The 60,948-nt window shown below is 37.4% G+C and overlaps 3 protein-coding genes across 4 annotated transcripts; 2 read left to right on the forward strand and 1 right to left on the reverse strand.

The window, feature by feature from the left end:
• Positions 1-1,526: 1,526 nt before the first annotated feature.
• LOC100889534 (transcription termination factor 2) lies at positions 1,527-25,856 on the reverse strand. The gene is made up of 21 exons (XM_030985362.1): positions 25,695-25,856; positions 23,774-23,885; positions 20,567-20,650; positions 20,002-20,062; positions 18,306-19,584; positions 17,602-17,882; positions 16,863-17,010; positions 16,205-16,372; positions 14,265-14,364; positions 13,552-13,691; positions 12,398-12,496; positions 11,533-11,798; positions 10,671-10,876; positions 10,189-10,256; positions 9,397-9,485; positions 8,187-8,278; positions 7,317-7,548; positions 6,802-6,951; positions 5,988-6,292; positions 5,017-5,175; positions 1,527-4,463 (listed from the first exon to the last, which is right to left on the reverse strand). The coding sequence occupies exons 1-21, from the start codon at positions 25,720-25,722 to the stop codon at positions 4,400-4,402; spliced, it is 4,131 nt and encodes a 1,376-aa protein (XP_030841222.1). The 5' UTR covers positions 25,723-25,856; the 3' UTR covers positions 1,527-4,399.
• Positions 25,857-25,921: 65 nt separating this feature from the next.
• LOC115923977 (charged multivesicular body protein 7-like) lies at positions 25,922-37,289 on the forward strand. Of its 2 annotated transcripts, XM_030985363.1 has the most exons (10): positions 25,922-26,293; positions 28,014-28,179; positions 29,817-30,008; positions 31,337-31,407; positions 32,019-32,130; positions 33,396-33,515; positions 35,105-35,209; positions 35,670-35,868; positions 36,454-36,534; positions 36,894-37,289. In XM_030985363.1, the coding sequence occupies exons 1-10, from the start codon at positions 26,028-26,030 to the stop codon at positions 37,001-37,003; spliced, it is 1,422 nt and encodes a 473-aa protein (XP_030841223.1). In that variant the 5' UTR covers positions 25,922-26,027; the 3' UTR covers positions 37,004-37,289. The 2 variants fall into 2 exon arrangements, with proteins under 2 accessions (XP_030841223.1, XP_030841224.1); XM_030985364.1 differs by lacking the exon at positions 36,454-36,534.
• A 2,014-nt stretch (positions 37,290-39,303) lies between these two features.
• On the forward strand, positions 39,304-60,134 carry LOC582240 (transcription termination factor 2). Its single transcript, XM_011673232.2, has 17 exons — positions 39,304-41,221; positions 43,727-43,943; positions 44,991-45,140; positions 46,418-46,527; positions 46,762-46,873; positions 47,446-47,588; positions 48,183-48,269; positions 48,509-48,768; positions 49,752-49,957; positions 51,894-51,961; positions 52,484-52,569; positions 52,970-53,061; positions 53,892-53,973; positions 54,413-54,529; positions 55,138-55,442; positions 57,586-57,744; positions 58,221-60,134. The coding sequence occupies exons 4-17, from the start codon at positions 46,509-46,511 to the stop codon at positions 58,273-58,275; spliced, it is 1,791 nt and encodes a 596-aa protein (XP_011671534.1). The 5' UTR covers positions 39,304-41,221; positions 43,727-43,943; positions 44,991-45,140; positions 46,418-46,508; the 3' UTR covers positions 58,276-60,134.
• The last annotated feature ends 814 nt before the right edge of the window (positions 60,135-60,948 follow it).

Raw genomic sequence — 60,948 nt, forward strand, 5'->3', positions numbered from 1 at the left:
TAACATTGTGAAACCTACTGTCAGAATGAGCAACTTTGAAAAAATTGGGCTCCAAGACGCTAAGGCTTTCGAGAACTTAACATATCATATCTATTGGTGCTCCCGAAAAATTCGGCCATACAATGGTAGCTGCGACCATGAAAATCTTGGAATATGCAGTTCTGATATATTATTTCCAAATGGGAATAGAAAATTGGTCGATTTTAGTCAAGAAACATTGTTTTGAAGCTAAAGTAATATCAATCTTGAGAGGGAGCTATGCAACATAAAGAGTTTATTATTCACAATTTTATCACTTTAGACTTGATTTCAACTGTGACAACGATCACTGGATATTGTAGGATTGCAAAATATAAGCTTCCAATATGTTCATTTGAACCAAATTCATGACCCATACCAAAACTTTGTACACAATGTATTACCTCTAATTTATGACCTTCGATTATTATAAGTACCAATGATAGGCATATGTTATACATGTCGTTTTGGGTAAAATGAAAGAAAAAATGAAGTGAGAACAATGTAGACTGGGTTAGAGAGGAATGATTGTGTAAGAATACAAAAAAGAGGGAGAGAGGAGGAGAGAGGGAGAGGGGGAGGAGAGAGGGAGGAGAGAGGGAGGAGAGAGGGAGGAGAGTGGGAGGGGGGGGGAGAAATGAGAAATTAAAAGAGAGAGAAAGAGACAGGATAGAATACGGGGGACAACAATGAGAGAGCTCTGTATAATCAAACCATAAACTGGCTATTCAGGGCAAGAAGGGGAAGATGGGGGAAGATGAGGGAAGATGAAGAGAGGGAGAGAGAGAAAAGGAGAGAAAGAGAGGCAGGATGGAATATGGGGAGAACAATGAAAAGAGCTCCGTATAATCAAGCCATATATACTGTCTTTTCAGGGCAAGAAGATCAATAGCTCACATCATTTAAACACATTGCAAACATCCTTCTGGTTCTCATATATATATATATTTGTAGATGAATTGGAAGAATTGGCCATGTTTCTCTTTGCCACTAGTCCTGAATCTGGTAGATTTTTATTTTAAGAGCAATCTCCTTATACTTCGATCTTCCTCCTGCGGTCATCCCGAATTCATAGTACGCTCGGCAAAAACAAATTATGGAATTTGTTGACCACGCCATCTTTGTCTGGCAGCAGGTAGGGGAGAGATCACAAAATAGGATAAAGCCAACCAGATTCTGAACTACTTCTCCACATGCATACGTCACCATAACTAAGAATTCAACAAAATTAGTAGATTAGGGATTCTTTACCACAATTCCCTTGTCAATATCCTACTTAATATTCTACATAAAAATATAAATTTAAATGATTTGATGACACCCGACAATGAACCTGAGGCATACCTCCCCTAGCAACAAAGCAAGCATTGGCAAAACTATCATCTTTAAAATTAAATAATTAAAAAAATTGCCACAAATTTATCTTCTAGACCACATTGTATTACTTCATGATGCTTAGCAAGGTAAAACTCGACAAAAACGAAAAAATGAGAAAATGAAAAACATACTTGCTTTAAAAAAAAAAGAATTCATGATTTAATGTGAAGACTAGAACTTCATAAAAAAGGCACAAATATCCATACAAACAACATTCTTACATTTAATATTCATTACATATTTGATATCAGGCGAGCCATATTTCACAACCCTTTTTCTTTCTCATTGAATTCTATGGCATTCAATGGCATAGGTCACATCTTCATTGGTCTCAATGTTTCCTATGGGTTGGTGTATGGATACTTTAGTCAGTTATAATTTACAAATATACACTGTCTTGAGAGGCTCTCGTTAAAAATATGGGCCCCCCCAAAAAAAAAAAATAAAGGCAGCATATATTTGTTTTATATACTTCATTCATATATTCATTGTTCAGCGAGTGGTTAAAAGATTTTGCTGTAAAATTCAAAAGAGTTCAAACTTACCCGCTGTAGCCATTCCTGTCGCCTTGTCATTTTGGGGGTTAAAAATTCAGCAATCATACAGGATTTCAAATGCGTCCAGCGGACAACTCCTGCGGTGTCACGGTGCTCACGCCATCGCAATCTATGCTGATCTGCAGTCCAATTGACTGTGCTGCACTACCGCAGTAGCTGTATGAGTTATTCTGCTTGATTATAAATGCCCGAAATGACCTCTTCACCTTGATGGTCTGCGCGTAGGGTCAAATCACAGGGCCGCCATTGCAGGCCTTAAATTTTGCAGCTATCACTCATAGGATGTCAATGTTGTATTTTCATATTCAAAGTCGAAGTTCAATTTACTTCAATACTTCACGCACTGTGACAGCTAGAGTACTGTGTTAAATTTTGCAAGCCTTAATTAGTACTTTTAGCTGAGGGAGCTGTAAATGGTACTTTTTTCAAAATAGTGTGTTTATTTTTGATCATGTGACACACTTTTAACCAATCAATCAACAACAATATATGAATGATGTATATAAATATAGTTAAATCTGCATATAACGACCAATCAAGGAAGACACACAATGTGGTCTTTACAAGCAGGTGATCTTTCTGTACAATGAAAACAAATTATTGCAGATTTTGATGGAACACTTATTAAGGGGAAATAAAAATGCAGCCTTTTATGGAAAGGTGGTCTGTCTATACAGGTTGCCTCAAAATCAGGTTTCACTATACTACAATGTACAAACCATGTATGTGTATATCGATCTGGATTCAAAAGTGTATAGTCTTCAGTACAATTTACCATTCCAGCTATACTATGAATTTGTCGAGGTCTACAGGAAACATCACTGGACTGTGGACCATGTGGTTTGCGGTTCGAGTCCTGCCGCGGCACTAATGTCCATTGGAAAGACAATCTACATTTGCCACACTCTACCCAAATGGGTAAATGGGTACCTGGCAGGAATTAATACCTTGAAACGCTAGAGCACTATAATGGCAGCCACGCTGAAGCTGGGGTAACAATTGTGGAGCGCCAGAAGTGTTAAGTCTGTCAGTAATTGGCGCTATACAAGAACCCACTATTATTAATAATTAATTAGTGTCGACAATAAAGCTTCAAAGACAACCTTTAATCTCAGATGGCAACAGGTCGTTCTTGAAGAAGACTGAAACAAGTCTTTCAGTTTTGAAACATCAAAGACTTCTCAAAAGAAAATATAGATTTCTAATGACATAAATAACTAATGAACTGTATTCCTTAACTTGACAGCATGATGATGTCCTACGAGGGGTAAGTAAGATTATCAAAGGGTGATCATCCAAACATCACAGAGCTCTCATCTTAAATCTGCAGTCTGAGAAATTATTCGTTTATCAAAAAGTAATGCAACAGAGCAAGGTTATATACCAGGTAGCTCTTTAATACCTTTTTGAGAATGTCAACATAAATATATGTAATTTAATTTTAACTTATTGGCAGTAAAGATATGTTTTTGATTTCATGCAATTATGTGACCAGACAATCTATATTATTGGTTGGCAGAAATTTTGAGTTTCTTAAATACCCTACTACACCAATTATATTAATTTTATTAATTTTTCTATTAAGCGCTATGTAAAAGCTAAATATTATTATTATTAATATCATTATTATCATTACATAAAGTAGATTCATACAATTCATCATTATAATGAATATATCTGCTGAAAACCTAAACGATTCATACTTTTACATAGATTTTATGTTCTTCTGACTCTCAGCAGATAATATAGACATCATTTTTATTTTTACCAGTAAATACTACAATGAAAACAGTAACAACTGCCTCACTCATATACAAATAAAATCTCAAAAAATGACTTGATTTTCACATATCCACTCTTTCTTAGGCACACAACTGACATGATAAGTTTTGCACTCGACATTTATATTATAAAATAGGAGATACATTCTAATATTGCATAGAGTACCATCTGTATATTCTCATAGAGAATTTAACAACATACATCATATATGTATGTAATGCAAAACCAGAAAATTCATGAATTTTTTAAGAGAGCCCATATTGTAATTTGCAACATTCGGTGTGATGATTTGCTTGTTTTCCAGCATAAAACTTTCATAAATTCAACCGCTCAAGAAATTTACAAAATTTTCTGTTAATTAAGTCCTAGGAATAACATACCGGTAATTATTTTAACAATTTCTATGTCATTAAAATATTTCTTTCTCCTTTCTCTTGTGTCAGACTGGCAATGGAATGTGGTCAGAATATATTTACCAATACCTTGCAGGAAATTATCATGCTAAACACATACCGGTATGCACATTATATTTCCCCTAAATTACAATTTTCATGGCCTACTAGCTCTAATCTAGATGGACAGTCATGCAGGGTCAAGGGTCATCTAAGTCAAGGGTCATCAATGTCAGAGGTCACCTGGGCCAATGGTCACTCTGCTCCATGTACCTACTGGACGCCGAACAAGAATTTCAGATCTGCCAGACTGAGTTTCTCCTTCTTACTCTTGGACCTGGAGAGATAAAATGAAATAAAGGAGCAGTCAGAATCAGAAAAAATATAAAATAAAGAAATAGTCTGTTAAGAGCCAGAAAGGAGTTAACTCAGCATTGTACAATGATTTAATGCCGTTCTGACTCTCAGCAGATAACATGATAACAACAAAGTGACTGATTAAAATCCACTCAAATCATTCAATATACATGTATGTATGTATTTCAAATAATAGCTAATTCATGCAGTTGCATAGAGCTTCACAATAAGCTCCACACATATGTATTTACATGACCCAAACAATAATAGATTGCTTGGTGTCATAATGTCAGGACTTTTTATTTTATGTGGCACATTAGACAGCTTGAAGTTTAATGACATTCGTCATATAATCTTACAGTACGGTAGCTATTATATCTCTCATATACATTTCTTTGCATTACTGTTGTACAGAGTACAAAAAAGGGATAGTTTCAATATAAATTTGAGAGCGGGAGAAAATCTACGATTTGATGTAGTATAGTAAATTCCTGAATCCACTTAATCTTACAATGTAGCTACTATACACCTACCCTGTTAGTACATCATTGGCTAGCTGTGTTTTCTTTTTCTGTAGCTGTAATATTCTCTCCTCAATCGTGTCAGAGCAGACAAACTTGTGGATGTGAACACTCCTTGTCTGCCCCATCCTGTAGATCCTATCACAGGCTTGGTCTTCTAAGGCTGGGTTCCTACACAAATAAACAACAAAACAAACAAGGTTTTAACTCATGTACCTTTTTGTACCCCAATGTATGAAGGTCGGGGAGATTTCTTGTTTGTTTTTCATTTACATTTTGAAATACCCGAAACTATTTGACACGGGAGAAGTCCAGGGATGAGCAAGCAGACCCTATCTCAGATAATGTTAGGAACTGGTGATACCATTTCATTTTGAGAGAATTTACAAAACTCATGCTATGTTTTAAAATGATTGTGTTTTAAAATCATGAATAACAATAACAAAATGACACAATCAGATCTTGCTGGAAATTGGAAACATTGAAAAATACTGGACACAAATATGGATACGTCGGGCTACACAAAACCTGTGGCAACAGAATTTGGAGAAAAAAATTCCTGGTCATTATTGGAAAAACAGGGCTTGAGCGAACAAGCTTAATTGTACATGACTGATATAAAAGCAATTGATCGAAAATCTATACATTATTGACTGCTGTGTATTCTTTAATATATTCCAACGTTTTTTATCAGCTAATTCATCAAATTTTTACACCTGCATATATGTGTCCTATAATCTGTATTCGCAAAACTCTGCCCTTTAAAACCTGTCTGCACAAGTTTGGCCAGGGGGGATTAGACCTCCCTGCAAAGTCACTCGCAGGTGGTTATCTCATCAAATCAGCTCACAATTAACATAAGAAAAAGGGGATCATGGGGGACCAATGGTCACAGATTAGGCATTGTTTTCTATAGATGTCACAAGTAGCTATAAGTAGTACAGTGGGGCTTTAAATGAAAACTCAGTCAGATATTTTCTTACCAGTGCATATCAAGAAGGAAGAGGTTGTTACCCCCTATGAGGTTCAGACCAACACCACCGGCCCTCAACGATACCAGCATGACCTGGCGACCTCTGGGGTTGTTATTAAAGTCCTCCAGTGCCTCATCTCGTTTCTTGGGTGGGATATCACCACGGATACTCCAATACTCGAAGCCTGCCTTCTTGAGGTGGCTAGCTACCACATCCAGCATTCCAGTCCATTGGGAGACGAGGACGCTCTTCATGGGGCGGTCCACAGGACCCGCGGCACGGATCTCCTTTAGTCGATCAATCACAAACTTGATCTTTACAAAGAGGGGAAAAGATATGGTTATATTATTAAAAGGCATCGTTTAACAATGTTAAATCTGAGATGCATGGCCCAAAATACAGTGTCTGTGACATGTTGTAATATTGAAGCCCTAAAAAATTAGTGCTTCATGAAGTGCCTCAATAAAGTAAAAAATCTTCAGGTGACCGGTTTTACCATACTCATTTCCACCAATAGACTAGTGTTATAAAAACCAGTGGGAAAACAGATTTTGAAATTTTGATTTCCAATCATAAATATCTTGATAATCAGACGGGCGATTGGCTTGAAAAAGTCATGGGATTCCTGACTGACCTAAAGGTTTCTAATTATGATTGCAGCATGAGCTAAATCCAGGATTTTGTTTCAGAATCTGAGGCAAAGATACCTTGACCTGACAAAACCTGACCCCTAGTCATCCTCGCCCCGATCTATTTTTGACCTTATTATGATCATAATTATGCTAAACTAACCTCGAACTGAGCATAAATATTCTCAACTGACCTTTGTACTTGAGAAGCTGGTTTCATACAAGGTCGTCTTGGGCTTGACCTGACCTGACCCCTGGTCACTCTCAACCAGACCCATCTCCTTCATCTGACTGACCAGGTCAAGCTCGATACCGTCCGTCTCACAAGACTCTTGGTCTGGAAGCTACATTTAACAAAGGAAAAGTGAGTACGAATCAGATTAAGTTGTCACTCTCCAAATATAAATCTATTCTTATACCTTGGAAGAAAAAAAAATGTTGAGTTCTGCAAAAAATGATTATCCCTTAAATTCCATTATAATGTGCCTTCTCTTATATATATATATCAACATATGCATTATTAATACACCTACGTGTTATTTTGGTGTAAAACTGAAATGTCTACATATACATTTCATGAATACAGATATGCTTCATTCAGTGTTTAATTTAATTTATTTCATCAAATTGGCAGCAATAATTATGCTACAACAGTACCTAGCTAGACTCCTAATATTAAAGCTGCAACACACATACTAAATCCACTTACCTCTTTCAGCAAACTAAGATGACCACAGCATTGTCTCAAGCGTAGCAGGATGACCAGGATATATGAGGCGGATACCTTGCCTCCTGGAGCCGCTCCGGCCGCCTGCTCCATCACCTGCCCTGCTATACCACCACCACCGGTGGAAGCCATGGAGGGATGCACTTGTACAGTGGGGGCTGCCCCGCCCTGCCCCTTCCCTTCATGCCAGTTGATGTAGGCCTTGACGGTGGATCTTGGATTGGTATGGTTGAGATAGGGAAGAGTGAAAATAACATTAAAGAGAATGAGAGAAGAAGAAGTGACAGAATGATTTATCTTGAAATATCAGCTATATATCACAACAAAGAAAGGCATTAAGCACTACCTCTGTAAATACATTTTAACAAATGCTCAAACTATATATATATATATATATATATCAGGGCCCATGTTTATAAACCTTACCATGCTAGTGGTCAACTAATTACATAGGACAAATAGTCTTAACATGTTTTATGAATATGAGCTCTTTCGCCTATCTAACATTTGTTTTATCAAGAAAAGATGACAACTCGAATTCCCGAATAATTTACGTGGGTGATAATAAAAAATAACATTAAATAGTATACCATGTTAAGAAACTAGATAAAAAACAGGACGCAGAAAAATATATGTACCGTAGTCCTTGAAACAAGTTATGTTAAGAAAAGTACAAGCTGAAGATGATATAAAGAATATTCAGTTTTACCAGTAATAAGAAGTTTTTGAAAATGGATAATAAATGCTGAGTTCAATTTGATTTCAACTTTATTTTCATTTCAATTACATGTACATTCATTTCAGTCTGTCAGTAAAATTTCACCAGAAATATGCATTTACTGTGGTTATTACCTGGATTGCTGGAAGAGCTGATCATAAATCTTTCTCTCTTCACTCAACAGAGATATTGAATGACTGTGTAGCTTCTTCTCAGGCAGAGAAACCTACACAGGACAAAAAAAGAAAGGGGGATGTATTATCTAATCAAAGGGGGATGCATACTAAGTCAAGGTGGCATGGCTCAGCATTAAAGGGATTCGTTAACTTTGTCTTAGATCCTTTAAAAAAATCCTTGATTTAGCTCATGCTGCAATGATAATTACAAACCTTTAGGTCAGTCAGGAACCCCATGACTTTTACAAGCCGATCGCCTGTCGGATTATCAAGATATTTATGATTGAAAATCAAAATCAAATTTTGTGTTTGCCAAACGTTTTTCATAACACTACAGTCTATTGGGGAAAACGAGAATGGTAAAACCGTCACTCAAAAGTTTTTACTTTTTTGAGGCACTTCTTGATCATTTGTTAGGGCTTCAATATAACACCATATCACAAACACTGATAACACGTAGGGCCGTACATCTCAAATTTAACATTGTTAAACGATCCCTTTAATACCATAGTAAGCCTCTTAGGATGAGCCATTTTGGGATTTAAAATTATAGCTGAAAGCCCCTATTAATTTACCTCATCAGATGTAATATAGCAAATATGCGTATGAGCACAGTAGGGGATTATCTTAGCACATCATTATGCTTCAGGTTTTATCTAATCATCATAAAAGTATATATGGTGACAAGAAACGTGCTGAAGATCACCATACATCTTCCTGCATCATGACATACAATGTATGGTGTGTCATGAAAAGGAAAGACATAATCACAGTCAGTAATTGCAATGTATATGTGCCATACTTTCATTAATAAGTTTTCATTTAATGGCAGGGTTCCAACATATTTTCTGGAAGTCAAACCAAGGATTTTGTCAAAACACTTAAAGGCCCACTGCACTACTAGTAGCTACTTGCGCCCTCTATATAACAAACAATGCCTACTCGGTGACCATTGGTCCCCCATGATCCTCTTTTTCTTATGTTAACTGAGAGCTGAGTTGATGAGATAACCACCTGTCCAGTGACCTTGCAGAGCGGTCTAATCCCTCCTGTAAACTACGGCAGATAAGCTTTAACTCATGCTACATCTGTTCATAAAATAATGAAAATGTGTACAATTCAAGGATAATTGATATGTTTTTAGTCTTCGACCCCTGTTACTACTCACGATTGGATTCCCACTGCTAGTCTTTTGTTCTTTGGTTCTCCGTAAAAGTAGACCCTTGACTAGTGTATGAAGTCTCTCTGATTTGGCCTCTGGAATACAAAAAAAAATTGTCATGGAACAATCTTTTACAAAAAATAGATATAAGGTCCCTTTTTTGTATATGGAAATAATTTCAGTTATTTATTTTCATTCATGCCTTTCATTTTTCCTCTTTCAATCATTTTCATTAAGTTTCTTTTTTCAATCATTTCATTTTATTTTAGTATCATTAATGTTATTTGATAAAGAGTATGATATAAAGTGCTATTATGCTATTATTGTCTGGGGCAATGCTGCTTAAATTCATCAAGAAAGAGTGTTAACATTACAAAAACGTGCAATAAGAATTAATAATCATTCTTCTTTTCTTGCCTATACCAATCCAATATTTTACTTTATTAATGAAATAAAAATTGAATGGAATTGAATCAAATTTGTCAAAACAACCAATGTGACCACTTCAGGTTTATATTGTCCTAATATACATGCAGCGAAAAAGCTTGAGATTTTTCTAATTTATTGCCAATTTATTAGTAAGCTCTTTGCCAACACGCATTGGCGTTTGAATTCACTTGAATATGAATTAAATTGATAAAAACAGTAAAGGTTTATATTTCTGTCTCCTTAATGATACCATTACATGCAAAATTCATCCAATGTAAGATGAAATAACCATGCAAGCACAAAAACAAATGAGTCTTTCCCACATGTGTCTATAATTGATCACATCTTTAAAATGAACTCAGTACTTACTTGGTCCTGCATTCTCTACCTGTCTCTTCCACACCTGATATTCATCAAATGGTGTACATCTCAAGAATCTAATCAATAGAAACAAATGTAGCTTTTACAAAGAGGTCTAATTAAATAGCTACACAAAAAGAAACGCTGTGAAACCGCATAACTTAGGACTGGATCTTGAGGGGATAAAGGAAACAATATCTAAGATAATGCTTGCAAGTTGAAACATCTTTTTTCTAAAGAGGTATTTTGTAAAATTCAAACATACTATCATAACAGAGCCAGAAGAGCCTTTACTGTGTGTTGTAATATACAAGATAATGTCCGTTTGGCCCCAAACAGATTAGAGCACATCTAGGGCATACATGTACATGGTCAGGTCAATACCTTGGATCTGCCACTGTTCAGGTCTGATTTTAAACAAAATTTGCCATAAATTAAGAATATTTCATCAGCAGCTGTGAACCAAGAAAACATTTCAAAGAGCAATATACCTGAGAAGTGAGAACATATCCAAGATGTTGTTCTGGATCGGGGTACCCGTTACTGCCCACCGTGCCCGGGCCCTCAGCCGACAGATAGCGATGGCCGTCTGGCTCTTATGGTTCTTGATGTTATGGGCCTCGTCTAAGATGATGCGATCCCAGAACACACGCAGGAGGGCTGGTTGATTCTTGCTACCAGTCGATGCTTCATCATCCTGTTAAGAATAACAGCAGAAGTCTTTATTACATCGACGAGAGAGTCTTGCAATCATATGAACATACACACGATTTGAACAAAAATGTCTTTTAAAGCCCGTCTGCACTAGTTTGGCCAGGAGGGATTAGACCACCCAGTGTGGTCACTGACAGGTGGTTATCTCATCAAAGCAGCTCTCATTTTACATAAGAAAAAGAGGATCATGGGGGACCAACGGGCACCACTTGTCCCGGGGGTAGTCGTCCAAGAGGGTTGGTGCCCTAGGAGGCAGTTGTCCTGGGAGGTAGTTGACTGGGGGTGGTTATCCAGGGGGTGGATGTCCAGGGGGTAGGTGTCCAGATACAGTATCCACATAGGGTTGATTTGGTGTAACACACTTTTTGGAAGACTGCAGGTAGCAAAGGACTTGCCACATTTGCTTTTGATTTGAGTGGATCTACTCCCTTTGTTTAATTGTTATGGTTTATTTAAAAGATCATCGCAGCCAATGGCTGAATTGCGATACATTTCACAAAGATACAATACAATTCAAATTCAAATAACACAAAATATGAGTGATGAGAAAGAGAGAAAGAAAGAGAGAGAGAGAGAATTGGGAGAAAGAGAGAGAGACAGAGAGAGATAGTGAGAGAGATCAAATCTTTAAGCTCTTACCCTCACTGGTTCTACTCCCTTGTCATCCTTCAGAAGTGATTTCAGATCGCTGCTAACCAGGTTATAGGTAGTAAAGACCATGTCATACTTGGCTAGTTCCTCTGGCCGCCTCTCCCGATTCGGTCCATGGTACAGATAGATGTGTAGCTGGCCAGGCTTGCAACGACGTTCAACCTCCTTGGCCCACTGGTGCATGAGGGATGCTGGGCATATCACCAGGGTGCAGGTGGATCGTATGAAGTCCTCATCCTTTTCACTAGGTTTCGCTAGTAAAGATAAGCAAATATTACACCCATTTTATATCCGCAATTATACCTCTTCTAACCTGTGCGATCAGTCTCTTTTTTCTCTCATTATATTTTTTTCTACTGTTCCAATAGACAGACGTATGGATAACCCCAACTGTAATGCTTCTGACACCATCTTCGGTGGGCAGAGGCATAACAAAACTCTTCCTCCTTAAAGTGACTCAGTAACATAGCCTCAGATTCTAAAACACAATTCTTGATTTAGCTCATGCTGCAATGATAATTATAAACCTTTAGGTCAGTCAGGAATCCCATGACATTTACAAGCTGATTGCCTGTCCAATGTTCAAGATATTTATGATTGGAAATCGAAATCAAATTTTGCGTTTTCCTAAAGAATTTATACACTACAGTCTTTTGGGGGAAATGAGTATGGTAAAACACGTCACTCAAAGATTTGTACTTTTTTGAGGCACTTCATGATCATTTTGAAGCGCAATTTTCTTAGGGCTTCAATATAACACCATATCACAGACACTGATAACACGTAGGGCCATGCATCTCAGATTTAACATTGTTAAAGGAAGTTATTGGAAGATGTTTCCAATGATACCTACCTGTTCCTTTCTGTGCTTTTCTTGCTGCCTTTGCCTCCTGTTTCTTCAGGAGTACCAGTGAGATCATGGTCAGGGTTTTACCAAGTCCCATGTCATCAGCTGAAAAAAGAAACAACAATAAATATTAAACCTTTAGGCATATCAAGCACATCAAACACTAATGGCATTTTTGCTTAAATTTCCTAGGGCAATACTTTGGCTTTTACTACAAATTATAGAGGTGTGTTATCATACTGCTTTTTTTAGTATTGGGTCTAATGGGCTAGGCAGAAGTACCTACTCTTGATTTTTATCTCATAACAGGTAGTCCCTGTTGACATACCAACAAGAAACAGAGCTACCCTAGATAAGTGCTATGGTAACATTCCTAAAGCATACGTTGGAAAACCGTGTCATCGTCTAGGAAAGTCCGATCACCAAAACATCCGCTTACTACCGGCTTACAAGCAAAAGTTGAAAAGAAGCCGGCCTGTCACTAAGCAACGGTACGCGTGGACTGATGACTCAACGGAGGAACTTCGAGCAGCCTTTGACTGTACGGACTGGGATCTATTGTTCAACTCAGCGAGCTCACTAGACGAAGCCACTGATGCTATCACAAGTTATGTCAAGTTTTGTGTCGACACGATTATACCCCGTAAAACGTTTAAAATGTTTCCCAACAATAAGCCATGGGTTACAAAGGAACTGCGGGACCTGCTGAAGGTAAAGAATGGTGCACTCATCAACGGTAACAAGACGCGTGTCAAAGAGGTACAAAGGGAAATTAAACGCTTAGTTGACTCTTGCAAAATGTCTTATAAAAACAAACTCGAAAATTACTTTCGAAATAACAAACCTGCTGCTGCCTGGAAATAGTCAATCTGCCATTTCTAATTTTACTGAGCTATGACAAAACCTCTACTTTGGGGCATAGTAAAAGTATATTGTAAAATTGAGATTAAAATCTTAATCTTCTTACGCCTCATAAGACAGGAAGGTTAACACCTTCATCTTGACTCTATCATTTAAAGGTCAAAGTTCATCAAAAATTATTACAAGACCAATAATGAAAGCAAAAATAGGGAAAGTCACAAGACATGGACATGAGGTTTAATGTTTGAAGAGAATAGGATACTATATTTGTGACAAACCAAAAAAAAAAGGACTCTTACCCAGAATTCCTCCACAAGGATGATGTTCCTCTCTCCATGACAGCCAAGCGAGGGCGTACTTCTGATGAGGCATGAGAGTGACTCGGAGGTGGCTGGGGTCATCTGCCTCGGTCTCAGCAGATGGGCAAGTTTCAAGAGCTCTAATGAATGCAGATGTAAAAAGATACTGAAGCTACTACAAGTGCAAGTGCAGTTAGAATCAAATGGTTTACCCATGAAAAATACAAACTAAGGATGTTGTGGTTGGCACAACAATGTTTGATTTATATCACCCCCCCCAAAAAAAAAAATAAATAAATAAAATAAATAAAAAAATTAAAAAATGTTATATCCATATAAAATACCTTGCACCCACTTTTACTTTGTTATTAAACAAGAAGATTAAAAGGAATTAGGTATCAGGCATTGGAATATATTGACAACTTAAAAATCATTGTCCCTCCCCCACCGATGTCGCTACTTCTACTCATTTATTTTCATGTCAGATGCATGACTTTTCGAGGGAAAAGTGAGATTGTCAACAGTGGGCTGAAGTGGCTGGAAATGTTGCTTGATAGATGTCTGTTGTAAGCTGCCACCTACCGGTATGTGGCTACCAATTTGAAGAATATCACATTCATTTAAAAGCCTTTAAAAATTCCTGGTCCTCAGACATTCCATGAATGGCCAATGACAGTTATGACTTTAGGTGGAGCTTGATTAATGATGCTTACTTATGAAGCTTTTCAATTGTTTCTCTGATGGTAGTATTCACTTGCTCTTGTCTTGAAAAGGTCATACGGCCACCGTACAGCTGCTGCATCTGAGGATTAGCTAGAAGCACAAAATAGAAATGAAGGGGATTTAGTTTCAAGTGATAGTTTCGAGACAAATCCTCCCTGCCGCTGGGCTCTCATTCGTGGGGAGTGTTTCACAAAGACTAAGATCGAGTTAAGTTGGACTGGTTGTTCAAACCAATGCTCTCAAGGGACGTCACAAATCTACATAATTTACACTTTTTGATAGTTCATTCAGGGCATGTGAGTTAAATGGATTCCGCATCTAAGAGGGCCCTTTGAAGCAGTCCGTTGCACCGAGAGTCTTTTTTTCCCCCTATCATAATCCCCTTAATCCCCCACCCGGACCGCACAGCTCGCAAATCTCACTCCCGAAACTGAGTGACATAGGGCTCGCGAAATGCATTGTAGGAAACACACATCGGCTGCTATCGACAAAAATGGCGGCGTACAGTAGGGAAGAGTATTTGGTAGGCGACAATTTAGACTTTCTGACTGATTTTGAGGAAGATTTGATTCTTGAACCTGGTGTATGGGAAGTTGGAGACCAATACAAATTATGCACGTGTGAAATTCCATCAACGGAAAATCTTATTCGTTGCAGCGAACCAGAATGTTTAAAGTCTCACCTCCCCGGTTAAATGGTTTCATCGTGAATGCGTAGGCCGCTCCATGTAAATAGGCAGCATTTGAATACATGAATAGTCAATACACTCGCAACATACAGTACAAATGCACATAATCATCCCGATGCGGTTGATCGGCAAGTTTGACAGTAGACTCACAACTTTAATTTTCAAATTATTCTTTCTAACATCAGAAAGTTCAACAAATTGTATTTTGATGCTCTTTAGGTGTCATCAATCGTCACTATAGTACTGCCTTTGAATAAAATCAGTTGAGTTTTGTACAGTGGTGTTTGAAATGTTGAGAATCAATAGCACAACTTTGAATACACGGCCAGGGTAGTAATGCAGCTATGTGTGTTTCCACCAACAACATCCAGCATGTACAGCCCAGCGAGCACGGCGGCTTTCGCGTCGCCGGCCCGTACTCGGAGTGAAAAGTGGTGATGAATTGACAACTTCTAACCCTCATTAAACCAAATGCGCAAATATACAACACAGTTTCATTTAGTTATTTTAAGAGATAAACTTATGGACTACCTTCCTAGCTATGTAAAAATTTCGGAAACTTTCGGAAAACGTCAATAATTAGAAGAGAACGTGATGATGATGAGAAACTTGCATTCACTCTAACTCACGATTTCCTTGGTCGATTTCGCTGGTTCAAATGGCTACGTCTTCAGAAGAGTTATCCGAGCACAGCGAAAGCATTTGATAACCAATAGAAGGTTGCCTTGTGCCATAAGTTTTCGATTTTGTATTTTTGTCTGTTATAGCTATATACATCTTCAATGAGTATGACGTCATTTTCTCGGTGACTCGCATGGCTTCAAAGCCTTTTTTTTACGACCAAGTGTTTGGAGAGCTTAGGGAAGCAGGCCGCGTTGCGTAACACTTCGTAACATTTGGATCACCAGAGGGCATCTGTGGTCTGATAAGGGCAGCTGTTAATGGATTTGATGGCTGAAGAGGGTTAAATTACTTGTTGTTAAGCCAAGTTAATCTTGAATATCTTTCCCTCGGGAAATTCTTTCGAGACGGAATCTCCATTTAAAGTCTCACCTCCCTGGTTCATTGTTGGATAAAAAAAAATTACTTACATTGTAGACTTAACTTAGACTTGGACTTATTCTATAGTGTGCGATTTATGCCCTTAAAAATTCTTGGACCAGATGTGGGCGCGCCTGACAAATCTCATATTTTATTATTACATGTATTATGAAATTCAGGAGGGTTAAAGTACACAGTGACCTGCATATTGGTAAGGAAGATACATTGCTTGTGCTTGCTGGTAGCGTTGCTGTGCCATTGCATGGCTCGCGGGCTGAAGTGGCTGGAAATGTTGCTTGATAGATGTCTGTTGTAAGCTGCCACCTACCGGTATGTGGCTACCACTGGTATGAGCAGCAGAGGCAACTCCTGTGAATAGAATGGAAATAACATCAATGTTCTTGCTAGAAACTGATATCCATGTTGGCAATTTTAAACAAAATGAGACTATAGCAACTCAGCAGATGCGTGAGAATGGGACCGAAAAAATTTATGGAGATTGAAATATCAACCATGAACTAATAACACTAGCTATTTAAACCATTAACTTAACATTTTCCTAACCTAAAAATAATATCTGTAAGCCTTGTTAAAGTGGTAACTTCACTCAAGGTGTGATATTCTGGTGGAGACATGGAGTAGTGGGGAATTCCAATAATTCTACTGTATGGAATTAGAATACTACGAAATTCATACTGAGCGATACATTTCATGGCAATAATGTTCATCGTTATTCTCTTCTATACAATTACGGGAACATGGAAATTTGAAAATGGCACAAAGCATTTAAAAATTGCTGCGCGATAAAAGCAGGGCTGGTCAAGTTGTCTATAAAATTTTATCAATAACTGACCATTACCTTGGGCTGACAGGCTAAGCTGCGGAGGCTTGTACGACTTGGCTGCTTTGTCCAATTTAAGGATGGCCGTCTCCAAATCAGCGCAGACTTGTTTTAACCTTTGACCTCCGTCAGGGAGACTAGAGAGAGGTACCCTCTGCATGAGATCCTGCAAAATTATGAAAATTACATAAATAACAAATTCCCATTGTGATGTCATACATGAACCAAAGTACGATATTGAAGAAGTCAAACAGGGTGATCAGATCCTTGCTCTGGCAATACTTGCTCCAAGCTTTCTTTCATCAAAGATGTACTTATAGGGTAAAGGCTTTGGATTACAAATGGGTTTGAGTTTAGGTTTTGGGTAAAGATTAGGATTACTTAGAGTGCCAAGTCTAGAGTTGAATTCAAGAATTTGGTTGTTATCAAAAACTATCAGGGTCAGTTGTCACCAATCAGCAAACAGACAAGTTTACAAGTATATTTCTTACACCAAAATTTGCTCTCTATCAAATGTAAAATCACATGAAGCTTACTCTCACATGGCAACAACTTATTTATGCTAGCAGATTCCATACAGATACAATGTAATTCAATACTACCGAGCATAATTCAGTCCGTTTCTATCCTTAATGTTATTGTGTTAGTGCAGAATTTTTGTGTTATTGTATGATTTCTCATAAATATTATTATAGGGAAAAACAAGGACAGGGGGATGTTAGTATGCACCCAATATCAATCATCAAACACCACTGACCTTCTGTCTCTGCAACTGTCTCTCATAGGCCTGCCTCTGTGCCAGCAAAGCCCTCGGGTATGCTGCTGCTGTCCCAGACTGGTTTGAATCACTTCTCACTGAAGATACCTGTGGTACTACATTCACTGCTGGTTGATGTGAAGATGGAAGAGGGGCACCAGTCTTTTCTTGTTGATAAGCTTGTTGGTGGTGCTTTGATACATTGGAGGACGAGATGTTTGTGGCAGTGCTTGATTTTGTTTCACTGGAAGGCGCCACTCTATCGCTATCTTGGAATTTATCTGTGGGTAGAGTGCAGTTTGAAATAAAAATACAAAAATACACTGACTTAATCACTCCTTCGCTGTAAACAAAGACATTATACCTAAAAATTTAAATGACTGCCTTTAACTCCCGATATCTTAAAAGGTTCTTATAGTAAAGGACGATTGTGCTAATTTGCATGTCACAGTGGAATGTAAAAAGTGGACTCTTTATAGAAATAAAAACAAAAAAATTAGATATATAAAAGTAACAGATTCTTAGTTGTTTTTTTCTTTTCATACAAATATCCCTTTTATTAAGATGTTTCCAAAACTTATCTGAAAAGGGAGAAAAGTTGGTTTGACATTTTCCCCACCAAGTATCCCTTTTTAGTTAAAGTTTATGAATGGTAAACAAATAGAAATTCCCATAGGCGAAAGAAAGTATGGGATGCAACTTACTGTCTGGTACATCAATTTTCATTTTGCGCATGAGTCTTTCTCTTAATCCAAGACTAGGATCCACAGGGGAATGGCGATCTTCCTCCTTGCTCCTGGCTGCAGTGGGAGCAGCACTGGACTTATTCTCAGTGTGAGTTACCACTTGGGATCTGACCTTAGGTGTGTCTTCAAGGATCCTGCAGTCATCATCATCATTGCTGTCTTTGCTCTCTTCGTCATCACTACTATCATCGTTCGGTGCACTGCTGTCCCTCCACGACATATTCATACTGTCGTTCTGTCGCACCTTGTCAAATCTTGCAGCCAATTTATCTTTTTTGCCTGTTTGTTGGCTATCGTGTGCCCTGTCCTTTAGTGCAGCTTGATGATATTGCTTTTCTGGTTGCACCTTGTCCGTAGCAATCGCTTCCAGAGTGGATTTGAGAGTGGATGAGGTAGTGGTACCAGTCTTTGATCTTACATCATTGAAGGTAGATGCTTGGGATCTAACCTTGGGTGTGTCGTCAATGATGATGCAGTCATCATCACTGTCTTTGTGCAGCTGACCGCTGCCTTTTGCCTGACCCTTTAGCGCTGCTTGCTGATGTTGACCTTTCTCCTTGGCAACCATCTCCGAAGAGGACTTCACTCCATGGGTTGGCTGATTCTCAGGATACCTCCTATGGTCTCTCTGAGAGGAGGAGGATTTCTTTACAGGATTGATTTCAGAACCATGGTGTCTCTCTTTACCATCCCCTTCACTCCGACTCCTCTGAGAAGCATTCTTTGATGAGCTCCTTTCAGAAGCATCACTGTCTCCCCGACCATGCCTCTGCTCCATCCAACCCTGTTTTCGGTCTCTTCCATCACCTGAGAAAACATCTCGGTCCGGGTCTGAACTGGTCCTTCTCGGTCCATCGCCCCTTTCCTTCAAATCTGGTCTCCTGGCTGCATCCCCACTTTTCTCCCTTCTCCTTTCTCCATCCATTCCATCTTTAGATGATGGATGCCTTCTGGAATCATACTCTTTGCTCTCTTTGCTACCAATTTTCGAAGCATGCATTTGCTTGGTGATATCCTCCACATTTCCCTGTTCACTTCGATGCTTGCCAGCTTTCACCTCAGTGTTGCTGTGCTGGCTTGTCCCTGTGTCATGTTTCCCCGATGGCTGTCTGGTGGACTTCACTGATGTGTTTGGTTTCTCTACAACATTGCTCTCACTACGATGCTTGTGACCATGAGATGAGAGGGAAGAGATCCCATTCACGTCACCAAGTGGCCTACGATCAGCTCGATGCACCTGGGTGGAACCATCAAATGAAATCCCATCAATTATATAACACAGAAATGTAAAAAGCCTAAGAAAGCCATTTTCTGCATATTAGACATTTGATAATGTAGCATATTATTCCTTTATACTTTATGTCAAAATATGCAATTTAGGAATTAAGAACTAATTTCTGGAGCTAAGTTTGAATTTCCAAGATCATTCAAGATATCTGTCTACTTTAAAACGTGTCAAACATTTGCTCTTATACATTTTGCTATCTCAACTTCACTTCTGTTGTTATCTCGGAATGACAGATAATTCTAGAAGTGGAGAGAAAAAGACACACACAAAAAGAAAGCAAAACAAGAAAACAAAAGAAGGAAGCATACAATGATTGATAATTAATAGCATCCAAGTTTCCTCAACCAAATTTTCTATAATGCTTACCACTACATAGCCACACCATCCTTTGCCTTCTTGCTTTGATGTTGTGCATCGATAGTACTGCCTAATAAAAGAAAAATGGACAAAATCCATAATAAAAAACAGGTAGACAAGTCATTTTATTAAATATACCTGTACATGTACATTTGAATTTGGTTTGAAGTCATGCTTATTCAGACTTATATGTAGTCGTTTATAGTTTGTAAAAGAAAGCTTTGTGGAATGCCTTCAACTTATGCCTTATAAATACTGCTAATCGAAGAAGAAAAAAGGTGAACTTTCCATCCATCCTTGAAGCACAGATTAAGTATGAAATGACCAATTAATTACTCTTCTGTAGCGATTTAAGTATTGTTTTTAGAAGTGATTAATTCAACTGGTTTCACTATGAAAACCTCCACACACAATTACACTCTTTTTTTTAAATGAAGGAAGGTAAGAATTAAATTCTACATGATCTTTCCTGAAATGTTAAGTTTAGGTAGTTTAGCCGAGTATGGAGCATCCTACATTAACTCACATATAACTATAGCAAAAAACAATTTATATAAATAAAAGATCCACTTGCCTGAGCTCCCCGTTAGCTTTAGATCCAAACCCTTGTAGTTCTACTGGTACATCAGAATGTTTGAGGCAGAATGATGGCGGCAGACTAGAATAGTGAAAATAATGTTGTAATTAAAATAAATAATTCTGGTTAGGTCCATAGGCTTACCTCATCTCTAAGACTGCTACAAGACAAGTAATGTTTTAGATGGATCAAGACATAATAATTAATGGTACCGATTAATTTAAGGTGTAGGGGTGTTGTGGTCTAGTGGATAAGTCTCTGGATTGTAAACCACAAGGTATGGGGTTTGAATCCCTGCCACAATACTAATGTCCTTTGGCAAGACGTAATCTACATTTGCCCCACCCAACTCAGGTGAGATAAATGGGTACCTGGGATGATTATTCCTTGAATGCACTGTGTGCTAATAACAGCTGTCAGGGCTAAGGTAATAACTTCCAAAGCTCTTTGGAAGAGGATAGGGGCATTACGGTATATCATAATATGTTATGCGCTATACAAGAACGGATTATTATTATTATTCAAGGTAAAGATAATTCATATCTCTATTCTGATATCTTATTCACTTCTCTTGATTTATTTCAAGTTGTAATTAGGATAAAAAGTTGACAATGATGAATATTTAATTCATTCTTGCAAATGAATACAGTTGTAATCACTTCAGAAAGCAATCTTTGTCATCTCTTTAAAGTCCATTTGTGTTTTCATATTTTGAAAGGCCTGCTCAGGTATTCTGTTCTGTATTTAAAAAAGGAAATCAATCTTGTACTCACATATATTGTAAATTGGGGTTACATGTATAGAAACTAGATGGAATTTTGACTGCGCGCAGTCAAAAATGATGCCTCCGCCATAGAGCAACTTTACAAACCAAAACGGAAGCAATTTTTAAAATTCAAGTTTGATTGTAATCCATCTGTCGGTTTTAATAATAATGCATTCACAAGCTATTTATAGTCATACATAATGAGCCCCATGACCTTTGACCTGATGACCCTAAAATCTAATCAGTTAATTGGCTCTGCAAGATACATATATACATGTCTTGAGTTTGATAGTAATCTGTCTATTGGTTCTCATTATAATGCGATCACGAGCTATTTTTGTAGACATAATGAGCCCTGTGACCTTCGACCTCGTGACCCCAAAATCTAATCAGTCCATCCCATAGGAAAGTGAAAAGTATGCCGCAGACCTGCCGCAGACCTGCCGCAGATCTGCCGCAGACCTGCCGCAGACTTTTAGTCTGCGGCAAAGAGTATGCCTAAGTATGCGGCAGAAAGAAATTTTGCTGCAGACTTGCCGCATACCAGTATGCCACAGGAACAGTCTGCGGCAGATCTGCGGCAGGATGAAATTTTGCTGCAGACTTGCCGCATACTAGTATGCCACAGGAACAGTCTGCGGCAGATCTGCGGCAGGATGAAATTTTGCTGCAGACTTGCCGCATACTAGTATGCCACAGGAACAGTCTGCAGCAGATCTGCGGCAGGATGAAACTTTGCTCCAGACTTGCCGCATACTAGTATGCCACAGGAACAGTCTGCGGCAGATCTGCGGCAGGATGAAATTTTGCTGCAGACTTGCCGCATACTAGTATGCCACAGGAACAGTCTGCGGCAGATCTGCGGCAGGGCGAAACTTGGCTCCAGACTTGCCGCATACCAGTACGCCACAGGGACAGTCTGCGGCAGGTCTGCCATAGGAAATCCCATTAAAGTCTAATAGGGCCAATTGAAACCAATCATCTCATGCATATTCATTATTACTTTACACGTGTGACAGAAAAATACATTTATCATGATTTGTTAAGCAAATTAAGATAATGCACATCATTTTTGTGATTTCTATTTTCCTTTTGCCATTATTAACCAATAGATTATTTTGTCTGATCATGTTACAATTACATTCACGTTTAAGCAATAGATATATTAATTACTAACCAAGAAACTATGATTACTAACCAAGAAACAATATACATATTTAGTATATATATGTGTACGAGCCTGTGTCACTTTAAATGTTACTCTTGAATACACTTCAAATGATCAATGTGATGAAGTCAATACAATTGAGAATAGAATATACCTAATCGGTAATATATATATACAATTGTATATATTGGTATTACCTAATTGGTAATATCGATTATGAAGTATCAATCAGTTTATCACTGGTTCTTCTACATGCATACTTTATTGCCACGTACTGGATATGAAAGAGTATGCGGCAGGTCTGCAGCAGGTCTATATGAGATATGAATATTCATGACGAAGAGTCTGCGGCAGGTCTGCAGCAAGTCTGCGGCAGACCTGCCGCAGACTCTTCATCATACTGAAAGAGTATGCGGCAAGTCTGCAGCAAGTCTGCGGCAGACCTGCTGCAGACTCTTCATCATACTGAAAGAGTATGCGGCAAGTCTGCAGCAAGTCTGCCGCAGACTCTTCATCATACTGAAAGAGTATGCGGCAGGTCTGCAGCAAGTCTGCGGCAGACCTGCCGCAGACTCTTCATCATACTGAAAGAGTATGCGGCAAGTCTGCAGCAAGTCTGCGGCAGACCTGCCGCAGACTCTTCATCATACTGAAAGAGTATGCGGCAAGTCTGCGGCAAGTCTGCGGCAAAACTAATTTGCATGTGAAAAAGATGACTGTCTGCGGCAGGTCTGCGGCAGGTCTGCGGCAAGTCTGCCGCAGGAGTATGCGGCAGGCTCATTTCTTTCCTATGGGATTGGCTCTGTTAGATACATACATGACCCAAGTTTGGCACGAATCCATCGATCGGTTCTTGAGATAACGCGATCACAAGCTATTTTTGTATACATAATGAGCCCTGTGACCTTTGACCTCCGACCTCGTGACCCCAAAATCTAATCAGTTCATTGGCTCTGTTAGATACATATATGACCCAAGTTTGGCAGGAATCCATTGATCGGTTCTTGAGATATTGCGATCACAAGCTATTTTTGAATACATAATGAGCCCTGTGACCTTTGACCTTCGACCTCGTGACCCCAAAATCTAATCAGTTCATTGGCTCTGCAAGATACATACATGATCCAAGTTTAGAGAGAATCCATCAATTGGATCTTGAGATAACGCGATCACGAGAACGGGACGTACGTACGGACGGACGTACGGACGGACGGACAACCAGAAAGCATAATGCCTCCGGCTACTTTGTAGCGGAGGCATAAAAACATACCTTGTTTCCTGCACAAAATTGCACTTTTGTTCAGCTGTAGATCTACAGATGTAAAAACTCCTTCCTTTTCTTGGTCCTTCACTTACACCAGTTTTAAGAAAGCATGTTTCCCCTACAAAAGGATAGATAAAGTATGGTTTGAGAAATATCAAAATTGTAACTTTTATATTCAATATTAAGGGCTTGAATTTGAAATTACATTTACACACTCCAGCAAAGCATAGAGAGTCAATGCTAATGCGTATTGACCTGTAGCGCTGCACTACGTGCTAATAGGCAGCAATTGCACACATGACACATGAATAGTCAATACACACATAACACACAAATGCACACAATGAAGACGATGTGGCTGTAGGCAGGTTTGACAGTAGTCTCACGACTTGAATTTTCAAATTATTCTTTCTAATATTGGCAAGTTGAAAAAATTATATTTTACTGCTATTCAGGTGTCTTCAATTGTCACTAAAGTACCGATTTTGAGTGAAATCAGTTGAGTTTTGTACAGTGGTGTTTGAAATGTTGAGAATCAATAGAACAGGTTTTAATACACAGCCAGGATAGTAATGCAGCTATGTGTGCATTAACAGGGGTCCCTGAAAGCTGCATGACACTCTAAAATCCAGGATAAATAACACAATTAAAATTCTACTGTAGTTCAATATAGCTATCCACCTGTCGCCAGGTAGATCTGGCAATCTAAATTGGTATAATTAGTACAAATTTTTAAAATTCTTTGTATCCCTTACAACTAGAGTACAGACTGGGATAATTTACCTAAAAACATAAAATCAATCCTCATTCCTCAATAATCAGTTTCTCCAGGACAGCGTTCACGCTTTTGGGAGAGTAATTCTTCTTCAAGGTTTAAAATAACTGTCCACAACCGCCTTTCTATTGCAAACAAAACATTAATCCAATCCTCTCCGCAAAATTACCAACATCACACCCTACCCTCTCCATATAATATGGTGTGTGAAGTAAGGGACCGTAATGATGATTGTCATAATGAGAATGAATTACTTCAGTTAAATGAATTTAATGAGAATCTGAAATTACAGTCGCACTAAGAACTTTGCGCATTGAGCGCTGTACAGTGAATTTATCCACTCTCATTGGCCGATCCGCTCGAGTGGCTTCAAATTTAAGTGAGAGGGGGCCTACTTAACTAATATATAATATTACATCACACCACAGAGATTTTGACATGTCCTGCTTTAAACAGATGACGCACTTCATAACTGACGCACACACGGCATTGCTCACACATAAAATGGCCCTTGTTGGCGCCAAGTTAGTAAAATGAGGCTGCGATTTGCCAAGATTGGATGAATGATTTGCGCATGCGCTAAAATGTTAGCTAAAGTTCTATGCGATCGCGAATCCCTAACTTCACACACACACACACACGTCACACACGCGCGCACGCACCCCACAGGCGGTACAGAACAGTATGCAATTGTATCGTGCAGCAGTTTGCCGTGAAACCTGTAAAAAGTGTATATAATATTGTCTCGTTTTTAGGAAAAATAATCCAAAAAAGATATAAAAATTGAATTGACACGAAACAGGTAAGAAACATAGAGGTCTAGTCTAGACCTAACAACTTTTAAAATCAAGATCATTTTAAACAATTGACATTGTACTGTCTGTAGAAGATTTAGTTGATTTTTGGAGGGTATCTCCACACCGGAGTTACGGATCAAAGTCTGGATATGATTCTGAACTATGGGCACACTTGTAAACTGGCGCCCGTTACTAATTTAGACGTGTAGAATCTAGACTGGTCTTTTGTTTTGGTCCCAATTAAAGCAATAAAGGGACACCGATGACTTCGAATGGGACCGAGAATTGAATAGGCAAGATATACATTTAAAAAAAAGCAAAATAACTACAAGATACAAGATCTGTTGTATCTCACCATGTCCTTTGCATTGAACCTGTTCCATTTTCCGTTGAATTTGGAGATAACTTCACTAATAAACAGTTTTTTTTCACTTTTCTCGACCATTCTTGAGATCGAAATTTAAAAAAAATCCCCGGCATTGGTCCAGTTTCTGTCTTAAGAGGGCAGCAAACAATGCATTTCCGGCAAAACAGGACCTCAATATTTGTCAATAGTACTGGCGCTGGCTGCAGCTGATTGCTTTATTGTGCAATCGTCGAGTCATATTCATCGCCATACAGAATTTGAAATGCACTTCTTTGGTGTTTGACAAGAAAGTAAATTGTATCTTGTTTCGGAGATCAAAACATGGATACCACCACAGGCACTGAACATCTGCCTGATTGCTGGGAAGATGATGAACGAATGGGGTACCTGTTTTCTGGATTTCGTGAGAATCGGCAAGTGAATCCTCGAGATTGGGACAACAAGATGAAATTCTGGTCAGAGCTCATCTTGAAATATGGAAAAACACAGAAAACTCTACTGTTTTCATTGGAAGATTTGACACAGAAGTTTAGGAGAAAAGGAGTTGTTCCGCAGTCCATCGGTGCAGTGATGAGAGAAATGAATAGGTATAAAACTAAACGATTTTTAAAAGAAATTTTGATGTTTTTATGATCATAAATAATTATAGCTCGTCTTTTAAATATAAAATTCATTATCGGTAGGGGGGCTGGTCAGAGAACGAGGATCGTCCACATAAACAAGGATATCCTTCATAATCCTTGTTAATGCGGACAAATCATGTCCTAAGAAATATTAGGTTCATTTTTCTTCTGCGCACTGCAGGTGTAGGGTTCCTAATCTGCGCGCTACTGTAGCTGGCAATGTGAAAAACAGATTCCGCGTCTCTCTGAGAATTTATCGTTCATAACGTGAAAGTCTCTGTACAAAGCCAATGTGATTTGCATCAAGGAGCATCATCGCGGAATCCGTTTTTCACATCGCCAACGCGTCGATTGGAAATAAGAATCGTCCGCGAAAATGCGGATGATCCTTTTTGTCCAGGACGCGTCTGTCTGCATTTACGAAGAAGAATCTCATTTAAGCGGACGATTCTTATTTTCGAAACAGCGCCCCTACTGATTATAACCAAGCTTGCCAAGCACACATTACCAGGATAATTTCATATGCTACAAAAACAAGCTTTATTAAAGATTCTCCTCCCCCTTATTCTTCTTTTTCTTCATTATACAGCCTTACAGGCCATTGTCGGTTGTATTTTCATACTGATGTAGGTGTTGTGCAGGTGTAGACCGAATTTTCCGTCTCTTTCGTTCGTTAGCCTCTTATTGGGGTAGGGTCGGCTCTCTCTTTAGAGACGGAAACCGTCTATACACATTCCCTTGATAACGCCACGGCCATTTCAGGTCGTAGCGTTTTGCCCCCAAAATCCCCCAAAATGTCATTTTACCTCGTGCACATCCACATGTAAATTAGGCCTAGGCTATAATAAATCAGTTCCACTTACCAACTTGACTGAAATAATCAGTTTAATAGTCCCTTTTTAGGAAATTATGGGTCAAAATCGAAATCCATTTTGAAAATCTTTTTCAACATGGATTTCGATTTTGACCCATAAATTCCTAAAAAGGGACTATTAAACTGATTATTTCAGTCAAGTTGGTAAGTGGAACTGATTTATTATAGCCTAGGCCTAATTTACAATATAAAATGCACGAGGTAAAATGACATTTTGGGGGATTTTGGGGGCAAAACGCTACGACCTGAAATGGCCGTGGCGTTATCAAGGGAATGTGTATAGACGGTTTCCGTCTCTAAAGAGAGAGCCGGCCGACCCTACCCCAATAAGAGGCTAACGAACGAAAGAGACGGAAAATTCGGTCTAGTGCAGGTGTAGACCCTATAGAGAGTGTATCAATAAAAATGCCACCGATATTCAGCTGAAAGTTTTTCCTTTGATTTTTCAAACCGGGCTATGTGATGATATGAAATCTGATATTGATATCACCTAGCCTTAAATGGCACCTATCAGCGTGAAGAGCTAGAGGCAGGTAAAGAAAACCTAAAATAGGTTTGAAATCACCCCTTCCCACATCCAACGAACCCACTGGTTTTGCAGTTCACCTAGCGGACTCTTCTTTCTTCTCATACAAAGCACTTTGTCCTCACTCTCACCTTTTTCTTTCTTGGTTTTTTCTTCTTATATTTTTGCCTTTTCGATTGGGGGGGGGGAGCACCCTTATGATTTTGTTATATTTTAATTAAAGACATTGGTTGATTCACTATTCTAAAGATGACAACAAGATTTTTTACTCCTCTGTTTTATAGAAATGGTCAAATGGTTAGAGCAGATGATCTAGAAGCAAGTACAACATGGTTGTCATGGGGAGTCAACACATTTGTTAGAAAACCTGTGAGATGGACGATGGCCTCTCTCTTCCAACAGACGAACGAGCCCCCTGTAGGAAACTTTGTAGCTGTGGAATTATTGAAGGTATGCTGACTTTACGTATTGAACTCTTTGTTGGTTGGCAAAGAAAAGTCACTTGTATTTCTGTTGTCTAATATTATTTTTGCTGCCCTTCTTATAAAGAACTGCAGCCTAGGGGCAACAGAGAAGAATCTTTGTGTTGTGAACCCCCACCCACAAACCTTTTCTTCTTATCTTGCTCAGGATCTGATTAATAATTTTTATGGTCAAATAAATAATGATAACACCCAATTGATTGTTGCTTCATTATGCCTGCATATGTTTGGCTATTTTTTACTATTTGTTTCTTTTAAGGATTTTAATGAAACTTAGAACAATATGAGAAACATACTTGATTGAAGATGCAAGTTCAACACAATTATCAAATCATGGAGTACCACTACCATTGTTTGTAATTCTGAATGTTGTTTTTAAAAAAATGGTTGAACCCATAAATGAAATGAAATGAAATGAAATGTGTTAAGAAGGGAAGATGATGAACCTGTGAAAAGAGCATGGGCTCTAAAAGTGGCTGGCATAAGAGGGCAAAACCACAGATTTCATAAAAAGATATGGTGAAGAAAGAAATAAGTAAGGTTAGTCTAACTGAGGAGGATGCTTGATACAAGAAGAAGAAGTGGAGGGAGGGAGTGCCGTGGTGTGAAAGTCATTAACACTTCTGAGAAGGGAAAAGCTGATTTTAGTATATGATGATGATTACTGGAACTTGGATAGGCAGTGGCCAAGAGACATCATGAGAATGTACACTATGCCAGCACTGATCATGTAGTACATTGCTTCTAAACCAGTGGGCTGCAAGGTCTGCCAAGGTCTGGTCTTACATGACACAGCTGTTGATCATTGATTAATATTGGGCCAGAGGAATTCAGCTCCCCCCCCCCCCCCCTCTTATGAAGCCTATGGTTGCAGTGCTCTCCTTGCAAACTTTCCTACCCATGATGGTTCAAATAACATGTTCATGAAATTATGTGTTTGAGGGTTAAAAATGCCCAAATCTATCATCCTTTCACTTTCTGGTTCAGTTCAATAGATACATGTAAGGTTTGGCAGAGGGAGAGGTCCAATAATATCTTCGTACGCCACTGCATATTTACCACACAATTGTTTTCCGTTTCTTTGTGTCATGTTTTATTCTTATTTTTTCTCAAGTTTTGCAAGGTGGGTCTCAAACAACCTCTATCAGCCAAAGTGGGCCTTGAGTTTAAAAACATTGAGAAGTGCTGGGGGGTGTTTCACAAAGATCCTAAGTTTAACTTATCTCTAAGTTGGACTTAACAATTATGGAAAGCCGTTAGCATCTATGAAAATATTATTTACAAGTTATTGTTAAAGGCATAAAATGTTGATTCAAATCATTCATATTTTTTATTATGAAGGAGATTTCATTTTCTTGATGTAGAATTAATAAAAAGTCTAAAATACTTCAATTTTTGCTTTTGAATATATATTTATTTTTATGGCTACACATGGCTTTCCAATCCATAATGTTTAAGTCCAACTTAAGTTAAGTTCGAATAAGGATCTTTGTGAAACACTCCCCGATGTAGTAAACTGTTCCATGTTCAAGAAGCAGTGTGCAGATTTAGACCTGTGTCAGCCGTTTCCAACAATATAGACGTTTTCATATTTATGTTTTACAGGAGTTTGGAGAAGCTTTTCTCAAGAGACATCATGAGAATGTCCATTGCACCAGCACCGATCATGTAGTGGACTACTCCACGTTCAAGCAAGAGTGCGTTGACCTGTGTCAGGATGACGCTTCTTTTGATCTTGTCCTTCTTCATCTTCAGAGGACGAAACAGGTTCTGGTAACAACAGATGACAATACAAAGGTAGGTGAACAGTTGTGCAATTACATATATATGTTATAGCTTGACGCTTATATTCACACGAGAGCTTCCCCCCCCCCCCTACCCCCTCCCTCCCCAACAAGGGAAAAAAATATTAAAAACATTTCAGGGGCTACTTTTCAAGTTTGTTTAATTTGTTTTGCTTTGAACTCTATGCAAAAAATGTTGGGCTCTTTTATGACTTTCGGGGCTCTTTGGGGATTTCTGGGGCAAATTTGCCCAGAGCCCCTCTATATTTTTACCCCTGCCTCCAACCTACCCCAGGACAAAAAGCATAGACCCCTGCTTATATGAACCATGTGACTGATTATTAAAGGTGTTGTGGTCTAGTGGATACGTCTTCAGACTGTGGATCACATGGTTCAAGTCCCGCCGCAGCACCAAATGCAAGACATTAATCTACATTTGCCTCTCTCCACCCAGATGTGAAATGGGTACTTGTTGGATGGAATTCTTTGAATACTGTGAGCGCTAAAATCAGTAACCTAGCAGAGCCGGGGTAATAATAATAATAATGGTATTAATAATATGTCGTGTTTAGTTTACCTGCTGGCAGGTACCCTCGGCAGTATTCATACTGTTTACCCTGAGCAGGAGGGTCCTGCAATCATACCATTACCCCAGCTTTAGCCGAGCTACCATGAGAAGGTGCTCAAGCATTCAAGAAATTTCTTCCTACCGGTTACTGATTTACCTCACCTGTGTGAAGTGTGGCAAAGTAGATTAATTTCTTGCCAAAAGACATTACATTGGGCCACATTAGTGGTGGATATGTGCGCTAGAGAATATTAAATTATTATACTCATTACTACATGTATATCAGCTCAGCTTTTATTGATATTTAACACTCTATTATGGGCTTTCATTTTTTACTACATTCAGGATAGAACCAGATGTAACACCTTTTTATGGTAGAATTATATCACTCCCAAATTCAAGGTTTTTTCCCACAAAAATCAATACCATGTGTAAATGCCTGAACAATAAAGATTTACATTGGACACATGAGATACAGGGCTGATTTTCAAGTAAGAATTATCAAAACTGGATATAAATAGCCCACACCACTGAATATATTAAGACTTACCTGTTTGTAGCAAGCCTCGCACAAACTACTTTTGGAAATCATACATGGTTGCCCAAGTTTCTATGTGTGTTTATGACCATCTCTTGCTTTCTTGTGCCTTGTTACTCTGTCTTATTTAGCACTGAATGTTTACATCATTGTTTTAAAGCTGTCCCAACCCCCATAAGCTGCCTGTTACAAGCATTTATCTATTACATAATGATTTTTATTCCATTTATTTCAGGTATTAAAATTTGCATCTAAAAGCCAGAAAGCTGTGTCTCCAGTGACATCTGTGGAGCTTGGAACTCTAAGGTGAATATACGTTTAATGAAGGGACATTTTTGTGTGATCTTTTCCATCTTTTACTATACAAACCTGCATTTGTCATGTTCTTCTCATTCATTAAAATCTTGTGAATATTAGCAAAGTAGTTTGCCTGACTGTGATGAAAGGTTGGGTACCTTTGTATGGGTACTCATGGTTCATCTAGATTTGGATGGCTGCAAAATAGAGGTTGTAATGACATATACTAGTAGTAGACAAAATTCAGGAAAGGTTTTTTGTTTTCTAAAAATATTAATCACAATGTTATACTTCTTAAAGTGGAAACAGTGTAACAGAATCAATGTATTTAATTAAATCCATCAAATACATTGATACCAGTTTATTATATCATTTCATTGAAAGATGTGATATCAATTAGCTTTATTTATTTATATCATTTTGTACCCAGCTCTGCTCTTTTAACACCTACGTTTTTTTACAGATATTTATTTCAATAAAACTCCTACTCCCTGTTTATGCCTACAAAAGAAGAAAATTTGAATATTCTATGAATTAAAATCATGAAATGATAACATTCCATTTGCTTTAAATTGTGACAAAAAATATAATGCAAATGAATCTTGTATTCTTGTTTGCAGATTAAAGAAGACAATCCTTTCAATGCAGTTGACAATAGAGAGACTCTCAAGAGTAGTGGAACAAGAAGATAAAGAGACCAGACAACAACTCAGAAAAGGAAAGAAAACATCAGTGAGTACTTATGCAAGCATCGCCATTTTGTGTTGTTGTTTGGGACCAAGCAGTTATATGATGCACGAGGTAGATGCTAACCAGGCAGAAAATGTCTCATAATGTATCTTTCATTTCACAGAAATGGTGTTAAAGTAGTCAACCGAAAGTGTTTTGAATTGATGCAAAATTATATCATGACTATGGAGAAGCCTTACTGATCAAATATAACAAACTCCCTCTTTAAAATCTGTTTGGGTTCGCAGTAATCATTTCTCAAAAATCATAATTTTGAGATCCAGATTTTCTGCCTTCAGCGGTCCTCTGTAGAGCGTCAAGATTCCTACCGTCACATGCGAGACACGGCTAGTCACAAAGCATTTCATGCCTTTCCATGATATCTATATGATTTTTCATTAAATTATTTGTATTTTTCATCCATATATACTTTGTCCATAATTATCTGTTTTCTGAAATTTTCTTTGTTTGACTACCTTAATGACTTTGAATAACTCTTTTGACCTAAGGCTGGTTAACATTCAGATTTATAAAGTTTGTTCATTTTGGAGTTTAGTAATGATGGTTTTAACATGCAATAGATAAGAATAGGCCCACGTTCTTCATTTATTGTTCAATAGCTACATTTAAAACAAGGAAATTCAAGAATATCAATTTCAATATTATTTAGCAGTTTTGAATAATGTTGACTTGTTTTCACATAGAAAAATATATTGGCTTGTATTTTGCTGTTTTACACCTTGTATTCAAGATAGGAAAAACCTAAGCCCTCTCTCCTAAAGACGGAAATATGAAGCCATATTAGGCCTAAAATAAAAACTTGTTGTATTGCCCTTTAGGTGCCAAAACATGGGTCGGTCGGTCAGAAAAGTTTTTTTTTTTTTTAATCTTTTTTTTTTTGTCGCCCTCTTTGCGCCGATATTTTTCAGATTTGAATTTTTTTTTTCTTCTTTTTTCCCCGCCCTCTTTTGGCTGATATTTCTCAGTTTTTAATGCTTTAATACATGTGTTTCAATCTTTTCCACCTCATAATTAGTGAGAATTTAGGAAAAATTTGATTTTATGCATTTATATCCCATTTAAAGAAACAAAATACATATTTGTATTCATTAATTTAAAAAGATCTAAAAGACGGTTAAAAAATTTTAAAAAAAAAAAAAAAAATGCCGACCGTAGATTTTCAGATTTTTGGGAGGGTCGCAAAGGGCGATACAACAAGTTTCTATTTTAGGCCTTACTATGCTGTTATTTCTTTTGTAACATTCCAGGCCAAGAATGCACTGAGAAGGAAGAAGCTTGCTCAGAAGAGATTAGCAAGTGACGAATCCACCCTAGATGCCTTACAGCAGCTTCAAGAGAGACTCGAGTCTGCTGAGTCTGACAAAATGGTATGCATAGACTCTACAACAGTTCATCAATGTATCTTAAAGAGAAGGTTGAGTTCTGGGAAGAGGTGAAAACTAATTTGTGGGCGTTATCAATATCATTTTTATTATGCAAGTGTGGAAGAACATCAGATAAGACATGTTCCCAGAAAAGCATGGCTCTTCAAATGCCTTCATATTCTAAATATGTCATGTGACATCGTAAAAATCCAGGGTAGGATTTTTACGCAACGTGTTCGTGTAGTCCCATATACATCTTTCTGTGTACAGTGTTTGTAACTTTACCAAGACTTGGCCAAATTTCTTATCATTTTGATGATTCCAGAACCTTGCAATACACACAAATTCTTATATGCTAGATGATCAACCTTTTCTGGTCGATTCCACACCGTTTCTTTCACAATGCAATTTCATGGCCAGAACTCAACTTCATCTTTAATCATGGTAGGCTAAACGAGTCAGATCTATCTACCATCTCAATGACTAAACACGACCATGACGGCAGGAGACAAAAAAAGAGAGATCGAGAGATCGAGAAATGGAGGGGTAGAGTGATGATTAAAGAAAGTGAGAGAGTGAGAAAGAGAGAAAGAGAGATAAGATACAGTCAAACCTGTCTATAGTGACCGCCCTACGGAAACACAAAAGGTGGTCTTTGTAAACAGGTTCCTTTAGTACATGTTTCAATGAGAAACCATTTTCAAGGGAAACAAAAAATGCGGTCTTTGTAGACAGGTGGTCACTAAAGCAGGTTTGACTGTACATGCTTAAAAGGACTGTTTCTAAGAGGTGTTGTGGTCTGGTGGATGTGTCACCGGAATGTGGATCACATGGTCTGCGGTTTGATTCTCAACTGGGCACTTATGTCCTTTGGCAAGACTTTAATCTGCATTTGCCACTCTCCACGCAGGAGTTAAATGGGTACCGGGTATTAAAGATGCAAGCTTTAATGTAGTTGGATTGGCATGTGTGCACTTGTAAAACGGCACCTGGCCGGAATCCCTGCAATCAACTTTTAGCTGTGCTATTTCTTGTGATGATTTACTTCTCCCTTGTGGCTCAATGCTTAAATGGGTCAATCTCCCACAGTAAATAATAATGATAATAATAATAGTGGGTTCTTGTATAGCGCTCATGTCTGTCAGATTTGACACTCCTGGTGCTCCCGATTATTACCCTGGCTTTAGCACAGCTGCCATTACGGCGCTCTAGCATTTCAAGGAATTAATTCCCGCCAGGTACCCATTTACATCACCTGGGTTGAGTGTGGCAAATGTAGATCACTGTCTTGCCAAAGGACATTTGTGCCGCGGTAGGACTTTAACCGCGGACCTTGTGATCCACAGTCCGGTGAAGTATCCACGTCCTCGACACCTCTATTCAGGCTTACCATCTCTTTCTGTTTTCCAGAAGTCCCTGAAAATCTTTCTTTTTAACCATTAAATTAATCATCGAACCTATAAGTCCTTGTCCTTGTAGTATTCACAATTATTGTCTTGAGTTACTTTTATATGATATCTTTGTAAAGCGCTGTGATACAATTACTGTGAGAGCATTATATAAGTGCCAATATTGTATTGTATTTACTGCAGGTATTGGAAGCATACAGGTCTGGGTCAAAGGCATTAAAGAAAACATTTGATGACAACGGCCTCTCACCTGAAACGGTGGATGATGCAGTGTCGGATGTTCAAGAGGTAATTTTGCAATCATTATTTTAATTTTTCAATTATATATTTTGTTTGTAAGGTAGAATTAGGACTTTGCTTTAACGCATAATATCTTAAATTCAAACGTGGGTATATAGTCTTTCGTGAAGTAGGCAACTTGACGATCACTACATAGCACTCGGCCAACAGGTATTACGCTCTTGTGCGTACGTCTGTGTGCTGCCCTCTATGTACCCATGCATGAGCAACTTTAAATCTTCAGAAATGTATTGGGGAAGTCCTACCTGATATTTTTTTTGTTTGAATAGAAGAAAAAAAAATGAGAGGAACAGGTCAGTGGAAGTGATTTTCATGAACTCTTGTTTCGTCCATTACTGACGACGGAATAGATTTCAATCATAAAGGGGTTGAATAGAAACACATTTGCAATAATTATACTTTTGCCGAATGTAACGATTCTCCCTTCTCATTCCAAAAAATGTCAAAGGTCATGGAAATGTGCAATGAGATTGACGACACCATGGTGAGAGGGAACAAGTCCATCGATGATACGGTGAGCTTCGGTGCAGACATAGACCTGGAGCTTCTGGAATCGGAGCTGGAATCGCTCATCAGTGGTGATCTAGATGTGTCAGTGACCACTACTCCATCCAAATCAACAGAACAAAGTAAAAGCACTGCCAAAGGTATGCACTTTAATCTCTGTTAATTCCAATTTTACTTGACTGGTATACATTGGCAGATCCAAGATTTTTGTGGTAGGGGCAAAAGTCCAAAAATTCTGTGACAAGCCCCCCCCCCCCCCCCCCCCCCCAAAAAAAAAAGGGTTCATCAACATCAGCTTTGTGGTGTGTTGTTTTGGTTTTGGTTAAAGAATTATCTAACAGGCACCAATTAAGGAGGAGGGGGGGTTGTTATCAGCCCTCTTCTTCCTCCTTTTGTTTGTTTGTTTGTTTGCCAGGGGGATGTTGATTTATAAATTTAATTCCTTTCTGATGAACTTTTTATCTGGGTATGAAAACTTTACAAAAGGGCAGAGGATGTAGTTTTGAAGCCAGTGGAAAAGTCTTTCAAAATAATGAATCTTGATTTATTATAGAAAAGATTTATTTATTTATTTATTTATTTATTTCGTTTTATTTAAACAGGGTGGCCCCATCAGTAATGGCAGTACTGTTTTCCAGGGGGCCCTGACAGATCCAGAGGACAAGACATACAAAATTATTGATGACTCTCTTAATCATCAATTATTCTTTTCTTCATCCAACTAGATACAAGTGGAAGTATGCTGGATCTACCAGAAGTGCCTTCAGCGTCACCCGCTGAGCTGGATACATCCTTCAAAGAAGACAGTATGCGAAAGAGCATGCTGGCATCGTGACCATTTTTTTTTTAAAGGGACATGTGTGGATAGGGATATTAATTAATTTTGTTACACTTAACTGAAGTTCAGAAGAATGGAAAGAGATGCAGGTTAAGAAAATGATAATTAAAGAAAAGAGTAAACAGTTCAAAGCACGAGATTTAAGAGATTAGTCAAGATTTATGAACAGGTACACATTGAAGCCAGTGGAAAAATCTTTCAAAATAATGAATCTTGATTTATTACAGAAAAGATTTATAAACAGATCCAGAGGACAAGACAAGACTTACTAAATTAATAATAACTCGCTTGATCGATCATCAATTATTCTTTTCTTCATCCAACTAGATACAAGTGGAAGTATGCTGGATCTACCAGAAGTGCCTTCAGGGTCACCCGCTGAGCTGGATACATCCTGCCAAGGAGATAGTATACGAAAGAGCATGCTGGCATCATGACCAGTCTTCTTTAGAGGAATCATACACCAACAAATACTGTGCTCTGAATGTTTAGGGTTCTGTGCAAGTAGTGCATATTAAAAATAACTAAATTGATATTGTGTAAAGTTTTTCTCGGGTCTTGGTCTTAGAATTGTAAGCCTCAAGTACAGCTTGATAAATGGGTTGTTTTAACGTGAAATTTCACAAAACTTGCTGAAAATCTACAACACAGTACAATAACAGTACAAATTTCCTTCACTTGCTTTTGATTATTTTGTTGTTGTCATTTATAGAACAAAAGACTAGCTTTGATTTTGAATGGTAATTTGATTGTGAAGTATATTATTTCAGATTATTTGCCTCTCATGAAATGTATTAAAGCAAGTCATCATTAGCAACCCCTACAATTTGAAATATTAGATTCATATTCTACTTTTAAAAAGGATATCTAGAAGTTTAAATACTGAATTTACACTCTAAATATAGATAAAAGCAACTTCTATGGATGCCTTTGTGTACACGCATGAAAGTTAACTTTCGTGCAAGCCTTTATACAATTTTTTTCTTCAAATTATGTTCTATGATCCTCAATAACCATTTGAATGCCTCACATAGTTTTGAGGAGATTGGTCTTCTTAAATCCACCCTCCCTTGATCTGCAGTGAGGATCATGATGGACATTGCTAATGTTTGAGAGTGTTAAATCCAGTTTACTGCTAAACCCTGTGGTTTTATGGTGACATGCAGATAGAGGAGATTAATCATGTCTAAACCAGTTGCATACATTTGTAGTCAGGTGCGTACGCAGGGGGGAGGGGAGGGGGGTTTGGGGGTTGAACCCCTCCCCCCCCCCTCAAAATGCTAAAGGGTGATCGAAAAAAGGTGACCTTACCCCCCCCCCCCCCCCCAGCGCTTATTCAGCGATGGCTGAGTCATTGCAAATTTTCTGGCGTGATTTTCAAATTTAAGCCCCCCCCCCCCCCTCAAAAAAATCCTGCGTACGCCCCTGTTTGTAGTGTTATTAATCTTATTTAGTGTTGACTGGGATTTGTGTTAACTCTTAGTCTCTGCACATGTGAGCTGGTTAGGTGATTATTAGAATAAGGTTTGTGTACAAGGATTAGTCTAAACCCCAGTTTAATGTGAACAATAGCATATTCTACTAAATTTTAAACCAGATGATGTGCCTATTAAAGCTTTTGTTCAAAATCTGGTTCAACAAAGGAGGCTAGTTTGAGGTCTAAGTTTTCCTGTGTTTCATGCGATCTTAGATCCACCGTTGGGTTTAAATGAATTAGTAGAATACCAACCTTAAAATAAAAAGGTAACATTGTTGAAGGTTGATGAACACAACTGCCTAATTTGTTGATGAAATGTTACTTAATATATTCCTTCTACCATACAAAAAATCCTGATTTTTGTTGTTGTTCAAACCACAAAGATATTTCTGATTTTCTTTTGAAGGCGTTGATGTGTAACTCCCTCTAACAGTTAATTCTCTCAACCAATTTTTGAATTATCTCAACCCTTTATCCATGAAAATAAGACAGATTTAAAAAAAAAATGGTTCAACACTTAGATGTTTCAAATGGTATATAGAGCCAATTCATTGCTTTGTAACGATTTACATTCACCTAACACTCAATTGAATTATAATAATATAGTTGGGAGGATTCAGGAATTGATCAGATCATTTTTCCCCAATTTTTATCATTAATAATGGTCTGTTTTTACACAAACTTTCAGATTATCTTTATTTGTTCATCTAGCATTGAAGTCTCTACCTTAACACCATTTACTCTCATCTGAACAATGTTACCAAGTCCATTCAATGTTGGACCTAGGTCACAAGATAAGAAATTTATCAAGGGAAGGCAGGTGAAATTGATATAGAGCATGTGTATTTGTATTTTTATTTTTATTTGTATTTATTGATTCAACAATGAAATAACATCAAATGAAAACAATAACAGTATATCAATTTAAAACAGTAAATAAAATTATGGTTGGGAACACCAAAAAGCAAAATGCTTGTAACATGGTATCCGAAAGAAGAAGAAAAAGTGAAGAACATTTAAAGATTTAAAATAAACAAACAAACAAGTTATTAGTCCGGTCCATTGCTGAATCTTGAAATAGGGATATTTTCAAGCAGTACACCATACATGACTTCTGTTTCACCTCTAAAGCATAAAAAGGGGGAGGGGAGGGGGCTATGAAAGAGGAAACAGGGCTTCAGGTCTTGGAGTAATCATCAGTGACAAATGACAGTTTTTGTTATAAGCTAGTGAAATCCTTGCTTCTGATTGGTTATCAGCAGATTTGTCAATGATTTTTGTCATTTGTCACTGAAAAAAGGCTTTGTAAAACGGGTTCCTGATAATAAATATGTACATGGGTTTTTGTTAGTTTCAGAAGTCGTCTTTTCTTAGCTTTTGTTCTTGACTACTTTCATTATTTGGGTGGTTCCACCATGTCTGGTGAATCCATAGAAAATAGAACATTCTATCATTGTAGCATACTCTATACATTGATGCATGAAGGGATCTTACCACTCGAGTAAGCCTCTACAAACTTATGTAACTTCATGACCTTGATGTTTTTATGCCTCTGCCAAATAAAAGTTGGTTGTTTGTCCGTAAGTCTGTATGTCTGTCCCGCTTCTTCGTTAGTGTGCATCCTCATAATGAGAAAAATTGATTAGATTTTGGGTAAAAGAAGGTCAAATGCCAAAGGTTAGCAAATCAATTTCGATGAATTAAAGGTGTTTTCAACTTTGTTTTTACCAAATCAATGACAATTTGAAGCTATTTTAGCTCTGATTTCAAAGCTTGAAACTTGTAGTGTGCATCACTGTAGGGAGCAGATTTTTGGATTGTAATGTCAAAGTTTAAAGGTTGTAAAGATGAATCGACATGCAAATATGGGCTTTTTATTCTCATCGTGACATTCCAAGAATAATTAAAGCCAGGATTTTGACTGAAAGTAGACGGAGGCATATCGGAGATGAAATCACATTTGTCTCATTTGTATGTAATTTAATAAAAGCTGCATTTCATGTATCTCTATACTCTTTTGTATGTAAAGTTCCTGCCCAACTGTGCCTTTATATGTAATTTACAGTTATAGTATTGATAGTATTGAACTATTCAAAAAGCTTGCCTGAGTATTACGTTTTAATATTTCAGTTCAAATATTACCAAGCTGTGCAGTAAGAAATAGTTCTACAGTGCATGGGAATATTTGTATGTATGTTACCATTAATTATTGAATAGACTATTGCAGTCAATGCTTGAAAACCTGTGCAAACTTGAAAGCAGAACTTGTGTTTTGGAGCACCTGTACTTACTTATATTGCTCAAAGTATCAGTTATATTACATAGTGATAATAATGACAGATGAATGTATGAAATGCATAATAAACTGAAGAGTGTCTCTTATCCTTTAATCCAGTTATATATTTTTTGTAATTTTGTTGTACTTTTTTTGACATGGGTGTGCACAGTGAAGTTGCAGTGTTATGTGAGTTACCAGGTAAACTACCGGTAACTTGGGAAAGCATTCTGTTACAAATGAAGCACATGAAAAGAAAAATAAGCATCTTAAAAATGTATTTCTCTAGCAGGAGTTAGGTAAAGACCATATACTACATTTTAGAGTTCTAAAGCACCCCTGCAATTTACAGTGCCAGTTTAAATCATAACAAATCCTGTTCAGATTTTGTATTTCAAAGATCGCAATTCAAATACCATTGAGATAGCATTACACGTACCAGTAATAACAATGCCAGATTAAAGTCGCCATTATTCTGTTCACGATTTTGTACGCTATTGATGCCTGTATCCATTGGTTTCTATGTGTGAGTGAAGTTACCACTTTAACAAGGCTTACAGATATTGTTTTGGGTTTGCAAAAATTTTAAGTGACTGTTTTGAATAGCTAGTGTTAATACTTAAATGTTTTGGTCCCATCGTCATGCATCTGCTGGGTTGCTATAGTCCTATTTCATTTTTAATTTGCCAACAGTTTCTAGAAAGAACATTGATGATATTTCCATTCTATTCACAGGAGTTGCCTCTGCTGCTCATACCAGTGGTAGCCACTTACCGGTAGGTGGAAGCTTACAACAGACATCTATCAAGCAACATTTCCAGCCACTTCAGCCCGCGAGCCAGGCGATGGCACAGCAACGGCACCAGCAAGCACAAGCAATGTATCTTCCTTATCAATATGCAGGTCAGTGTGTACATTGACTTACTTGACTTAAGTGCCCAGGACGGAGTGTCCCCTTGTGCTCCTACGGGTGGTCTGCCTCCATTCACTTCTGTCCTGGGCTTGGTGTTGGGCAGCCTCCAGGCTTAATCCAGAGTCTTGGTGGATTTGGTCTTTCCACCTCGGGGGAGGACGTCCTGGTGGCCGTGGCACAGTAAAGTCATTGGTGTGGACTTGTATTGGTAGGCGTTCCTGTGGCATACGTACCACATGTCCAAACCATTTCAGGCAGCGGCTGGATATTTCCTCATTTATTGTCTTGGAGATTTTCAATGACTTTCTGATGTCTACGCTTCTAATTTTATCTAGAAGATGGACTCCTGCTATTGTCCGCAGACATCTCATCTCCAAGGTCTCCAGTTTATCCCGGTCAGTTTTCCTTAGCGTCCACGTCTCTGACCCGTAGGTGGCTAAAAGGACGAATGAGGGCTTTATAAATCCCGACCTTCAGGGCTCTTGAAATATCTTGGTTGGTCCATATATTGTTTCTCAGTCTGCCAAATGCCCAGGAAGCTAGGTTTGTGCGTCTCTTGACATCTTTGGTAGCCGCGAGGGGACTACACTTCCAAGGAAGAAAAAGTCTTCTACCTTCTCTATAGATTCTGCATTTAGCTGTGTTGATTTTCATTCCCCATTTACCACAGACTTCCACCAGCTTGTTTGTTGATATTTGGAGTTTGTCATAGATGAGTTCGAGTAGAGTAGTGTCATCTGCATAGCGGATGTTGTTAATGCGTATGCCACCCATCTGAACTCCACTGTCTAGGTTTTTGACATCTGCCATCACAAACTCTAGGAAGATGTTGAACAGACTCGGGGAAAGAGGACAGCCTTGCCTGACGCCTGTCATAACTTGGAACCATTCCGTAACTTTACTATTTATGATGACGGCACATTTGGTCTGGTCATACATATACTTAATGAGGTCAATCAGGTTCTTCTCAACTCCTATTGAAAGAAGGCACTTCCATAAAGCATGCCTCCAGACAGTATCGAATGCCGCTTTGAAGTCCACAAAGTTGCAATGGATGGGGATATGTCTCTCTTTGGCCTTCTCCAGCACTTGCCTGACAATGAAAATAGCATCAGTGGTTCCTCTGGAGCTCCGGAATCCACACTGCTCTTCCGATAAATGCTCTTCAATTGTCTCTTGGATCCTACTGAGCACCATCCTGCAGAAAACTTTAGCTGGCACTGATAGCAGTGTTATGGCTCGGTAGTTAGCTGGGTCAAGTTTATCCCCCTTTTTGTACACAGGGGTAATAAGGCCTTTGCTCCACTCAACTGGTGTCTTGCCTTGCATAAAAGCAGTGTTGATGATCTTCAGCAAGATCTGTGCCATTGCTGGACCACCAGCTTTCAGTGTTTCAGCTGCTATGTTATCAAATCCAGTTGCTTTGTTATTCTTTAGAGCCTTGATCGCAGCTTTAATCTCTTCTATGGTAAAAGGTGAAGTCTGGTTTTCAGTAGGAGGAGGTTCAGGTATATTGCCAAGTGTGTTGGTGTCTCTTGGGAACTCTGTATTAAGATGGGTGCTGAAATGTTCTTTCCAACAATCCAAAACATCTCCTGGAGCAGTCTTGAGAACCCCCTCTTTGTTCTTGGCTGCTGGCTGTATCTTCTCCTTTTCACCAGCTAGTTTTCTTACTTTCTTAAATAGCTCATGGCTGTCATTTCGTGCCTGTGCTGCCTCCATTTCCTTTACTTCTTTCTTGAGAGTCTCCCTCTTCCACTTTTTTACTTCATATTTAACTTTTTTGTTAAGGCGCCGTTACTTCATAATATTATGATTATTATGAGGGGAGTTTAGTTTAGTTACCCTAGCCTTCCTTCTGAGTTCACAAGCATCTCTCACATGTTCTGGGAGATGTTTCACTTGTTTCCCTCTCCTGATGCCAACAACTTGCTTGGTAATCTCATTGGTTGCATTCATGAACTTCAGCCAGAGCTCATCTATGTCTGTATCTTCCAGCAGCAACAACGGTTCAAACGCTCCACCAATTCGAGCTTGGAATTCTTCAGCAACAGATGGGTTTTTAAACCTGCCCACATCATATGACTTCTGTACGCTCTTTATTTTTCTAGCCAAACGGTTTTCAAAACACTACAGTCTATTGGGGGAAATGAGTATGGTAAAACCGGTTACTCAAAGATTTTTACTTTTTTGAGGCACTTCTTGATCATTTTGAAGCACGATTTTTTTTAGGGCTTCAATATTATACCATATTACAGACACTGATAACACGTAGGGCTATGCATCTCAGACTTAACATTGTTAAACGATGCCTTTAATATATTTTAGTTTGAGTGTTTTTTGAGATGTATTTTCAGAGGTAATGTTTACTGTAAAGCCTTTCTTTGTTGTGATATAAAGCCGATTTTTCAAGTAAGTCATTCTGTCATCTCTTCTTCTCTCATTCTCTTAACTTTTATTTTCACTCTTCCTTATCTCGACCATACCAATCCCAGATCCAATGTCAAGGCTTACATCAACTGGCATGAGGGGAAGGGGCAGGGCGGGGCAGCCCCAACTGTACCTGCAGTGCACCCCTCCATGGCCTCCACCGGTGGTGGTGGTATAGCAGGTCAGGTAATGGAGCAGGAGGCAAGGTGTCTGCCTCATACATCCTGGTCACCCTGCTACGCTTGAGACAAATGCTGTGGTCATCTTAGTTTGCTCAATGAGGTTAGTGGATTTTTCAATTCATCATTTATTTCAATCATTAAGCCATAACATATATACAAAAGTAACATTCATAATCTTACAATTCTGGAAATCATGAAGAAATTGGAGACTAAAATGGAAGTTTGAAAAACTTGTTAGCAATAGTCCCCTGACATAAATAGTAAATGAAAAGATTACATGGTTGTACACGTTACCGAAAATATATATGTTATATATAATAAGATACTACACATTATATATACACACAGATACCCACCCCCCCCCCACACACACACACACACACACACACACACACGTGCATGGTACATTAAAGCTAAAAAAGGTAAAAGAAAGAGTTAAAGCCCCACTGTCCTACTTGTAGCTACTTGCTCCCTCTAAATAGAAAACTTCTCCAATCAGTGCCTGTTGGTCCCCCATGATCCTCATTTTCTTATGTTAGTTGAGAGCTGAGTTAATGAGATAGCCACCTGTCAGTGACCTAGCTGTAAGGTCTAATCCCTTCTGGCCCATGTATTGACGGTCTTTAAGGGAAATAAGAAGAGACCAACTGTCTCTTCAATTGAACGTTCATGATGACAGAGTAGTGCATAATGTTAGTTTATCAGTTAAATCATTCCAAATACGGGAACCATTCCAAATACGGGAACCATTATGTCTAAAAGAGTAAAGCATTAACTGGGTTTAGTATGTGTGTTGCAGCTTTAATATTAGGAATCTAAGGTACTGTTGCAGTATAATTATTGCTGCCTATTTAACGAAATAAATTACATTAAACACTGAATGAAGCATACTTAGACATTTCAGTTATTAAGTTTTACACCAAAATGACATGTGTGTATGTTAATAAAATATATCAAGTTGATACATCAACTTTAATGAAGGTAATTTAAGTAATAATCATTCTGTACGGAACTCTACATTTTTTTCTTCCAACTTTTAAACCACAAGTGAACTTTGTGACATGTAATTTGTGTTGTTTAATTTCACTTTATATTCAGAGAGTGACAAGCTATTCTGATTCGTACTCTTATCACTTTTCCTATGTAGCTCCCAGACCAAGAGTCATGTGTGACGGAGGATATTTAGCTTGACCTGGTCAGTCAGATGAAAGAGATGGGTCTGGGTGAAAGTGACCCAGGGTCGGGTCAGGTCAATCCTAAGACGACCTTCTACCAATCCAGCTTCTCAAGTACAAAGGTCAGTTAAGAGTACTTATGCTCAATTTTAAGTGAATTTAGAAAAATTGTGATCATAATAAAAAAAGGTCAAAAATAGAACAGTGTGAGTATATGACTAGAGATCAGGTTATATCAGATCAAGCCAAAGATAAACATGTATGATCACGCAAAACAAACACTCACAAATTATTATTCAATAAAATCTGAGAATGTATAGGCCTACTTTTGTCTAGATCTATTAGGAATAAATCATTGTCAAAATCATTCCCTAAATTGGGGAAAGAAAAATTATTCCACCTTTATGACCAACAGTGTATATATACTTTTATGTTATTTGCTTTTGATGTGTTTTTTATGAAAATGAAATGAATAAACAAACTGAACTGAACTGATCATGTATGAACATTGTAGTAAAGTAAAACCTGATTTTGAGGCAACCTGTATAGACAGCTAGACCACCTGTCCATAAAAGACTGCATTTTATTTCCCCTGAATTAGTGTCGCCGCCGAAATCTGCAAGAATTTTTTTTTTTATTGTACAGAAAGACCACATTCAACCTTTATGACCAACAGTGTATACATACTTGAGTGTTATTTGCTTTTGCTGTGTGTTTTATGAAAATGAAATGAATAAACAAACTGAACTGAACTGATCATGTATTAACATTGTAGTAAAGTGAAACCTGATTTTGAGGCAACCTGTATAGACAGCTAGACCACCTGTCCATAAAAGACTGCATTTTATTTCTCCTGAATTAGTGTCGCCGCCGAAATCTGCAAGAATTTTTTTTATATTGTACAGAAAGACCACATTGTGTGTCTTCCTTGATTGGTCCATATACCGTTGAATTCGGTGGGAAAAAAGTGTTGTGAAATAATATGACCTGCCTGATATCGATATGTAATGAATATTGAATGTAAGAATGTTGTATGAATGGATATATGCTGCCCTCTTTTGATATATTTTAAGTATTTCTTATCTTAAATCTCATAAACAATATTGTCGCATCATACAAAATAATTATGGAATTCCCCACTCCTTGTCCCCACCAGTATTACGCACCTCTCCCCATATGTAAACAATACGTGGCTCTTCTATTTATAGTAGCACTAGCTATTGATGCCTGTAATATCCATTGGCATGTATGTGTGAGTGAAGTTACCACTTTAGCAAGGCTTACAGATATTGTTTTTAGGTTGGCTAAATTTTAAGTTGTTTAAAATAAATGTAGCTAGGGCTATTAATTTATTGTTGATATTTCAATCTCCATAATTATAGTCCCATTTCATTTATAGCCACATAACGGTAGGTGGAAGCTTACAACAGACAAGCATCAAGCATCTATCAAGCAACATTTCCAGCCACTTCCAGCCAACGAGCAACACAATGGCACAGCAAGCACAAGGTATGTATGTTCCTTGTCAATATGTAGATGAGTGTGTGCATCAACCCTCTTCAATCTCAATAATAACGTCAGGCGCTGATTCCACTTGAGATCAAATGCTCAAAAGATTGAGAAAATGTTGAGTTGATGTTTGAAGTTACTAGTGCTAATAATTGACTCCTGATATTTCAATTTTCATAATGTGTGTAACCTTCTCTATCAAGAACATTGATGTGATTTCCGTACTATTCACAGGAGTTGCCTCTGCTGCTCATTCCAGTCGGAGCTTACAACAGCCATCTATCAAGCAACATTTCACGGTAGTTCGGCCCGCTAGATACACAAAGGCACTGCAAGGCCTCGAACAGTAAGTCAATACCGGTATACTCCCATCAGAGAATCTATTGAAAAGCTTCATAAGTAAGCACCATTAATCAAAAGTCATAACTGTCATTGGCCATACATGGAATGTCTGAGGACCAGGAATTTTTAAAGGCTAAATGAATGTGATATTCTTCAAATTGGCAACACTAATACTGTTCATTTACGATTTAACTTTTCACACAAACAGTCATGCATCTGATATGAAAATACATTAGTAGAACTTGTTCGAAAAGAAGAAATAAAGCGACATTGGTGGGGGAGGGACAATGATTATTGATTTGTCAATGTACGTATTATGATGCCTAATTCCTTTTAACATTCTTTGCAGGAAGTATTGTTTAATAACAAAGTAAAACTGAATGCAAGGTATTTTGTTGTTCATTCATGGATATAACATTTTTGGTTTTATTTTGTTTGGGAGGGGGGGGGGGGTGTTATGAATCTAACGTTGTTGTGCCAACCACAACATCCTTAGTTTGTATTTCAGGAGCAAATTATTGGATTCTGATAGCATTTGTAGAAGCTTCCATGATTTTTTACATCTGCATTTTTTAGAGCTCTTGAAACTCGCCCATCTGAGGAGACCGAGGCAGATGACCCCAGCCACCTCGAAGTCACTCTCATGCCTCATCAGAAGCAAGCCCTCGCTTGGATGTTATGGAGAGAGGCACAAGAAAGTCCATGTGGAGGAATTCTGGGTAAGAGCTGACCTTGTTTGTTGTCACAAATATTGTCGTGTATACTCTTCAAACAATAAACCTCATGCCCATGTTCTGTCAGTGACTTTCACTATTTTGGCTCTGAATCTGATGATGACTGATGATGTAACTTATGATTGGTCTTCTTATATGTTTGGATGAACTTTGATCCTTTAAATAATATAGTCAAGATGAAGGTGTCAACCTTCCTGCCTTATGATGCTTGGGAATATTGAGATTCTAATAAACATGTTACCATCAATACTTTCACAATGCCCCAGAAAAGTAGAGTTTTTGTCATACATAAGTATTGCTGATTTGAAAAGAATTGTCAAACTGACATAGCTGCAAAAAAAAGTTAACCTTGATGAGTTCAGGGACTACTGTACCTGTTATGAGATAAAAATCATATGTAGGTACTTCTACCTAGCCCATTACACCCACTACTAAAGCAAGGCAGTCATGTGTGATAACATATCTCTATAATTTGTAATCAAACCCAATGTATTGCCCTAGGGATTTGTAGCAAAAAATCCCATTTTCCAGTGCTTGATATTCCTAAAGGCTAGTATGCATTGTTGTTTCTATTTTCAGCTGATGAACCGGGGCTTGGTCAAAACGAGACCGTGATCTCACTTGTAATCAAGGCAGTGGCAGCAAGAAAAGCACAAAAAGGAACAGGTAGGTATCATTGGGAACATCTTCAACAATTTTTTTTATGATGAAGATGTTTTTTGCCTCTGCCCGCCAAAGATGGTGTGGGAGGAATTATGTTTTTTGGGTTATCCGTACATTTGTCTGTTGGTTACACTGACATTAGGAAAATGAGACAGAGGGAAAGAGAGAGAGTGATGAGGTATAATTGTGGATATAAAATGGTTGTAATATTTGCTTTTCTTTTTTACTTTTATACAAATCAGAAACACCACTGAGCTCTCGTGAGATGAATGAGGCCTTTATACGATCCACCTGCACCCTGGTGATATGTCCGGCATCCCTCATTGACCGGTGGGTCAAGAAGGTCGAACGTTGTTGCATGCCTGGCCAGCTACACATCCATTCGTACCATGGACCAAATCGGGAGAGGCATCCAGAGGAACTAGCCAAGTATGACATGGTCTTCACATCCTATAATCTGATTAGGAGCGATCTTCTGGAGGATGACAAGGAACCAGTGAAGGTAAGAGCTTGCGTAGTTGAGAGAAAAAGGAGCAGATCCTCTAGATTTAAAAGCAAATGGCCAAATATATAAGATAGTCTTTACTCCATATATTACCTGGTTAGCAGAGATCTTAAACAGCTTCCAAATGATGACAAGGGAGTGAAAATGGCAAAGGTAAGAGCTTAGGGATTGAATCTATGTAGAAATAAAGGGAGTAGATCCACTCAAATCAAGAACAAGTGGTCAAATGTGACAAATTCTTTACTACCTGCAGTCTTCCAAAAAGTGTATTTCACCAAATTATACATGGTGAATACATGTGCTGTATAAGAAACCGCCATCATTACTGTATGATTGCACTGTATAAGTTTCTTTCTGTTCATTTTTATCAAATGATTGTAGCAGCACAGGAAATATGTCTCACAAGACATTTATGTTCAAATTATTTGCATGTTCATATGATTTCAAGACTCTTTTGTTAATAAATCTGACTAAACTTAAGAAAGTTATGAATTTTTGAAAGTTGTAATCACTATACGTATGGGCACTTCAAATTGGCTGAAGCGGTAATGTTATATGATGTAGTACCTGACTACTTCCACATCTGTTCCAACATATAAAATGACTCAACTTTAAAAAATATTAAAATTCATGGCTCAGGAGGGTCTTTTCTTTTTGGAGGACCTATAATAATATGCTATCTATAATATATTTTGAGCAGTGCTCCAAGGGAGAAGGAACTTTAGTGATATTTTTGTGCACAGCAAATGGGAGAGTTATCCACGACCTACGTCACAATTCACTAACCAAACTAACAACTTGAGATTCGCATAGACCTAGTGATCTCATATTCTAAACATTCATAACTTCCTTACTATTGGTCTGATTTATTTCAACTTTTGCCATTCTATTTCTGTTATTTTTATGCTTTCATCCAAAAATACTTCTTACAAGGGTTGGAGTACCCTTTAAAGACCTAATTTGCTTATCATTCTTAACAGAATGATGAAGCATCGACTGGTAGCAAAAATCAACCAGCCCTCCTGCGTGTGTTCTGGGATCGCATCATCTTGGACGAGGCCGATAACATCAAGAACCATAAGAGCCAGACGGCCATCGCTATCTGTCGGCTGAGGGCCCGGGCACGGTGGGCTGTAACAGGCTACCTGATCCAGAACAGCACCATGGATATGTTCTCACTCATCAGGTATATTGCTCTTTAAAATGTTTTATTGGTTTCAAGCCGCTGATGAAATGTGCATAATTTACAGCAAATCAGTGCAGCAGCAGTGGCAGATCCATGATTATTGACCTGGCGCACATATATGTGTATGCCCAAAATGAGGGATTAGTCCAGTAGACGGTACCATAAACCATGTACATGACCTGGAAAAGTTGATAAGTACAAGGTTTTTTTGTTGATTTGTGGTCTAGATGGGTATTGAATTAAAATCAGCTTGGTTGCCAGCTTGGCAACCTTGGGCAACTTTTTTAATAGCCATATTAGCATAATCATCTAATTAGCATATGAGCAATATGTAATAATGTTGCTAATCTCAATCCAGGAAGCCTGAAAACATGGATAATACGACTTTTCAAGGGTTTTCAATGACAAGAAATTCATTTATGACACCAATTTTTATTTATAAGTAATACATTTGTCTTAAAAAGCATAATTAGCATAATATGTACAATATGGACTTCATTATCATTATTTAGCGTTAAAGCTTAAAAATGGTGTAAAGCAACATAGTAAATTCCTTTTGAAAGATTAATTATTAATTCATGAGAAGATATTTCATGTTAATTAGCCCATACATTTGTTTGTAATTGATTAATACTATATAATGTATCTGAAATAATGATACCGCATCTTGCATTTAATTACATCACTTATAATTGTTTAATAGGCCCTAATTACTTTTCAACTTTGAAGGTAACCCAAGGCTAAACTTCTTATTTCTGTTTTATGTAAATCATCCATTGGAATTGGGACAGGAGGCTTTATGCCACAGTAATTTAGTTAACTTTTTCTGTCCCTGGCGTTCCAATGGTTGATAATTATGTCTTATTTTGTATTGTGTACACTGATATGTAATGTTTTTCTTTGCCGAATAAATAATAATAATAATAATAATAATGTAGATGTAGTATAATTAGCCTAATTAGCATAATAATCTAATTAGCATATATGTGCAGTAGGTGATAATGTTGCTAATCTTAACCCAGGAAGCCTGAAAACATGGATAATGTAATTTTTCAAGGATATTCCATGACGAGGGATTCATTTATGACACCAGTATTTATTTGTGAGTAATGCAAGGTTGCCAAGCTGAATTTACTTCAATACCCATCTAGAACACAAATCAACAAGAAAACCTTGTACTTAACCACTTTTCCAGGTCTGAAAAACTTCTACAGGACTAGATATGTTATCATCTATTTGGGGCCAGGAGGACCTTAAAGCTAATCTTGAGCTCTGGTATGGGAATAATATTTTGAGAAAAAATTGCTATGATTTATTCTGGATTATTCTGAATTACTGGGCATTATCTTTGATAAGACCACAACTCTCATGTGCACATCGTGGCCTGTGATACGCACATGGTGTCGGGCCTACTTACCAGGATTACCTCATCTTTGTATGCTCATTACTCATCCACTATAATTTTTCTACCAATTTTTGTTGACACATGTCAATTATTTTTAATCTTGAACATTCAGTGTAAGTTTCATTGGATTCTGTGAGAATTTATTTTATCTATAAAAAATGCTAAATATCTATGACAAATTTGCTCTCAGCCAATCAAATGCCACAATTTCAGCAGCTTATAACAGTTATAGTAACTTACTATTGATAACAATTTTTATGAAATGGGCCCTGACTTGAAGTGCAGCAGTGACAGATCAAAGATTATTGACCTTAATCCCCTCTCCTTTCAAATTACGGAATATGTTTTCATCTGTTTATAATGAAATAAAAAAGATGTTTTATATTGCTAAGAATATGATAGATATTATTTCCTTAATCCCCTCTCCTTCCAGTCCAAAGTTAAGCGGTTTCACATCATTTTTTTTGTGTGTAGCTATGCCATTGCATCAGGACCTCTTTAAAAAAAATTACTTTTGTTTGTATTGATTAGATTCTTGAAATTTACACCATTTGATGAATATGAGGTGTGGAAGAGCGAAGTAGAGAATGCAGGATCGAGTAAGTACTGAGTTCATTTTAAAGATGTGATCAATTATAGACACATGTGGGAAAGGCTCGTTTGTTTTTGTGCTTGCATGGATATTTCATCTTACATTGGATGGATTTTGCATGTAATTGTGTCATTAAGGAGACAGAAATAATAACTTTTACTGTTATCCAAGTGAATTCAAATGCCAATGCATGTTAGCATAGAGCTTACTTATAAATTGGCAATATATTAGAAGAATCTCTATCTTTTTTTGCTACATGTATATAAGGACAATGTAAAACCTGAAGTGGTTACATTGTTTGTTTTGAAAAATACCAGTAATGATACTAAAATGCAATGAATTGAAATGAAATGAAATGAAATGAAATGGAACTGAATGAAAATGATTGATGAGAGGATATGAAAGGAAATAAAATAAAATAACTGAAATTATTTCTGTATGCAAAAAAGGCACCTTGTACTGTTGTTTTCCATTTTTTTTAGTTCTTGTAGTGCAATTTTGATACATGACAATTTTGTTTGTATTTCAGCCAAATCAGAGACACTTCAAAAACTGGTCAAGAGTTTAGTCTTGCGGAGAACCAAGGACCAACAGACTAGTAGTGGGAATCCAATCGTGAGTGTTAACAGGGGTCAAAGACTAACATAATATCAATCACCCTTGAATTGTAAACATTTTCATTATTTCATGAACAGATGATTATGTCTTCCCATTTCATGACACACCATATATCATGATGCAGGAATATGTATGGTGATCTTCGGCATTATTCTTTTTATTGTATATACTTTTATGTTGATTAGATAAAACCTGAAGCATAATGATGTAATAAAATAATCCTCTACTGTGCTGATACACATATTTGTTATGTTACATAACAGATCATCTAATGAAGCAAATTAATCAAGGGGCTTTGAGCTATAATTTTCAATCTCAAAATGGCTCATCCTAAAAGGCTTGCTATAAATGCTACTTTGACACCTACTGAATAAACCTTCCTTGTTTTGTCGTGTAGGTTTCTCTGCCTGAGAAAGAGAAAAAAACTCACCTGATATCTCTGTCAGATGAAGAGAGAAAGATCTATGATCAGTTCCTCCAGCAATCCAGGTAATAACCACAGTAAATGCAGTTGACTCTTTGCTGACAGACAGGTCAAGCTATTATTCATTATCTCATCTTCAGTCTGTACTTCTCTACCATGCTTTTTAAAAACAAACCCCTCAATAAGCCGTAAATCATGGTATTCAACTTTTTTTTTATCATAATTACCCCCATCATAATATTAGCACTTTGCCTGTATCTTTTGTAGTATGTTTGTGAAAAAAAGGATGTTATGGTGTTACGTAAGGGCTACGTATATATTTTTCAGCGTAATGTATTTTTTCTTTCACTTCTACACATGGTACATGTATTCTATTATATGTTATTTGTATCATTTTTATTGTAAAATATGCGCAATTCAACATTAAGATGCATATATGATTGTTTTTTTGTTGTTTGTTTTTTAATTTAATGGAATTATCCAGAATGGGTTTTGATAAGGTTTAAGGCATAGGTTAGGTAGAGTGTTGGCTCAAAGGTTGAACTTAGGAATATTATTACTGTGAACACATCGTTACTTGTGGATCCTACTAAATAATGTCATAGGAGTTATAGTGCACAACTTGTTTCATTTTCCCTTTGGAATCTTTAAATCTGGAATTTGAGATCCATCTTTTCTTTGTTACAAAATAGAGGGCTCATATTCATGAAACCTTACTTTTTGTCAACTAACTATGTACTACAGCCTATGTAGTATGTAATTAGTTGACAACCAGCTTAATAATGTTTTATGAACATGGGGCTGGAGATATTTATGGTATACATTTACTTATTATTATGATTTTAAAACAATTCAGCATACCACTTCTTCCCTATCTCCACCTTACCAACTCCAGATCCACGTCTAACAAGACTAACATCCTGGTCATCCTGCTACGCTTGAGACAATGCTGCTGTCATCTTAGTTTGCTCAAAGAGGTAAGTGGATTTATTATGTGTGTTGCAGCTTTAATGTTAGGAGTCCTGTGTTCTGTTGTAGTGTAACTATTTCTGCCAATTTGATGAAATGATTTAAATTATACACTGAATGAAACATGGAATGTATTTGTAGACATTTCAGTTATTAAGTTGAACACCACAATAACATGTATGTATGTTAATAAAGCATATGTTGTCATATATATATATATATATATATATAAGAGAAGGCACATTGAATATAATGAAGGCTTAATATACGTGATAATAATTTTGTGCGGAACTCTACATTTTTCCTTCTTCTAATGTATAAGAATAGATGTTTCATACATTTAAAACATGAGTGACCTTTGTGATATGTGTGCTGTTTAATTTCACTTTATATTCAGAGAGTAACAACTTAATCTGATTCGTACTCACTTTTCCTATGTACCGGTAGCTCCCAGACCAAGAGTCTTGTGAGATGGACGGTATCGAGCTTGACCTGGTCAGACAGATGAAGGAGATGGGTCTGGGTGATATGACCTTGTATCCACCCAGCTTCTTAAGTACAAAGGTGAGTTAAGAATACTAATGCTCAATTTTAGGCTAATTTAGAATGATTATGATGATATGAAGGTAAAAAATAGATCAGGGTTCGGATGATTAGTGGTCAGGTCGGATCAGATCAAGCCATAGATTACTATGTATGATCCCAGCTGCTCAAGGACCAGGGTTTGAAATCTGTATTTTATGTTAATATTTATGATATTTGATTGATTGATTGATTTGAAGGAAAACACATTTAAGTTAATCAATAAGCTGTAAAGGGGCTTACAGCTAAAGGTTTTATCTATGGGACTTGGTAATTGAGGATTAATACATTACCAAAGGGTACAAGCAGACAGACTGTACTTTAACCTGTAACCTGTTCACTGCAGAATAGATTAATTTGCTTATTACTCCAAAATAGGGATGAATACTTGCAGCAGCTAACTGTAAGAATTCTGCTAGAATTCTCACAAAAGCTTCTTTATTTTGAGGGGCTAGGGGGAAAAGAGTGCAAATAATACATTATACATACCGATACATGCTATAATTGTAATTGTTTCATGCCATGGCCAGCATTAAATGTATGCGTTTGTTACTATTAATATAACCATATCTTTGCCTCTCTTTGTAAAGATCAAGTTTGTGATCAATCTACTAGAGAAGATCCGTGCCGCAGGTCCTGCAGACCGCCCTGAGAAGAGCGTCCTTGTCTCCCAATGGACTGGAATGCTGGATGTGGTAGAACACCATCTCAAGGAGGCAGGCTTCAAGTGTTGGAGTATCGATGGTGATGTCTCACCCAATGAACGAGATGAGGCACTGAAGGATTTTAATTACAACCCCAGGGGTCGCCAGATCATGTTGGTGTCGTTGAGGACCGGCGGGGCTACCTTGAACCTCAGCGGGGGTAATCATCTCTTCTTCCTCGATATGCACTGGTAAGAGAATTTTTACAAATAAAGATTAATGAACGAATATCCGTTAGTATAGAAAACACAGCGGTCAATAATATATAGAAAATTGATCAATTGCATGTACAATTAGGCTTGTTCACACACCCCCTCTGTTTCTAATAATATTATAGTATTAATGACTGGTTAAAGAGAAATAGTTGTTTTTATACGCTCAAAGGAAGGTTACAATTGTGCGTATAAAAACAACTATTTCTCAAATATTAAAGCAGTCATTAATACTTTTATATGCCAAAAAAAAAAGAGTCAACTTATGACACCACCTTGGCCTTTCTCTAGTTTATCTGCACGGTTGTTTTTTATGAGTGTATCTTTGAGAGTAGACTAGATCTAGATTCTAGTCTAAGCAAGATATTTTTACAATTTTGGGGGTGGGCCGGCCCTGTGGGGAATATGGAGAAAAACCTGCGCTTTCATATGACACCTCACTTATTGAGTATCACCTTCAGGATCACGAGCAATATTAGTTTGAATCTCTTGAAAAAAATTAATGGAGAATTACACGTACCCTTTTTGGTGTTCTTGCTGTCAGCAAGTCTTGCATTTGATCATCATCAAGAAGTTGAAATTTTGGGAGATTTTCTTCAGCCATTTTTGCCTTGTTTGGAATTCAGTACGATAGAGATTGCCGACTAAAAATACCAACCAATTCTTCCCACACGTACGGTATCCAACGTTCGCCTTCTTTCTGTACCAGATGATGATGATGATGAACAAAGCAATCACAACTTTCTCTGAAACAACTTCATAATATCTCTTTGTACAGACTCTCACACAATACAATTATCACAAATCAATATCTTAGTACAAGTAAAACAATATTATAATTTGTTACAAAATAAATTTGATAAGAAGTTGAATTTCTTACCTAAAAATATATGAAATGAGAGTGTCAAATTCAGTAGACTGTTGTATGTAGCATCAGCAAAAACAATGTGATGTCAGCCCAGCAGCTACCAATTTCTTATCTCTCATTTGGGATTGGGTTGTTCCATGTGTTGTGAGGGGTGTTCAAATCAACAACAAAAAGAGGGGGGGGGGGTACATTTTAAAGGGATCAACATAACTACCTCAGATGACTTGTGTAAATTCTTTTAAAATGATATTGCATGACCAGTTCTTAAAGGTGAAATTCAAAGAAGATCACAAATATTTCAACTAATGTTTCACTAGAAACTGGTAAGCTAACAGATGGCCATCGTACAAGTTTTAGGTCAACTACATATCGGGTGATTTATAAAAATACCAACACAACCACCTCCATAGCAGCTGGGATATACGAGAGATTCGCCGGAAAAAATAACAATGTTTTAATGACGTCACTATATGGACCAACACTGCCCAAGCAGACGACATCCCATAGAGAATGAACATAATTGCAAAGCTATTATTTCTCAAATTATAATGAGTTTAGTATGTAATGGCATGTCAAACCATTTAAAAGGGGATATGATCTGACTCTGATAACTAAAATCTTTTGCTTGTAAATACACAGGATAGGGGTTAATTAACAATCAAAGAAACCAGACTTTCAAATTGAAAACCCCCCGGAATGATATTAAGGACGGCATTTGTTCCCTCTTGAAACGCCGAACATACCCCGGTGTGTGCAGCTGAATATACAATGGCGTCTTATTTTGTTTACAAGCGACAGATTCCTTTATTTTTGTATCGCTGCATTTTTCATCAAAATAAAACCATGCGCGGGGTTTAGAGTGAGGCGATAGATTATACATTTAGCCTGACGGTAGTGAAGTAAGAGAAAGAACTCGAGAAAAGATGAAAACACAGGCACTGAAAATATGTGAGATGTCATGGGACATCGTCTGCTTGTGCAAGTCATGTCCATACTGTGATCTCACACATTTCAGCAGCGTTCGGAGAGCTCTTCAGGTGCTATGCCGGGGCTGTATTTAAGCGTTTTGTAATTAATAATAATCATTGCTTCGAATGTTTCCAAGCATTGAATTTAGATAACGTTGTCGAATCAAAGTTTCAACTTTGCAATAATGAAAATAAAGTTAGTATTTAAAATCAATGAATATCTACTTTAACATTATCTGAGTTTGTTTTTTACTTGTTTTGTTTTGTTGTTTGTTTGTTTTTGTAGGAACCCAGCCTTAGAAGACCAGGCCTGTGATAGGATCTACAGAATAGGGCAGACCAGGAAAGTCCACATCCACAAGTTTATCTGCTCTGACACGATTGAGTACAGAATATCAGAGCTACAGAAAAAGAAAAAAAAGCTTGCCAATGATGTACTCACAGGGTAGGTGTATTGTACAGTAGCTAGATTGTGGGATTATATGATAAATGTCATGAAACTTTTGTAAAAAACTATTTCATCTAGCTATCTAATGTGCCACGTAAAACAACAAGGCCTATGATGAATTATGACATCAAGCAGTGATTCAATTATCTTTTATTTATAACATACCGGTACTATATTTTCAAGCAATCTGTTATTGTTTGAGTTGTGTAAATACATGTGGAGCTCACTGTGATGTCGTTGTAACTGCATGACTTAGCCATTATATGAAATGCCCTATACATGTTTATTGAATGATTTGAGTGGATTTTAATCAGCCACTTTGTTGTTATCATGTCATCTGCTGAGATCCAGAAGGGCATTAAATCATTGTTAAAGGATGAATTGACTCCTTTCTGGCTCTTAACAGATTATTTTTTTTCTTCCCCTTTTCATTCTGACTCTGACTGCTCCTTTATTTTATTGTATCCCTCCAGGTCCCAGGAGAGACTCAGTGGTGCAGATCTGGATTTCTTGTTTGGCGTCCAGTAGGTACATGAAGCAAAGTGACCATTGGCCCAGGTGACCTCCGACATGGATGACCTTTGACTTAGATGATCCTTCACCCTGTATGACTGTCCATCTAGATTAAAGCTAGTAGTCCTTGAAAATTGCAATTTAGGGGGAAAATAATTTGCATATTATTTTAACTGATAATTTTCTGCATGGTAAAGATGTTTTGAATGCCTTTTTTACGGGATTCCGTAGGCAGTCTGACACAAGGGAAAGAAAATACTTAAACGATATAGAAATGTTTGAAATATGTTATTCCTAGGACTGAAAAACCAGAAACTTTTGTGAATTTTTTGAGTGGTAAAATTCATGAAAGCAACGGTGGTGTAAAATTCTCTATGAGGATATACAGATCGTACTCTATGTAATATTGGAATGTGTTTTGTATTTGATATCTCAAGTGCAAAACTTATGTCAGTTGTGTGCCTGTGAACATGAAAAAATAAGTAATTTTTAAAGTTATTTTTAATTTGTTTATGAGTCAGGCAGTTGTTGCTGTTTTTATTAAAGCAAGTAATGATAATAGAAAATATAATTGATGTAGTAGGGTATGTAGAAAACTCAGATATATATGGTGAAGATGAACTATAGATTTCTGCCAACCAATAATATAGATTGTCTTGTCACATAATTGCATGAAATCAAAACATATCTTTACTGCCAATGAATTAAAATTGTATTACGTAAATTTATTTATGTTGACATTCTCAATAAGGCATTAAAGAGCTATATAACCTTGCTCTGTTGCATTACTTTTAGATAAACCAATAATTTCTCAGACTGCTGTAGTGAAGATGAAAGCTCTGTGATGTTTGGATCATCACCCTTTGATGATATTGTTTACCCCCTCATATGACATCATCATGCTCTTAATTTAAGGAGTACAGTTTAGTAGTTAATAATGTCATTAGAAATCCATATTTTTCTTTTGAAAATTCTTTGATGTTTTAAAGCTGAAAGACTCATTTCAGTTTTCCTCAAGAAAGGCCTGTTCTCATCTGAGAGTTAAACTGTGGTTGTCTTTGAATCTGAATTGTGGAAACACACTACCAATTATAATTATATTAATATTAGTGGGTCCTTGTATAGCCCCCATGGCTGTCAGACTTGACACTCCTGGCTCTCCGCAGTTCTTACCCCAGCTTTAGCATGGCTGCCATTATGGCTCTCTAGCATTTCAAGGAATAAGTTCCTGCCCAGTTCCCATTTACCACCTCTGGGTCGATTGTGGCAAATGTAGAATAATGTCTTGTGACATTAGTGCCACAGCAGGACTCGAACCGCAATCCACATGAATCACAGTCCAGTGATGTGTCCTCTAGACCACGACATCTCCATAGTATAGCTGGAATGGTAATTGTACTGAAGACTATACACTTTTGAATCCAGATACACACATACATCTATGTACATTGTATTATAGTGGAACCTGATTTTGAGACCACCTGTCCATAAGAGAATGCATTTTTTTCCCCCCTGAATTAGTGTCCTCATTGAAATCTGCAATAAAAAAAAAAAATTAAAATAGTTTTCAAAGCTGAACAGAAAGACCACCTGCTTGTAAAGACCACATTGTGTGTCTTTCTTGATTGGTCTTTATATACAGATTTTACTATATCTATCCATACACCAACTCATAGGAAGCATTGAGACCGATGAAGATGTGACTAATGCCGTTGAATTGGGTGGGGAAAAAGGGTTGTGAAATATGACTTGCCTGATATCCAATATGTAATGAATATTGAATGTAAGAATGTTGTATGTATGGATATTTGTGCCTTTTTATGAAGTTCTGGTCTTCACATTAAATCATGAATTCCTTTTTTCTTGGCAAATATGTTTCTAGTTTTCTATTTCATGTTTTTGTTTAGTTTTATCTTGCTAAACGTCCTGAGACAATGTGGTCTAGATGATAAAGAATTTTATGGGTTGACAGTCTTGCCAATGATTGTTTTGTTGGTAGGGTATATGCATTGGGTACATTGTCAAGTGTCATCAAATCATCAAAAGTTACATTTGTACATGGAATGTTTAGTAGGATATTGACAAGGGAATTTTGGCATAGGATACCTAATCTACTAATTTGTTGAATTCATAGTATTGGTGATGTTGGTATTTTATTGCATCTTTCATGAATGGCAGTTTCGAACTGAGTTGCACATGAATTACACAAATTGGAAATATATATATACAAAAATTATTATATACAATAAACTTACAGGACATTTAGTGTTTTTTTTTTAACGTGTCATGTTACTACTGCCTAAATACCATAAACAATTTAAAAAAAGTTAATGTACATAATTTCATAAAGAATATGTATAAACATAATTATATAAATTACACAACAGTTCTTCATATTACAATATTGTATTTAATGGTGGTAAAATAATCAAGGATAGCGGCAAGAGCAGTGATATGAACATTTAGTAGTATTTAATTGAACTACCGGTAGTTGGACAAATTTAAAGGAAATAGCAATCCAATATCATTAAAACATTTGTACGACATACAAAATTATTAAAAGAATGTACATGAATCAAGATATTAAAATGATAAATCATTACAATGGATATAAAGTTGAGCAAATTAACTGTTATTATACAGGCGAATCAAATTTGGAATAGGACTATTTTGCATGCGACTGGTTTT

Source organism: Strongylocentrotus purpuratus, unplaced genomic scaffold (assembly GCF_000002235.5).
Source record: "Strongylocentrotus purpuratus isolate Spur 01 unplaced genomic scaffold, Spur_5.0 spur5_scaffold_15, whole genome shotgun sequence".
NCBI classification, from domain to species: domain Eukaryota; kingdom Metazoa; phylum Echinodermata; class Echinoidea; order Camarodonta; family Strongylocentrotidae; genus Strongylocentrotus; species Strongylocentrotus purpuratus.

Bases quoted from the DNA above. Each gene is read 5' to 3' on its own strand.
- LOC115923977 (XM_030985363.1), top strand. From the start codon at position 26,028: ATGGATACCACCACAGGCACTGAACATCTGCCTGATTGCTGGGAAGAT. The intron at 30,009-31,336 runs GTAGGTGAACAG...CATTTATTTCAG, and splicing joins CAACAGATGACAATACAAAG to GTATTAAAATTTGCATCTAA. The intron at 35,869-36,453 runs GTATGCACTTTA...TCATCCAACTAG, and splicing joins AAGTAAAAGCACTGCCAAAG to ATACAAGTGGAAGTATGCTG.
- LOC100889534 (XM_030985362.1), bottom strand. From the start codon at position 25,722: ATGGAACAGGTTCAATGCAAAGGACATG. The intron at 16,373-16,862 runs GTAATGGTCAGT...TTCTATTCACAG, and splicing joins GCTTAGCCTGTCAGCCCAAG to GAGTTGCCTCTGCTGCTCAT. The intron at 14,365-16,204 runs GTCACTGTGTAC...TTGTGCTTCTAG, and splicing joins TCTTCCTTACCAATATGCAG to CTAATCCTCAGATGCAGCAG.
- LOC582240 (XM_011673232.2), top strand. The intron at 48,769-49,751 runs GTAAGAGCTTGC...CATTCTTAACAG, and splicing joins ATGACAAGGAACCAGTGAAG to AATGATGAAGCATCGACTGG. The intron at 55,443-57,585 runs GTAAGAGAATTT...TTGTTTTTGTAG, and splicing joins TTCTTCCTCGATATGCACTG to GAACCCAGCCTTAGAAGACC.